General features: G+C 40.3%; 2 protein-coding genes across 2 annotated transcripts; both read left to right on the top strand.

Moving 5' to 3' along the window:
• Positions 1–32,310: 32,310 nt before the first annotated feature.
• Positions 32,311–40,659, top strand: LOC141607607 (uncharacterized). Its single transcript, XM_074426958.1, has 4 exons — positions 32,311–32,950; positions 39,062–39,594; positions 39,683–40,403; positions 40,511–40,659. The coding sequence occupies exons 1-3, from the start codon at positions 32,311–32,313 to the stop codon at positions 39,917–39,919; spliced, it is 1,410 nt and encodes a 469-aa protein (XP_074283059.1). The 3' UTR covers positions 39,920–40,403; positions 40,511–40,659.
• Positions 40,660–40,781: 122 nt separating this feature from the next.
• LOC141609004 (uncharacterized) lies at positions 40,782–41,993 on the top strand. The gene is made up of 4 exons (XM_074428282.1): positions 40,782–41,090; positions 41,170–41,325; positions 41,402–41,497; positions 41,580–41,993. The coding sequence occupies exons 1-4, from the start codon at positions 40,956–40,958 to the stop codon at positions 41,892–41,894; spliced, it is 702 nt and encodes a 233-aa protein (XP_074284383.1). The 5' UTR covers positions 40,782–40,955; the 3' UTR covers positions 41,895–41,993.
• Positions 41,994–72,089: the final 30,096 nt, after the last annotated feature.

Here is a 72,089-nt window from a genome sequence, read left to right as displayed (position 1 = left end):
GAAACTTTGAAAGCTTTCTGTCGATATATCCCTTAAATTCAAAGACTCTCTCAACGGTTCTAATCCAGTCTAACAAATCTTGGGTTTAAACTACCATGGAAATCAGGAATTTCTACCTTTATATCTTTGTCTCTCTCCATGTAGATGCCCTCGCCATAGATTCATCGATTCGACATGTCTTCTCCATATTCCTGGTGGTGTGGTTGTCCTCTTCTGCTCCAACAAAGCCTCTACCCCCGCCTCCGCCTCTCGTAGGGTGGCACTGTTAGGAACTCCTTCTGCAAGAGTGTTGACAATATTTACCAGTTCATTGATTCTTCCTGCTATCCGATCCACCCCGGTCTCAATACCAGTAAATCTCTCTTCACTCATGGGTTATTTTTTGTAGTTTTGTTGTAGTTAGGGTAAAAATGAACTCACTTTCCTTCCCAAGACTAACACAAGATAGAATCGTGTTAAAACCTTGCTCGATATACCAATTTGCGGTGTAATGTCCAAGGGTTTAGACAAAAACAACAAACAAACCCGAGAAACAAGACAAGTTCTCGGGAATGCAATAAACTTGTGCTATTTAATAAAATTATGAATTGACCTCCTAAAATCATGAATCTTGGCAGTAAATTATTTTGATATGAGAACTAACTCTGAGTAAATTTCTAGGATTTGTAGGAGACTCAAAGTAGCATAAACACTCCACCGAATCGATGATAGACACAAATGGACAAAGTGAATGATATAGTTCGGGATTTGGTGAAAGGAGGGAACTTTGGATATAATTATCAACTGTAAAACCCACGAATTCTCACGGGAATTAAGCTAACAATTTGGGGTGTTAGAGTTAAGAGATTCCCAGATTAACACGGGAAAGACTCAATGAAACAAACAAAGCAAAGCTAAACTAACCACGGTCTCAAAGACACGGGAAAGCTTATACTCTACTAGCAGTACTTAATCAATAACCACGGTCTAAGCACAGGTTATTATCAAGCCCGACTCTAATCTACGAGACTAAGCACAAGATTAAGAGGTTTAAATTTGAGAGAAATCTCGGGTTTCATTCATAAATCATTGTGTTACAACGATCCGAGTTGAGGTCCTTATATAGGCCTTTTTAGGTTACAAACTTGAAAGAAAACTACATCCAAGGGTCAGGATCCCTCCTCACATCTTTGGTAAGAGTCCAAGTACAATATTACAACGGTTTAAAAGCTCTTAATTGTAAACTGGAATGAAAACAAAAGAGAAATGCGGTGTGAGTGTGAGGTTGTGGTCCTTTTTCTTTGCATTGTTGGCTTTTTCGTTGAATGTAGGCACTTGAGGACGAAATGATTGAGTCCTTGACATTAAAATTGGCTCTAGGTTGTATCTGGTATATAGGAAGACAAGCCAAAAGTTCTTTGTGTGCTTTTTCCTCATGGTTTAGCCAGAAATGGAAAGTTTGCTTTTGTTGTTTGTTTTCATTTTTGCGATTCTGTCGACTTGGTTTTCTAGGACTTGCATTGTGATTTTCCCTTGGACCCCTAGGACTTTTCTGAGCCTAGTTTAGTGACCAACCAGCTGGCCATGGTGGCAGCTGGTGGTTGGGCTTGTACTCGTACCTATTAGCCTCTAAACTTAACCCAGTTTGGTTGCTTCCTGGAATGGGTGTGGTGTTGTTTTGGCCTGCTTGCATTTGTGGGGTGTCCTGGTCTGTGGCTCCTGCTGCAATAATACACCCTCTTAGTATTTTCTCATTGTTCGGGTTATCGTAATTGTTGATCGATGATTTGAGGTGTAGTGCACAAGCTTTACGAAGGGATTTGGGTGGTCGGGGTCTCGGGGATAAATGTCGATGTAGAGCAAGGGGATGCGAGTGGTCGCCGGAAAGGGACGATCAGGGCGGTGAGGTTTTGATGGTGGTGGGTGTTGGTTGAGACGGACGGTGGTCATGGCAAGGGTGGTTGGAGTAGGCTGCCATGATTTATTGTGATGAGGGATAATAATAGATAAAAATGTACAGCTTTTATATGTAAGTTGATGTGTAAGATTCTAACAAAGTGTTATCCAACGCCCTTGGAGCGTTCATTCCCAGGCTCCATTTTGTTTTATCTATCCACATGGATAATACTTGACCCGTTTTAAACTACTTATGAAGCACATTCCGTTACAAGGAAGACTTAGTGTAAATTGATATGTTTTGGAATTGCTCATGCATGCACTATACTATTTTATGTACTCCATAGATTTTATTGAAATCATATATTTGTCGGATACAAAGAAAGGATGGCATAATAGATTCTTAATACATGTCAGATACTCTTAGGGAGTGTTTGGTTGGGCATATTGGAATAGAATGGAATGGATTTGATACATTCCATTGTTTGGTTGGGGTGATTTGGAATGGAGTTAGATACCCAATGAATTGTAACTCCCCCCTAAACCCTTGGAATCCCATACCCACACTCCCCTCATGGATTCAAACTCTATTCCCCCCTTTTATAATTTGTGGTGAACCAAACAAGATTAGGCAAGTATGGATTTAGATATCCATACCACCCTACTATCAAACTCCATTCCATTCCATTCCAACTTGTTGAACGAAACAACCCCTTACATCATATGTTACGTACTCACATTATTATTATTTTAAATTTTAAGAAATGCTAATTTATTATCAATATATATATATATATATATATATATATATATTAAAACTCATATCATCTTTTTCATTAATAAGATATTACTTTAATATTATTAAACTTATTGTTAAAAGAATATTTCTATCATAATAATATTAAACTTAGTATTACCCTCCACATAGTTGAAATAGCAATAGGATACAATTATACAAACGTAAGTGCAAAAAGAGAATTACGGGTTCAAAACAATTAATCTTGCTGAAGACGGGTCAGAGCAAGTGACGGATAATGACAATCACAAAACGGATAGGGGGGACAAGGTGGGGGCACCCCCATGTGTTTCCCTCTCTCCTCTATTTGGGTAATTTGTGAGGGAAAATGGTATCCGTCACTCCAAAGTGACGGATACGTGCCGTCACAAATGAGATTTTGTGGGTTCAAAATTGATTCTGTAGTTAGCTTAAATTTTGTTAAGTTGATATAATTGTATAGTCTGGTTGTATGTTATACATAATTATTTAATTTTATTTTGTAAAGTTATTGAGTTTGTTTACAGAGTTAATGAACGGATTTACAAAGTTATTAAATTTACTTTAGATAATCAGTTTATCTACTAAGTCAAGAAGGCTAGATCACTGATTGTCAAAAAAAAAAAAAAAAAAGAAGGCTAGATCAAATGCAGATATGACAGCTATTAATTACTGCTTTATCCTATATAACTAAGAAAATAATGATCAATGATACAATTACCGCTTAATGTTTACCATGGTAGCTCATGAAACATATGGGCACCAATTACCATAGTATACTTTTCGCTTGATTTTTACCATTAGTTTTCCCCTTAATTAATGTTTAGTATCTTACAAAGTTCAAAAGTTTATAGATGTGCCCAATCAAATGTCACAAAATAAGGAAATTGACCAAATGACTACTATATAAATATGAAAATGTTATGTCAAAGACATAATAAAGCTAAGTTTTTTTCAGCTGAAAAGCATTAAACTGGATAATGGGAAAATTGTGATATGTATTACGAGTTAATGGGAAAAAAAAGAATTTAAAGAGTCAATTTGTCTTGGGGAATGGCGAATGGGTTACAACCTCTTCAAATAAAAAAGAAAAACTCCCCATGGGTAATGGTGGAATGGTTAACATCTTCATTTTCAACAAGAGATAAATTATTCAGCTAAGAGTGTTTCTAAAGTCAATAGGACAATTAAGAATCGTAAATAAAGGGGTTGAGAGTATCACAAGGAATTGAAATGATATAATGTGTATTGTAAAAATCTGAAAGAGTTAAAAAAAATTAACAAGATCGTCTTGCATATGAAACCCGCACATGAGACCAATATTATTAAACCCATGGGTCGATAATCAATACTAGAACTTATTTAACATAAAACTATATAAAGTTAGTAATAATTCAACTAAATACGAAACTATTCTGCATAAAAATTAACTTCAATTGTTCATATTTCGAAAAGATGTTTTATGAACCATAGTTCAATCATCTGGTATTAGAGTTTGAATTGAGTCTTTTCATGAGTAAGATTTGAAATTTGTAGTATATTAGTTGCTCATACAACATAATATTACAAGTGGCCCGTGCAGTGCACGGGCATTAAATCTAGTTAACATAATAATAAAAAGAGAGATAATAAATAAAAAGGAACCTTCCTAGCTATTTCCTAACTATCACATCTACTAATATAAATACTCTTCATACCCACACTATCACTTTTCTGAGAATATAATTTCACATATATTCTAAGAGAGATAAAGGGAGATTTTGTCTTAGATTTTGTTATCGTAAATCACCTAAACCTTATTTAATTCAATTGTTTACATTTGTTATTTAGTTTACCCTTGACCACGACCAAGATCGTGCTTGACCTTGGACCGAGTGGTTGACCACCACAAATCAGGCCGTAGACCTTGTCGTGGGGTGGTCTGACAACCGTGAGGCGGTGGTGGTGGTGGATGAGCCGTGTGTTGGTGGTGTTTGAGGTTTGTTTGGACCGTGTAGATTAAGGTTTTATGGTATATTATGGATAGTTTACATATTATCTTAAATTGCAAGAATTGGTAGTAATTGTATGTTAATAGTATATTTTAGGTGAAGGATTCCAAGAAGAGCAATTTTAATTAAGTCTATTTGTGTTGCGGAAATTGCTAAAAGAAAGAAAACTACTCAACTAATGGCTATTGAATTGAAATTGTGTTAATTGCTTTGTTAAATTGAGATTAACTTGATCATAAAAGAAATTACTTGAGTTTATTGAATTTAAAGCAATTGTAGGATGTAGAAGACATTGAAGGCATTGAAGCCAATAAGAGAAAGGTAGTTGTGTGAAATATTTTTCATTGAATCGATGTTCACAGTCGCGCATTTGGTGTAAATACGCAGCTAACAATTTGGACTAAACATCATAGGATTAATCTAAGAACTGGATAAAACTATGGACCATTGTACATTCTACACATAGGTCACTGTCAAAGCTTTTTGTCAATCACCCGTCCTTTTCTTCTTTTCCTCATTCCTTTTATGTTGATCTTTCCTTTGTGTGTGAGATTTGTTTTCCCAGTTGTCATGTCCTTCTTTACACCCCCTCAAGATGAGAGTGGAGTCCTGACGAAACTCCCATCTTGGAGAGTAAGTACTTATGCTGGTAGACAGGACATGACTTGGTGAAAATGTCAGCAACCTGTTCTTTGGTGTTGACATAGGAAGTGGTCATCAGTCCTTGTTGAATTTTTTCACGGATGAAATGGCAGTCTACTTCAATGTGCTTGGTCCTTTCATGATACACTGGGTTGGCAGCAATGGCAAGGGCAGCTTGATTGTCACATTTAAGATGAGCAGGACCCAAATGTTTGAGACCAAGGTCTTGGAGAAGTTGGAACAGCCAGGTGACCTCACAGGTTGTCATTGCCATAGCTCGATACTCAGCCTCATCAGAGGATCTAGACACTACAGATTGCTTCTTTGACTTCCAGGATATAGGTGAGTTACCTAGGAGAATACAAAACCCAGTGGTAGATTTTCTGCTGTAAGCACAGGAAGCCCAGTCAGAGTCACAGTAGGCTGTAAGGTGGGCTACTGAACTGCTGGCAAATAGGATGCCTTGACTGGGAGCGGTCTTAAGGTATCTTAAGACTTTTCTGGCTGCTTGCATATGATCAGAAGTAGGAGTTTGTAGGAATTGACTGAGTAATTGCACTGAGAAGGCAATGTCTGGCCGAGAGATAGTGAGATATATCAGTTTCCCAACTAATTTCCTGCAGATATCAGGGTGTGGCAGAGGAGTACCCTTCCCTGGCTCAAGTTTGAGGATGGGACTAACTGGGAGTTGAATGATCTTGGACTTATCCATCCCAAAAGTTTGAAGAAGATCTAGAGTGTATTTCTTTTGGGAGATAAAAATGCCTACATCACTTCTCTGAACTTCCAAACCAAGGAAATAGGAGAGCTCTCCCAAATCTTTCATGTGGAAAAAGGAGTTGAGCTGTTGTTTGAGTGCCTGGATTTCTGAAGGACAGTCCCCTGCAATCACCATGTCATCAACATAGATGAGAACAACAGTAGTATGGCCATCCTGCTGCTTGACAAATAAGGAGTGATCTGCATGAGACTGTTTGTAACCACAGTTTGACAAGACATGAGAGAGTTTAGAGAACCACTGACGAGGGGCTTGCTTGAGGCCATACAATGACTTGATAAGTTTGCAGACCATACCCTCACCCTTAACCTGATAGGACTCCCCCTGACCAGAGAAAGTGAGAACACCATCACAATATCCTTGTGGCAAGTTCATGTAAACATCTTCATCCAAGTCCCCATGGAGAAAAGCATTTGCCACATCCATTTGGCATGTTTGCCAATTGTTCATAGCTATGAGGGAAAGTAAGGCTCTCACAGTGGACATTTTGGCAACAGGAGCAAAGGTTTCATCATATTCAATGCCCTGCTTTTGTCTGAAACCTTGCACAACCAATCTGGCCTTGTATTTATCCACTGATCCATCTGGGTTGTATTTTGTTTTATAAATCCATTTGCACCCTATGGACTTTCTACCCTTGGGGAGTGTCGTGAGTATCCAAGTGTTGTTATCATGAAGTGCTTGAAGTTCCTGATTCATGGCTTTAATCCACTTGGGATCTTGGGCAGCTTCTTGGAATGAGAGTGGATCAGGAGCAGTGGTGACACATGCATGACCAGCAAAGGGCTCAGCAATGTGGAGTTGAACAACATTTGCAATGGTGGCAGGAGCCATGACTGGATTGTTTACCACAAAATCCTTAGTCCATGCTGGAGCCTTTCTGTCCCTGCTAGGTCTAATGTGGGTATTTGTGTCAGGAGTAGGAGCAGGGATCTGACTGAGACCAGTTTCAGGTGTGTGAGCACTGCCTTCATCAGAAACAGGCCTGAAAACTCTCAGTATATTATAATCAAGTGTTTTCCCAAAGAGGACCTCATATGGTGTGCTGTTCTTGAGTATAGGTGTAGGCAATCTATTTATGATGTATGCAGCAGTGAGGACACAGTCTCCCCAAAAAGACAGGGGCAAGCCAGCACTGAACCTGATTGCCCTACTAATCTCAAGCAAGTGTCGGTGTTTTCTCTCAACAACACCATTTTGTTGTGGTCTATCAATGCAACTGGTCTGCTGCCATATTCCTTTTGACAGAATAAACTTCTTACTGTCTCCTTCTGTAAGTTCTAGGGCATTGTCAGATCTAAGTATTTTGATAGTTTTGTCAAATTGTCTTTTAATGAACTTGTAGAAATGCATAAGTAAATTGGCAACTTCAGATTTATGCTTCATTAAATATACCTAGGTGGCCCTAGAGTGATCATCAACTAGTGTAAGGAAGAACCTATGTTTCCCCCTTGTTTCTTTCCTGTATGGACCCCAGACATCCATGTGCACCAGATCAAAAATGTTGGCTGCTGTTTGAGTTCTAGTGGGGAAAGGTAGTTTGGTTTGTTTGGCCATAGAGAAGGTGATGCACATTGTGTGACAGTTTGGTGAGGGATTGATATTTGGTATGAATTTTAACTTGTTGTCAGCAGCATGGCCCAATCTCAAGTGCCAAACATTACTACTCTTGTCATTAATGATAGAAGGAACATTACATGAAGCATCAGGAGCATTACAAGGGTTTAAGTCTATGCTACCTGATGTTTGCCCATGACAAGCAAAATTACCACCTAATTTGTCATTACATAAACCAGGATTTTTCATCCTGGTGAGTACATCAGTTAACTGGGGGTGGGATTCTCTGTCCTTATTTAATAAATAATAAACACCCCTAATTTCTCTTCCAAGTCCCTTAATCCTCTTGGTGCAAGAGTCCTGTATCACACAAAGATTAGCATAGAAAATCACAAAATAATGTTCTTCATTGGTTAGTTTATGCACAGACAGAAGGTTATGTTTGAAGGTTGGAACAAATAGGACATTTTTTAAGGTTATGCCATTGGTGAATCTGTATGTGCCAGTGTGAGTGACAGTGGAGGTTTCTCCATTTGGTAGATTAATTTTGGGTGTGTGTCTAAGTTTAACCACCTCATCTAAAATATTTAGATAAGATATCATGTGGTTGGAAGCACCAGTGTCAATGATCCACTCATGTGATGTTTTGGAGGTGAGATTGCAGTTCAAGTAAGCCATACCTGCAAAATTAGTCTCCGTTTCATCCTCAGTTTCTGGGTAATGACCAGTTCCTTTTCCCTTGTTCATCAATTGTTCAAATTGTTAAGTTGTTAAGGTGATAGATCCACCAGTGTCATCTTGACCATCTCCCATCATGGCATGAGCAGCCATTTTTCCAGATTTGAACCTTGGATTATACTTCCCTTTGTTCATTCCTGGCTTGTACCCTTTTGAACTGGAGCCTTGATGACCATGTCTCTTTTTGTACGACTGAGACTTCTCAGGAAATCTCTTGGATACAGGGTGGTCATCAGGATAGCCAATAATCTTCCAGCATTGATCTTTGGCATGTCCTTTCCTTGTGCAGGCAGGACAAGTTGGTGCAAATTCATTTGCCTTCTGGTCAGCAGCATAAAAAGCAGTGTTGTCAACTTCCATCTTCTCCATGTCTGTGCTCCTGTAATTCTTTCTCTGAGCCTCTTCTTGTTGAAAGATGGAAGCAGCTTCCTCCACAGTTGGAAGAGGATTCATCATGAGGATATGACTTCTCATGGTAGCATAGGAGGGATGTAGTCCATTGAGGAATTGAAACAACTTTCTTTCATTTTGCTCTTTCAGTTGAGCATCTAACCAAGCATTTATCTCAGTGGTAACTTGGGTAACAGGTGGCCAATCCATCATGATTTCAAGGCTCTGCCATAAGATCCTAAGCTCTGTGAAATATTCACAGATGGATTTGTCACCTTGAACAAGCTCCTCAAGATCTTTGTTGAGCCTGAACTTCCTTGCTCCATTACTCACAGAGAATTGAGATTGGAGATAATCCCATATTTCCTTTGCTGTCTTAGAGTACATGACTGATCTTTTGATTGGCAGATCCACATTGTGCATGATCCATGAGATGAGGAGACAGTTGCAAGTGTCCCAGGCTGCTTCTCTGTATGGATCATTTGTGGGTCTCTTCACCACTCCAGTTAGGAATCCCACTTTCCTCTTAGAAAAAATGGCTATCTCCATTTGCCTTTTCCATTCCAGATAGTTCTCGATACCAGTGAACTTAGTATCTACAACTACTGGATGAGTGCTCTCTGCAGGGTGCAGGTACAAAGGGTCAGTAGGATCCATGGTGGCTACTGTTGTTGTGGAAGTATTTGTGTTTGTAGTTGACGAAGTGTCTGCAGCGGATAGGATGTTGTTTGGATCAACCATTTTTGGTGGTTGGGAATATTTGAAAGATTATTAACAGGAGTTTAAGCTTCCTGAGTTTGAAGGCAGTGAGTAATGCACTTTATAGAGGAAAAACAGTTGCAAGTAGGTGAGCATGAGTGAATGCTCTTCTCGTGTGGTTATCAGTCTCCTCAATCCTGAGGCTCTGATACCATATTGAATTTAAAGCAATTGTAGGATGTAGAAGACATTGAAGGCATTGAAGCCAATAAGAGAAAGGTAGTTGTGTGAAATATTTTTCATTGAATCGATGTTCACAGTCGCGCATTTGGTGTAAATACACAGCTAACAATTTGGACTAAACATCATAGGATTAATCTAAGAACTGGATAAAACTATGGACCATTGTACATTCTACACATAGGTCACTGTCAAAGCTTTTTGTCAATCACCCGTCCTTTTCTTCTTTTCCTCATTCCTTTTATGTTGATCTTTCCTTTGTGTGTGAGATTTGTTTTCCCAGTTGTCATGTCCTTCTTTACAGAGTTATCATCTTAGGAGGAAGTTGTTGAATTTAGTACCTTATGTTAGTGTTGGTTTATTCATTGTAGTATTATTACCGTCTGTTCTTATCTTGTGATAGTTGTTAGGATTACTATTGGCATAATATGTGATATTGGTAGGTAAGGTACGGGGTGTTGAAGGTCTGTGGTCCTGATGTTACTTGAGAGGCCAGGCACGGTGGTGAATGAGATTTGGCCGTCGACCTGAAGACCCACACACGTGTGGTGGTAATGCGTGATTGGCGTATGGGGCGTGTGTGACAGGCGTATGGTGTTCGGCCGTGGGTCTTGATGGAGTCGGGAGTATATTATTTTGTTTAACATTGCTTGTTGCAGGAAAATTTATTATCTTTTCCTTGTTGTTTAGTTTTCTACTCGACCATTGGTTGACTTTTGTTTGTGTCTTGTGAAAATAAAATTGATGCCATCCTATGTCGATCCACTTAATATTTCCGGTTAAATGGGGAGTAGATTGAAAGAACATGTATTTTGATGTTGGATGATTGGCGTTGGGACTTTGGAGCGCGTGACAGAGGAGCTCGAGTGTAGTTATCAATTAGACAGTTTAAACATTAGTTTTATTCATACTTTAATTTGTTTTCCGATGCGTTGTAACTCTTAAGTTTAATTATTGTTTTGGAAGAATTGTAAGAAGGGTAATGCTAAATACAACTCAGTGGGTTGTATTTAAGCATTAAATACCTTCTAATTTGGATATCAATATAGAAATTAAGAGCTAAATTACACATTAACCAATAAAATTAATGCATCTTATACATTTATTCTAACACAATATCATAACCTATAACCTATAAAATATATAAATTTATTTATATATAATTTATATAAGTCTGTGCAATTTTGCACGGGTTTTAAACTAGTTAATATAGAAATTAAGAGCTAAATTACACATTAACCAATAAAATTAATGCATATATTAAGAATTTATTTCCTTTTTTGGTTTCTTAAATACAACCCACTGGGTTGTATTTATAATTACCCTTGTAATAAAACCATTTAAGGCAACATCATTTATTTATCATAAAGTACTTGGTTTGTTTATCTTTGTTATTCACTACCTCGGTCACCCGAGATGGTAACAGTCTCTTTTATCTGAGAATGTCTTGGATAAACTGGGGTGCTACAAAGTAGTATCAAAGCGAACGTTCCTAAGGCCTAAACCAATGAACCTAATAAACTTAGGATGCGTCTAATAAAATGAACACCGGGGTAGAAACTATTTTAGAGCCCTCTTATTAGGTTAGGGAGACGTCCTTGATCCGACCTTTTTCATTTTTGAGTCGGTCACCTCGAGGAAGGTTAAGAGAGTGAGGTAGTTAGCATGGATGCTTTGCTTTAAGGGTCTATTTATAATCTGAAATTGTAAAATTACTAACCTTACTTGCAGGATATGAATGAACGGTAAGAAAATTTTTGAGGTGAAGGTGGAGTAAGGGCTTGAGGCCGCGTGGAAGGGGTGAATGTGGTGGTTTATTTATTTGAGCATGTGTTAAATCGTGGTATGAACTATTAAAGAAATTTTCTTAGCATATGATAAATGGCATGATTTAAAGGAATATGAATTATATGATTTTGTTGGATCTTCTATGAATTTAGTTGAACTTATGTGAATTACATGCTTAGAATCATATGTCTAGAGATATGCATAATGTGTTTCCCCGAAACCCATGCTTAGATTTTCGATAATTAATGCGTTAAGGTTTGGTTAAACAAAGAGAACTTGTAACGTAATTGGGGGGGGGTGGTTCACTTGGTTTGACCGTGAGGAGCTTTGGTCGTGTCATGCGTGGTTGGTCGGGCAAAGGCCAGCTTGACCAGTCACATTTTCTTTTGTATGCAGGAATTTTAATAGATACCTTGTTTTCAGAATTCTTTTAAGCAGAAACTTATGTTTTCTTTCTTTATTCTTAATAGAACCCAATGATGTGTCGAAAGGATTCTACACCTACAACCATGTCACAAGAGGAGGTCAATAGACTACTGGAGATGAATGCTGCCTTGACAGCTGCCTTGAAGAATGCAACTCAGTCGAAAGCGCCAGTGGTGGATCATGATAAAATGAGTACTGCTATTGCACGTCATAATCCGATGAAGTATGATGGATTAAGTGAACCTTCGTGTAATACCCCGTATTTTTATATAATAAATTAAATGGATATTATTAAATTAATTATTTATTATACATTTTATATTACTAATTATGTCGGGTTAATTGTTAGTCGAGAATTATGTTAAGTTATCGAGCTAAGTTAATTAAGACGGGTTTATTTGGAACTCGAAATGTGTTAAGTGGGCCAATAACAGTTTCAGCCCATTAATCCTAGTTAACCCTAAGCCCATTAACCTTAACCCTAACCCTAACCCTAAATAACCTAAACACTACCCAAACCCTTCCCTCAACCCGCCTCCCTCAGCCCGCCTCCCTTTCTTCAGCTCAAACTCCAACCCTCACGCTTAGAGAGAGAGAGAGAGAGTGGTCGTGGGTGATGACGGTGCAGCAAGGAACAGCTAGGGGGTGTTTGTCGACAACCGTGGGTGGCCCTGGTGGCGGTAGAGGTGGCACGAAAAAGGTAAGAGCAACTCCTTTCCCCTGTTTTGTATTTTCTGTCGTGTTTTTGTGGGAGGTTGCGTGTCTGTTAGAGGTGTTTCTGGTGGTTGTTGTCAGGGTGAGGGAAATGGGTGGTGAGTGGCGAGTGTTGTGGTGGTGGTTATGGTGGTTTTGGGCGGTGGAAATGGCGGCAGGAGGTGTTGTCGACAGGGGTAGACACACGGGTTTGGGTATGGGTTTTCAGGCGAGTTTAGATGGGTACCTTTGGGGTGGCGCCACCGTGGACTTGGGGGAGGTCGAAATGGTGGTGCCACCGTGTCTGGGTGCGTGGTTTGGCGGGGAGCAAGATGGTGGTGTTTGGGCAGTGGGTAGTTGTTGGTTGCGGTGGTGGTGAAGGGAGAACATAGGGTGTTTGGTGAGGCTAAGTGGTGAACCAGGCGGAGGGCGACCCTGGTTCGACTCGCCGGCGGCAGTCGACCAGGGTGGGGTTGGTTGTCGGTGGTGGGGTCGAAGTGGGGACCACGCCTGGTGGTTGTCGCGGTGGTTCAGGCGGCACGTGGAGGGTGTGGGCGAGAGCGAAGGCATGGGTGTAAGAGTCGGGTTGTTAGAATTGTTTTGAAACGGGTTTTTCATAGTTAATCGATATAATTGTTAATTGGTCGTATTCTTAATTAATTAATTTAATTCCCGAGTTGATTAAAATAATTAAAGACGGGTTTTTGAGTCGGGTGTTGAGTTGTTCAAATGTTGACGCGGGTTTCTCTTAAAAGCATAATTCGTTTAATCCTTTAATCATCATTTGATTTTAGTTCCGAGTTATTAAAATAAAATAATAATTAATCATAATTAATTATTCTGAGTCGGGTTTGTTAAAAGAGAAAAGTTACTATATCGGGAAAGTTTCCATTTTAAGAAATTCTACTTTAGTAACTTCCTATATTGGGAAGTTGAGTCAATCATTAATCGGGTTATTTTAGTTACCAGTTGGGCATAAGTTTGGTGTCGGGATTGTATTTCGGGAAAGCTTTTATTTCGGGAGATGTCTATATTTAGTAGTTAGTAATTATAAATATTATAATTGTTTTAGGTGACGGATTCGTGAAGGATCGATAATCAGATTCATTGCTTTACTTTCTGGACTGCTTAACTGCTTAATTGGAATTGCTGCTGGCACTTGAGGTAGGGAAATACACTTACTCTATTATCGTTGTTGAATTGTGTTGACTGGATTCCTGGTTGTTGATTTACGTTATCATTTATATTCGGAAAGGTGATTGACTGATTTGATCGTATTGAGTATGATATCACGACATCGGGTAACTGGCATGATTTTATGATTTATCAGTTCATTGTTTTACACATTGCATTGCATTAATTACTGTTGAGCATGTCATATGCATTGGAGTTGGAGGATGGCGTGGTGGTGACGAGATTGTGATACGATGTGATGTTGTGATAAGGCCCAGGCGGGTTCTGCAGGACTTGCCCTGGTGTCCTCAGCTGCGAGCTGGCAGATCGGCTTCGGTCGATATATAGTCTACCGGGGATCGGTATGGCTGGGCGTTCCGGGGAATGAGATATGAGTTGAGATGGAGATGGAGGTGACGGAGGAGCATGCATATCATATTTTATTGTTTCATTGTTTTCCCTACTCAACCTCGTGGTTGACCCTGTGTATTCGTGAACACCTGTGATGAACCATTTTATGGGGAGCAGACTTGACAGGTTTAAGAGACAGGACGGGAGCTTAATGGGCGTGAGACACTGGATCAGACGACTTAGTAGCTAGATATCATCTAGAAGACTTTCACTTTTATTTATGTCAGTTCTTGTAATTTGAGTTGAAAAGAGGATTTGTAATAATTAAGTTAAAATTTTATATAAATTGCCTTGGAGTTTAATTTGTTATTCACTACCTCGGGAAACCGAGATGGTAACAGTCCGTTTTATTAGGGAATGTCTCGACGAAGACTTCTTTTATAAACCGGGGTGTTACAAAGTGGTATCAGAGCGAACGATCCTCAGGCCTAAACCAATGAGCCTAATGAACATAGGATGTGTCTAATTAAAATGAACCCCGGGATAGAACTGTTAGGAGCACACTAAGGTAAGGTATGAGTTAGGGGCCCCCTCACACCGAACCAGCGGCCCTCTCAGTTTGACCCGAAAACCCTGAGGGTATACGAGAGAAAAGGGTAGAAAAGTTGCATAAGGTTGAACCTGAAATTCCTATATCGTTGCCTAAGCGTTAATTGATTGATGCATTGATTATTGCATAATCGAGTTGATATATACTTTGAGGCCCATATATATTCTAACCATTCTGCAGGACAACGCTACGGTAAGTATTTTGTTTGAATGATGTGTTGATAGTACTACTATGACTAAGTAATATGCGGTTATGTGATCCCAAAGCCATGCTAGTATAGTCTTGTGATAGTAATTAGAAACACTATCGAATTGCATGTTTATAGTCATAACAATCGTGAGTTAGATATACGGGGTAAGATCGAGATGCGAAGGGATTCTATGGGGTAGATATTACGAATTGTACAGTGTAAGATTTAAGTTAGGACGGATTAGTATCGATAGTAGGGTTGTAAGAGTTGGAACATATAAAATGAATGACATAGTGATAAAACACGTTTTGGGTTGTTGAACTATTTAATTGACCTTACTGCCATTTCGTTCTGTTTATTGCCTATCGATGAAAATTTTATGAGAGATAGCCTCGTGAGTTAGTGTTCATTTGACATTGATTTCATGATTATATGATATACAAATTAAGAGTAATAAATACTTTAGTGAACTGTGGTTAGGAAGTTTCTGTGCAGTGATGCTTGACCAATGATTTTGTAAAAATCCACATTTAAATTGCATTAATAATTCTCGCATAATTCCAACTCCACCGATCATAAAATTCGCATATGTTTTCAAATTGATAAGCCCCGAAAATTCTTGATGTCTCTATATTAAATAATAAGTTTTGCAAACTGACCCAAATTTCAGACCAATTGCTGTCACATGTTTGTTTGGACCAACTGAATTGTAAAATTCTATAAAAATGGAATTCTTGTGCCTTAAACCTAATTCCTTTCCCTGTGTGTTTAACTCTCTGTGTTTTATAAAAGTAATATGAATCAAGTTTTAATCGAATGGTTAATTGTTCGTGATTTTTGGAAGTCACAACGTGAATCATGACTTGTAAAGTGTGTGTTCTAGGTTGAGTTTTCAGATAGTTGTTTGAGTAATTCATGAGTCATAGTAATGTGAAACTATAATGTCCTTATACGACGATAGTAGCACGCATGTTCAGTAGTTATGTATCTCAACCAGTGATAAAATTAAAACCTAGTTAATAACATTGTTGGCATGATAGTATGAGTAAAACTGAATAGCTTAATTTGATCTTTAATCAAGGGTGAAATGTTTATACGAGTCCAGTTGTTTACATATTTTATATACATTTGGCATGTTGTAATATCTCTGGTGTGTTCCACATATTCGCATAGTGGTCGGATATATAGAAACATGAAACTACATTGTCATATCTTGGTAAAGTTGATGGCGTTAAAAGTTAACTTGATTGTTCTAATATAATCACATGAATGATTATAATAATGATGTCTAAATGTTCCCACACGTAGGATGTCATCGAGTTCTAAGGTCCTTTATGTGAGTCTGTGTGCCTATAGTTATACTTAGTGCTTTCATTGCATTAAAATATTTCAGTTGAACCTAAATCTATGACATAATAATAAACAATGATGTTATTCCTTGTTGAATATGTTCGTTAATATATCGTCATAAAATACTAAAGTGATTCTTGCAATTGTATGGGCATGATATAAAGGAAACTGTTTGATATAATACGACATTTGACATATCTATATTCTCGAGTCGTTACTATCAATTATATTTTAATAAAGATTGTTTATGATAACTCTGTTGGCAATATTATAATGGGATAACCCTTTGATGATTCACATGATACACGTTGGTTTAAAGGATAGTCGTTAAAGTACGTTTAATTGAGCCGTGAATATAACTGAGTAAAGAAGTACAACTAAAATCCTGATGATTGAGGTAATAGTCGTTCATTAGTAAAGATAGGACTGAAATGAATAAGATGAACTTGTAAATTACGATACATGAGACGACACCTAACTTGTTTTGTTTGAAGGAATTGAATTAAGTCGATCTGATTTTGAGTTTCGAGGTAAGCTGTAAATGGATTCTATAGACGGCTCTGTTATAAGAATTATATTAAGAAAATTATTCACCGTCCAGTATGAAAGTAAAGTTTTGAAAATGAAGTTAAATTATGTCGTGTGAGTATAAAGTCGGGATGAGATTCCAGCCAGTGTCAGGTTGTATGTTTCCATGATATTTGCTAACCTGGAGGAATGAAACTAGAACGGAGTCATAAGTAGTGGGATAATTAAGTCATGTTGTTCGTTCATATAGAGAATTGATGGGTTGTGGTTAGTTATGAATGTCAAAACGGGAAATGTAATGTGGTGATTTAAGTGAGTTGTGTGTCAACATGGTATGTTAATATTAGCATGACAGGTAACGAATAGTTGTAAAATTGGTGTAGTTAAATACATTTAATCCTTTATGTCATGATGTTGGGTGCAGTCAAAATATATTTAAAGCCAAGAACGAAATTTTATGTATGATAGTCTGGTAGGTTAACTTTACAATATCGTTGTTTACTCGCTTGTTTAACTCGACCAATAAGTTGTAGAAATTGTCAATCAAGGTGCATTCGTCATTTGTGAATAATTCCCAAACCTTTGTTATGAGGGTTAAAAATATTTCTAAGGTGATAAGTACTGCGAAACTGGTTGTCTTCATTCTATTGATGATTCTGTGTCTTGACCTAAATTTGCACAATTATGTGAAGGAAAGTCAGACTGGACCTATTAGGTTATAAATTTTCATAAATCAATTTATCAAGTATTGACCCTAACTCTCCTCTTATGATTGATTAGCAGTGGTTTGAGAACGTTGTTATAATAATGAAGGTTACGAGGACGTAACCATGTTTCTAGTTGGAGAGGATTGTAAAATCTTGATGCTTAATTTGCACTTGTTTGAAGGTTATAGTTGACCAAGTTGATGTTAGATGTGGGGTACCTATGCAGATGAGTTATATATGTTTTGGTTTCTACTTCTGTTAGATTGGTTGATGTGTAAAAGGAGAGTATAATTAAACCACTGGTATTGAGTTACGAGTTGTGGGGCCTTTGTGCCGAGTTATGTTTACGGTCCAGTGCGACCATGGTTAATGAGTTTATGTTGAGTTTGAGATCGGAATTTAGATGGAAGATGACGGTGTTCTCAGGTGATTATTAAGTTGTTATACAGTTGTGTTCTCAGGTAGTTATTAGTCGTAGTTAATTGGGTTAAAGTAAAGACGAGTTAAACTTCGGGACGAAGTTTATTTTTAGGAGGGCAGAATGTAACATTTCGTATTTGTTATGTTTAATTGATGGGTCAAAAGTGTGTGTTAACCGTGTTAGAAATGCGTGACGTCCGTAAGTACGATATGCAATACCCTTCTGAGGTTTGGGTACGGGAGCGAACTTCGGGACGAAGTTCATTTTAAGGGGGGAAGACTGTAATACCCCGTATTTTTATATAATAAATTAAATGGATATTATTAAATTAATTATTTATTATACATTTTATATTACTAATTATGTCGGGTTAATTGTTAGTCGAGAATTATGTTAAGTTATCGAGCTAAGTTAATTAAGACGGGTTTATTTGGAACTCGAAATGTGTTAAGTGGGCCAATAACAGTTTCAGCCCATTAATCCTAGTTAACCCTAAGCCCATTAACCTTAACCCTAACCCTAACCCTAAATAACCTAAACACTACCCAAACCCTTCCCTCAACCCGCCTCCCTCAGCCCGCCTCCCTTTCTTCAGCTCAAACTCCAACCCTCACGCTTAGAGAGAGAGAGAGAGAGTGGTCGTGGGTGATGACGGTGCAGCAAGGAACAGCTAGGGGGTGTTTGTCGACAACCGTGGGTGGCCCTGGTGGCGGTAGAGGTGGCACGAAAAAGGTAAGAGCAACTCCTTTCCCCTGTTTTGTATTTTTACGTCGTGTTTTTGTGGGAGGTTGCGTGTGTCTGTTAGAGGTGTTTCTGGTGGTTGTTGTCAGGGTGAGGGAAATGGGTGGTGAGTGGCGAGTGTTGTGGTGGTGGTTATGGTGGTTTTGGGCGGTGGAAATGGCGGCAGGAGGTGTTGTCGACAGGGGTAGACACACGGGTTTGGGTATGGGTTTTCAGGCGAGTTTAGATGGGTACCTTTGGGGTGGCGCCACCGTGGACTTGGGGGAGGTCGAAATGGTGGTGCCACCGTGTCTGGGTGCGTGGTTTGGCGGGGAGCAAGATGGTGGTGTTTGGGCAGTGGGTAGTTGTTGGTTGCGGTGGTGGTGAAGGGAGAACATAGGGTGTTTGGTGAGGCTAAGTGGTGAACCAGGCCAGAGGACGACCCTGGTTCGACTCGCCGGCGGCGCGATCGACCGGGGGTGGGGTTGGTTGTCGGTGGTGGGGTCGAAGTGGGGACCACGCCTGGTGGTTGTCGCGGTGGTTCAGGCGGCACGTGGAGGGTGTGGGCGAGAGCGAAGGCATGGGTGTAAGAGTCGGGTTGTTAGAATTGTTTTGAAACGGGTTTTTCATAGTTAATCGATATAATTGTTAATTGGTCGTATTCTTAATTAATTAATTTAATTCCCGAGTTGATTAAAATAATTAAAGACGGGTTTTTGAGTCGGGTGTTGAGTTGTTCAAATGTTGACGCGGGTTTCTCTTAAAAGCATAATTCGTTTAATCCTTTAATCATCATTTGATTTTAGTTCCGAGTTATTAAAATAAAATAATAATTAATCATAATTAATTATTCTGAGTCGGGTTTGTTAAAAGAGAAAAGTTACTATATCGGGAAAGTTTCCATTTTAAGAAATTCTACTTTAGTAACTTCCTATATTGGGAAGTTGAGTCAATCATTAATCGGGTTATTTTAGTTACCAGTTGGGCATAAGTTTGGTGTCGGGATTGTATTTCGGGAAAGCTTTTATTTCGGGAGATGTCTATATTTAGTAGTTAGTAATTATAAATATTATAATTGTTTTAGGTGACGGATTCGTGAAGGATCGATAATCAGATTCATTGCTTTACTTTCTGGACTGCTTAACTGCTTAATTGGAATTGCTGGCACTTGAGGTAGGGAAATACACTTACTCTATTATCGTTGTTGAATTGTGTTGACTGGATTCCTGGTTGTTGATTTACGTTATCATTTATATTCGGAAAGGTGATTGACTGATTTGATCGTATTGAGTATGATATCACGACATCGGGTAACTGGCATGATTTTATGATTTATCAGTTCATTGTTTTACACATTGCATTGCATTAATTACTGTTGAGCATGTCATATGCATTGGAGTTGGAGGATGGCGTGGTGGTGACGAGATTGTGATACGATGTGATGTTGTGATAAGGCCCAGGCGGGTTCTGCAGGACTTGCCCTGGTGTCCTCAGCTGCGAGCTGGCAGATCGGCTTCGGTCGATATATAGTCTACCGGGGATCGGTATGGCTGGGCGTTCCGGGGAATGAGATATGAGTTGAGATGGAGATGGAGGTGACGGAGGAGCATGCATATCATATTTTATTGTTTCATTGTTTTCCCTACTCAACCTCGTGGTTGACCCTGTGTATTCGTGAACACCTGTGATGAACCATTTTATGGGGAGCAGACTTGACAGGTTTAAGAGACAGGACGGGAGCTTAATGGGCGTGAGACACTGGATCAGACGACTTAGTAGCTAGATATCATCTAGAAGACTTTCACTTTTATTTATGTCAGTTCTTGTAATTTGAGTTGAAAAGAGGATTTGTAATAATTAAGTTAAAATTTTATATAAATTGCCTTGGAGTTTAATTTGTTATTCACTACCTCGGGAAACCGAGATGGTAACAGTCCGTTTTATTAGGGAATGTCTCGACGAAGACTTCTTTTATAAACCGGGGTGTTACAAAGTGGTATCAGAGCGAACGATCCTCAGGCCTAAACCAATGAGCCTAATGAACATAGGATGTGTCTAATTAAAATGAACCCCGGGATAGAACTGTTAGGAGCACACTAAGGTAAGGTATGAGTTAGGGGCCCCCTCACACCGAACCAGCGGCCCTCTCAGTTTGACCCGAAAACCCTGAGGGTATACGAGAGAAAAGGGTAGAAAAGTTGCATAAGGTTGAACCTGAAATTCCTATATCGTTGCCTAAGCGTTAATTGATTGATGCATTGATTATTGCATAATCGAGTTGATATATACTTTGAGGCCCATATATATTCTAACCATTCTGCAGGACAACGCTACGGTAAGTATTTTGTTTGAATGATGTGTTGATAGTACTACTATGACTAAGTAATATGCGGTTATGTGATCCCAAAGCCATGCTAGTATAGTCTTGTGATAGTAATTAGAAACACTATCGAATTGCATGTTTATAGTCATAACAATCGTGAGTTAGATATACGGGGTAAGATCGAGATGCGAAGGGATTCTATGGGGTAGATATTACGAATTGTACAGTGTAAGATTTAAGTTAGGACGGATTAGTATCGATAGTAGGGTTGTAAGAGTTGGAACATATAAAATGAATGACATAGTGATAAAACACGTTTTGGGTTGTTGAACTATTTAATTGACCTTACTGCCATTTCGTTTCTGTTTATTGCCTATCGATGAAAATTTTATGAGAGATAGCCTCGTGAGTTAGTGTTCATTTGACATTGATTTCATGATTATATGATATACAAATTAAGAGTAATAAATACTTTAGTGAACTGTGGTTAGGAAGTTTCTGTGCAGTGATGCTTGACCAATGATTTTGTAAAAATCCACATTTAAATTGCATTAATAATTCTCGCATAATTCCAACTCCACCGATCATAAAATTCGCATATGTTTTCAAATTGATAAGCCCCGAAAATTCTTGATGTCTCTATATTAAATAATAAGTTTTGCAAACTGACCCAAATTTCAGACCAATTGCTGTCACATGTTTGTTTGGACCAACTGAATTGTAAAATTCTATAAAAATGGAATTCTTGTGCCTTAAACCTAATTCTTTTCCCTGTGTGTTTAACTCTCTGTGTTTTATAAAAGTAATATGAATCAAGTTTTAATCGAATGGTTAATTGTTCGTGATTTTTGGAAGTCACAACGTGAATCATGACTTGTAAAGTGTGTGTTCTAGGTTGAGTTTTCAGATAGTTGTTTGAGTAATTCATGAGTCATAGTAATGTGAAACTATAATGTCCTTATACGACGATAGTAGCACGCATGTTCAGTAGTTATGTATCTCAACCAGTGATAAAATTAAAACCTAGTTAATAACATTGTTGGCATGATAGTATGAGTAAAACTGAATAGCTTAATTTGATCTTTAATCAAGGGTGAAATGTTTATACGAGTCCAGTTGTTTACATATTTTATATACATTTGGCATGTTGTAATATCTCTGGTGTGTTCCACATATTCGCATAGTGGTCGGATATATAGAAACATGAAACTACATTGTCATATCTTGGTAAAGTTGATGGCGTTAAAAGTTAACTTGATTGTTCTAATATAATCACATGAATGATTATAATAATGATGTCTAAATGTTCCCACACGTAGGATGTCATCGAGTTCTAAGGTCCTTTATGTGAGTCTGTGTGCCTATAGTTATACTTAGTGCTTTCATTGCATTAAAATATTTCAGTTGAACCTAAATCTATGACATAATAATAAACAATGATGTTATTCCTTGTTGAATATGTTCGTTAATATATCGTCATAAAATACTAAAGTGATTCTTGCAATTGTATGGGCATGATATAAAGGAAACTGTTTGATATAATACGACATTTGACATATCTATATTCTCGAGTCGTTACTATCAATTATATTTTAATAAAGATTGTTTATGATAACTCTGTTGGCAATATTATAATGGGATAACCCTTTGATGATTCACATGATACACGTTGGTTTAAAGGATAGTCGTTAAAGTACGTTTAATTGAGCCGTGAATATAACTGAGTAAAGAAGTACAACTAAAATCCTGATGATTGAGGTAATAGTCGTTCATTAGTAAAGATAGGACTGAAATGAATAAGATGAACTTGTAAATTACGATACATGAGACGACACCTAACTTGTTTTGTTTGAAGGAATTGAATTAAGTCGATCTGATTTTGAGTTTCGAGGTAAGCTGTAAATGGATTCTATAGACGGCTCTGTTATAAGAATTATATTAAGAAAATTATTCACCGTCCAGTATGAAAGTAAAGTTTTGAAAATGAAGTTAAATTATGTCGTGTGAGTATAAAGTCGGGATGAGATTCCAGCCAGTGTCAGGTTGTATGTTTCCATGATATTTGCTAACCTGGAGGAATGAAACTAGAACGGAGTCATAAGTAGTGGGATAATTAAGTCATGTTGTTCGTTCATATAGAGAATTGATGGGTTGTGGTTAGTTATGAATGTCAAAACGGGAAATGTAATGTGGTGATTTAAGTGAGTTGTGTGTCAACATGGTATGTTAATATTAGCATGACAGGTAACGAATAGTTGTAAAATTGGTGTAGTTAAATACATTTAATCCTTTATGTCATGATGTTGGGTGCAGTCAAAATATATTTAAAGCCAAGAACGAAATTTTATGTATGATAGTCTGGTAGGTTAACTTTACAATATCGTTGTTTACTCGCTTGTTTAACTCGACCAATAAGTTGTAGAAATTGTCAATCAAGGTGCATTCGTCATTTGTGAATAATTCCCAAACCTTTGTTATGAGGGTTAAAAATATTTCTAAGGTGATAAGTCTTTCTTAAACCGGTTGTCTTCATTCTATTGATGATTCGTGTCTTGACCTAAATTTGCACAATTATGTGAAGGAAAGTCGATTTGGACCTATTAGGTTATAAATTTTCATAAATCAATTTATCAAGTATTGACCCTAACTCTCCTCTTATGATTGATTAGCAGTGGTTTGAGAACGTTGTTATAATAATGAAGGTTACGAGGACGTAACCATGTTTCTAGTTGGAGAGGATTGTAAAATCTTGATGCTTAATTTGCACTTGTTTGAAGGTTATAGTTGACCAAGTTGATGTTAGATGTGGGGTACCTATGCAGATGAGTTATATATGTTTTGGTTTTACTACATTAGATTGGTTGATGTGTAAAAGGAGAGTATAATTAAACCACTGGTATTGAGTTACGAGTTGTGGGGCCTTTGTGCCGAGTTATGTTTACGGTCCAGTGCGACCATGGTTAATGAGTTTATGTTGAGTTTGAGATCGGAATTTAGATGGAAGATGACGGTGTTCTCAGGTGATTATTAAGTTGTTATACAGTTGTGTTCTCAGGTAGTTATTAGTCGTAGTTAATTGGGTTAAAGTAAAGACGAGTTAAACTTCGGGACGAAGTTTATTTTTAGGAGGGCAGAATGTAACATTTCGTATTTGTTATGTTTAATTGATGGGTCAAAAGTGTGTGTTAACCGTGTTAGAAATGCGTGACGTCCGTAAGTACGATATGCAATACCCTTCCGAGGTTTGGAGTACGGGAGCGAACTTGGGACGAAGTTCATTTTAAGGGGGAAGACCGTAATACCCCGTATTTTTATATAATAAATTAAATGGATATTATTAAATTAATTATTTATTATACATTTTATATTACTAATTATGTCGGGTTAATTGTTAGTCGAGAATTATGTTAAGTTATCGAGCTAAGTTAATTAAGACGGGTTTATTTGGAACTCGAAATGTGTTAAGTGGGCCAATAACAGTTTCAGCCCATTAATCCTAGTTAACCCTAAGCCCATTAACCTTAACCCTAACCCTAACCCTAAATAACCTAAACACTACCCAAACCCTTCCCTCAACCCGCCTCCCTCAGCCCGCCTCCCTTTCTTCGCTCAAACTCCAACCCTCACGCTTAGAGAGAGAGAGAGAGAGTGGTCGTGGGTGATGACGGTGCAGCAAGGAACAGCTAGGGGGTGTTTGTCGACAACCGTGGGTGGCCCTGGTGGCGGTAGAGGTGGCACGAAAAAGGTAAGAGCAACTCCTTTCCCCTGTTTTGTATTTTCTGTCGTGTTTTTGTGGGAGGTTGCGTGTCTGTTAGAGGTGTTTCTGGTGGTTGTTGTCAGGGTGAGGGAAATGGGTGGTGAGTGGCGAGTGTTGTGGTGGTGGTTATGGTGGTTTTGGGCGGTGGAAATGGCGGCAGGAGGTGTTGTCGACAGGGGTAGACACACGGGTTTGGGTATGGGTTTTCAGGCGAGTTTAGATGGGTACCTTTGGGGTGGCGCCACCGTGGACTTGGGGGAGGTCGAAATGGTGGTGCCACCGTGTCTGGGTGCGTGGTTTGGCGGGGAGCAAGATGGTGGTGTTTGGGCAGTGGGTAGTTGTTGGTTGCGGTGGTGGTGAAGGGAGAACATAGGGTGTTTGGTGAGGCTAAGTGGTGAACCAGGCCAGAGGACGACCCTGGTTCGACTCGCCGGCGGCAGTCGACCAGGGTGGGGTTGGTTGTCGGTGGTGGGGTCGAAGTGGGGACCACGCCTGGTGGTTGTCGCGGTGGTTCAGGCGGCACGTGGAGGGTGTGGGCGAGAGCGAAGGCATGGGTGTAAGAGTCGGGTTGTTAGAATTGTTTTGAAACGGGTTTTTCATAGTTAATCGATATAATTGTTAATTGGTCGTATTCTTAATTAATTAATTTAATTCCCGAGTTGATTAAAATAATTAAAGACGGGTTTTTGAGTCGGGTGTTGAGTTGTTCAAATGTTGACGCGGGTTTCTCTTAAAAGCATAATTCGTTTAATCCTTTAATCATCATTTGATTTTAGTTCCGAGTTATTAAAATAAAATAATAATTAATCATAATTAATTATTCTGAGTCGGGTTTGTTAAAAGAGAAAAGTTACTATATCGGGAAAGTTTCCATTTTAAGAAATTCTACTTTAGTAACTTCCTATATTGGGAAGTTGAGTCAATCATTAATCGGGTTATTTTAGTTACCAGTTGGGCATAAGTTTGGTGTCGGGATTGTATTTCGGGAAAGCTTTTATTTCGGGAGATGTCTATATTTAGTAGTTAGTAATTATAAATATTATAATTGTTTTAGGTGACGGATTCGTGAAGGATCGATAATCAGATTCATTGCTTTACTTTCTGGACTGCTTAACTGCTTAATTGGAATTGCTGGCACTTGAGGTAGGGAAATACACTTACTCTATTATCGTTGTTGAATTGTGTTGACTGGATTCCCTGGTTGTTGATTTACGTTATCATTTATATTCGGAAAGGTGATTGACTGATTTGATCGTATTGAGTATGATATCACGACATCGGGTAACTGGCATGATTTTATGATTTATCAGTTCATTGTTTTACACATTGCATTGCATTAATTACTGTTGAGCATGTCATATGCATTGGAGTTGGAGGATGGCGTGGTGGTGACGAGATTGTGATACGATGTGATGTTGTGATAAGGCCCAGGCGGGTTCTGCAGGACTTGCCCTGGTGTCCTCAGCTGCGAGCTGGCAGATCGGCTTCGGTCGATATATAGTCTACCGGGGATCGGTATGGCTGGGCGTTCCGGGGAATGAGATATGAGTTGAGATGGAGATGGAGGTGACGGAGGAGCATGCATATCATATTTTATTGTTTCATTGTTTTCCCTACTCAACCTCGTGGTTGACCTTGTGTATTCGTGAACACCTGTGATGAACCATTTTATGGGGAGCAGACTTGACAGGTTTAAGAGACAGGACGGGAGCTTAATGGGCGTGAGACACTGGATCAGACGACTTAGTAGCTAGATATCATCTAGAAGACTTTCACTTTTATTTATGTCAGTTCTTGTAATTTGAGTTGAAAAGAGGATTTGTAATAATTAAGTTAAAATTTTATATAAATTGCCTTGGAGTTTAATTTGTTATTCACTACCTCGGGAAACCGAGATGGTAACAGTCCGTTTTATTAGGGAATGTCTCGACGAAGACTTCTTTTATAAACCGGGGTGTTACACTTCGTTACTTGGATATTAGTGCAGGGTGTTTGATAATCTTTTTGAACTGTTGAACTGCCATGCGGAGATGCATGTGAACCAGACTGCTTACTAGCTGAAAGGGAAGACATGATTGTGGTGGAGTCTTAATAAGGAGGTTATCAGAGAAGCGTGGAAGGAGAGTGATGAACCTTTTATCACTTGGAAGGGTTTCAAAGAGACGATGAGGGTCGTATTTGTACTAGACCATGTCCGAAGCAGGATGAGGGCAGAGTTTGGTACGTTTAAAATGACGGAGGAGATGGCAATAGAGGACTACCATAATAGATTCATGGAGTTAGCTGAGTATATGTCGGACTTGAACTTCAGTGTGGAAATTTTGGCATTACGATTTGAGAAGGGATTGGCCACGAGTATCAAGAAGAGGCTTTCAGCTGTAGAGTGCTAGAGCCAAGCACTGTGGAGGAAGTATATCAAAGAGATGGTTATGGAGAGAGTATCCCTGATATGATGAAGGAGGAGAAGAAAGACAAGGGAGAGAAGACGAAGTCAGAGACTGTGAGTGAAGGAACTAGGGGTAACAAGAGGCAGAATAATAATTAATTCAGATCTTATACTTTGGTAGGAACAGGCTATAGGGGCGGTGATAGTTCGGTAGGGAGTGATTCTTATCGCCCTATGTGCTTTGGTTGTGGAAAATTTTGTCAGAAGGAGATTGAATGTAGACCTACTGCTCAAAATTTTAAAGTACTGGGGGGAAAATGGTAATCAAGGAGAGTACCGGACACCGGCACCCAGTTATGGAAGCAACCGTTACTCAAGCCAGTGGGGTAATCAAAGGAACAACAACAACTTCAGCAATTTCACTAATCAGAATCGATTCAGCAACAATGGCTATGGGAATGGATCGTTTCAAAAGCAGACCAACGGGGGAAATCAGCAGAGGGCCATGAAATCAGTGGGGGCGTCAACCTCTACAGTGCACGATGGAGCTAAGACTAGTGGCAAGTTGTTTATGATGGGGAAAGAAGCTGCTGAGGGAGATACTCACGTGGTTTCAGGTACTTTTCTTGTCAACTCTAAACCTACTTACGTATCGTTTGACTCGGGTGCTACCCACTATTTTATTTCTAGTGAGCATGCTCGTACCTTAGGCTTGAATAATTTTGATATAATAAAAGCTGAAGTAGAAATATCTCCGGGGTAAACTATAACCTGTGGAAGGGTGTATAAAGACATAACCATCTTGATTGGGAAAGTTTTATTTCATATGGACTTAATAGATTTTCCTTTGGGTGGTTTTGAATTTATCTTGGGGATAGACTGGTTAAGTAAAAATAGAGCCTTTATTGATTGTGGTCAAAAGAAAGTGTCTTTGAAGGAACCAAAGGGGGTAAGGGTGTCTTATAAGGGATTTGTAGTAGAAGCAAAGGTAAATCTTATGTCAACAGTTACCCTAAAGTCATGTTTGAGGAAGGGAGGACAATTAATCCAATGTCACGTGAGGGATATGCGTGAGGACGTGAAGGGCGCAAGGGAGATTACTGTGGTGAGTGAGTTTCAAGATGTCTTTCCAAATGAGATTCCACGATTACCACCTAAGAGGGATGTGGATTTTAGTATTGAGTTGAAACCTGGGACGGGACCTACTTCTAAAGTACCTTATAGAATGGGACCTAAAGAGTTAAAGGAGCTAAAGAATCAGTTGGAGGAGCTATTGGACAAGGCTTATGTGAGACCAAGTGTTTCACCCCGGGAGCACCTATGTTATTTGTCAAGAAGAAGGATCGGAGTATGAGACTGTGTATAGATTACACCCGGTTCTGAATAATGTGACAATTAAGAATAGATACCCTTTGTCTTGAATTGATGATTTATTTGATTAGCTGAGTGGTGCAGGAGTCTTTTCTAAAATTAACTTACGATCAGGGTACCATCAGCTGAGATTTAAGGAAGGAGATATACCTAAGACTGCATTTACGAATAGATACGGACACTATGAATTTGTTGTTATGCCATCTGGGTTGACTAATGCACCTGCGGTGTTTATGGACCTAATGAACCGAGTGTTTAGTTCATATTTGGATCAGTTCGTAGTTGTCTTTATCGATGATATCCTAGTGTATTCTAAGGATAGAGAAGAACATGAGAAGCATCTGAGAATAGTATTGCAGACTTTGAGAGAGAATAATTTGTATGCTAAGTTGAGTAAATGTGAGTTTTTGTTGGAGAAGGTGGCATTTTAAGGGTATGTGGTGTCAAAAGAGGGAGTATCTGTTGATCCGAGCAAGATTGAGACAGTGTCTAAATGGGAGAGACCGAAAAATGTAGCTGACATAAGGAGTTTTATTGGTTTGGCTGGTTAATACAGGATATTTGTAAAAGATTTCTCTAAGGTAGCCAAGCCTTTAACAGCTTTGATGAGAAAGGAGAACAAGTTTAGGTGGGATGAGAGTTGTGAGATAACTTTTCTAACCTTAAAGGAGTGTTGTGACTCAAATTTGTGCACATTTAATCCCCTAACTAGTCTCGTTTCCATGCTTTCTAGTACTTAATAGGGTCGTTTCTATCTTATGTTCCTTAGTTTGCACATTCTATGAGGTTTTAGTGCCCTTTGTAGGGGAGAATACTAAGCCTTGCGCCTATGGAAGCAAAAGCGGAGCTAAATTGATCGCATATAACGACCAAGCAACAAAGAGGATGTTAATACTAAAGGCCTAAGTAAATAAATCAAGTATAATGGGCAATGATGAAGACCCCCACGACTCCTCAATGATCCCCACGGATCTTGATGCAGTCAAGAAGAAGAGAAGCCAAGCTGTGCATCAATCCGGGCGTCCCGACCACAAGTCGGGCGACCCATGGCTAAATCCGGGCGTCCGAAAGCCCAGGTCGGGTGGATCCTCAAGTAGCATAAGCGTCTATCATAGGCAGGTCGTGGGACTCCTCATGGGACTTGCAAGGCATTAATCTTCATCTTAGGGACCTAACCATCATTTAAGCCCTTAATTACCCTAATACTTATACTTAGTATAAATACTCCATTGTATTAGGAGATGATTACCAAGTCATTAGAGTAGATTAGAAATCAATTAGTTTAATTACCTTTTAATCCTTCCTTGTTATTATTGAAGAACTCTTGGATTTAGTTGAGGAATTGGAAGATTATCTGGGGATTTATTGAAGAATTGACAACTCTTCATTCATCAATCAAAGCTTTCTTCTATTATTCTTTTCTTTTATTTGTTCACCATAAGTTTGGTACAATCTCTTTACCTTTTGTTTAATTATTGTTTGTTTTCATATTCATTCATCATGTTTGGACTAGTTAGTATGATTGACAACCTTATTAACTTGTGTACCATGATCATGAGTGAGTAGTCTCCTAGTTAGGGTTAATGAGAAATTAGGGGAGTTATAACATGGGGGTAGATTCATACTTAATCTAATATGTTCTCATAAGATTGCTTGCTTGTTGTAGTGTCAACCTATGCACTGTTATGCTTGATAAATTGCTTGACTAACAAACCTTGCATGTGTACATCTCTTATCTATTCAACAAGACTTGTAAGATATAAACTAAATCGAGTCTTGTTAGACCATGCATAGAAGTGACTAGGAAGAAACTAAATCGACTTGTAGGTGTACAGTTTTGACCGACTTGGCTCCGGGACCCAAATCTTCCTAGGAATTGTAAGACATAAACTAACTCGATTCCATTACAACAATAATTTCTTGCAACTATGTAAACATGTTTGTATGATCACCACCATGAATCACCTATGAACCCATGACACCTTAGCATCTCTTATAAATTGTTTACATTCTCTTTTACTTTGCTTACTTTGTTCTTCTTGCTTAGTAGTTTAGACAACCATCTCAACCCAACTTAATTTGTGACACCCTAAAGACATAGCTACTTGAAATCAATAATTTAATCCAATTCCCGTCCCTTGGGATCCGATCTTTACTCACCACTATACTAAGGGTAGTTTGTTTAGTCTATAAATATTGTTTTGGTTGGTTAGCTTAGACGAAAAAGTTTTGAACCCACCAAAAATGGCGCCGTTGCCGGGGACGGTGTCCAATTGAATTGTTATCATTAATTGCTTTTAGTTGTGTCTTTCTTTGCCTCGAGGAAAAGTATTTCCTCAAGGTATTTCTCAGCTTTTTATTTTAGTTTACTTTGCAAGATGGATCTTATATATTGTTGTGTAGAGGACCATGCGAGTTCTGCTCTCATCAAAGACCCTTTGGAAGCATTGGAGGCCTTGGAAGAAAGTGAGGCCAAAAACAAACATTGGGCATTGGAAGTAGACCTCCTTGAAGCCGCTCTAGCCAACAAAGAGCTCACTATCAAGCAATCTATGAGGATAAATGACATTCTCAAAGAAGCATCACAATCCACTAAGGAAGAACAAGCAACCAAGGTAGAGCATGTAATAAGGATGGAATGTGTAATGGAGGTGGAAGATGTTTCTAATGAACCATCAAAGGTAGAAAGTGAGGTACAAACCCCAACTCTAAAACCAAACTCGTGATTGTCAATGAAAAACTTGATGATAGTCAATTGAAAAGTTTGCTTGATGTGTTAAAAGAACATGAAAAGGTTAGAGGTTATAGTCTAGATGACCTTAAGGGAATAAGTCCCGATTTTAGCATGCATAGGATTTATCTAGAGGAAGACCATAGACCTACCATCCAAGGACAAAGGAGACTAAACCCCCACATGCAAGAAATTATAAAAGCGGAGGTTATGAAATTGCTTGATGCGGGAATCATCTACCCTATATCGGATTCCTTGTGGGTTAGCCCCGTTCAAATGGTACCCAAGAAAGGAGGTACCACGGTAGTGAAAAATAACAAGAACGAGCTAATATCCACAAGGAAGATTACCGGTTGGCAAATGTGTATTGATTATAGTAAGTTGAATTCCTCAACAAGAAAGGACCATTTCCCCCTTCCATTCATTGATCAAATGCTTTAGAGGCTTGCCTCAAACAAATTCTTTTGCTACCTTGATGGGTACTCAGGATTCTTCCAAATCCCGATACCCCCGGATGACCAACATAAGACCACCTTCACTTGCCCATACGGAACATTTGCATATTGAAGAATGCCCTTCGGGCTATGCAATGCTCCCGCCACCTTTCAACGTTGCATGATGAGTGTCTTTTTCGATTACTTAGAAACCATAATGGAGGTTTTTATGGATGATTTTAGTGTTTATGGGAAGGACTTTGATTCTTGCTTGCATAATCTATCTCTTATCTTGCAAAAATATGAAGATGTGAGTCTTGTGTTAAATTGGGAAAAGTGTCATTTTATGGTCAATCAAGGTATTGTCCAAGGTTATTTGATTACAGAAAAGGGCATAGAAGTTGACAAAGCCAAAGTTGAAGTGATAGAGAAACTACCACCACCAGTGAATTTCAAAGGGGTGTGGAGTTTCTCGGTCATGCGGGGTTTTACCGACGATTCATAAAAGATTTTTCCAAAATTGCAAAACCCCTCACTCAACTTTTGTTTAAGGATGCCCCGTTCCAATTTATTCATGAGTGTGTTGAAGCTTTTGATAGGATCAAAGAGGCTCTAATTTTGGCACCAATCATCCAACCCTAAATTGGGAGGTTACCTTTTGAGATAATGTGTGATGCAAGAAACTATGCCGTTGGCGCGGTTCTTATCCAACGAGTTGGGAAAGCTTTACATGCCATATATTATATAAGAAAGACCCTTGATGCATCACAAGTCAATTACGATACCAAGGAAAAGGAACTTCTTGCTATAGTGTATGCTTTGGACAAGTTCCGCTCCTACCTACTTGGATCGAAGGTTATTGTATTTTCGGACCACCGTACTCTTAGACATCTCTTGGTGAAGAAAGAGTCAAAGCCATGCTTTTTGAGGTGGATGTTGTTACTCCAAGAGTTCCACTTAGATATAAGGGACAAGAAAGGAGCCGAAAATGTAGTAGCGAATCACTTGTCGAGAATTCGATTTGACAACAAAGATGAAGATACACAAATTAATGATTCCTTCCTCGATGATATCCTACTGGCCATCCACACACAACTTGAGAGGTATACCACACCATGGTTTGTCGATTTTGAAAACTACATTGTAGGAGGAGTTCTCCCTCCGAAATTCAACTACAACCAAAGAAAGAGGTTCTTGTTCGAAGTAAAGAGATATTTTTGGGATGATCCCAACCTCTACAAAGCATGTAGTGATGGCATTTATCAAAAATGTGTCCCACAATGGGAAGTTCAAGGAGTTTTGGAAGGTTGCCACTCATCTCCTTATGGAGGACATCATGGACCACGAAGAACAATTGCCAAAGTCCTTCAATCGGGCTTCTATTAGCCTACCATCTCTGAAGATGCAAGGTCCCTTTGTATCATCTCAAGGCAACAACATCCTAGTTGCCGTTGACTACGTGTCAAAGTGGGTAGAAGCAATTCCTATCCCAACCGATGATGCAAAAACGGTGACCAAGCTCTTGAAGAAAGTGATATTCCCAAGATTTAGAGTTCCTAGAGCGGTCATTAGTGATGGTGGATCACATTTCCATGAAAAGAAGATTGCATCTCTCTTGACAAAGTATGGTGTTTAACATAGGGCCGGCTTGGGATACCATCCTCAAATAAGCGGTCAAGTCGAGGTCTCAAATGGAGAGATCAAACAAATTCTTGAGAAGGTTGTTAACAAGACTCGTAAGGATTGGAGCATGAAGCTTGATGACTCTTTTCGGGCTTATAGGACGGCTTATAAGACACCCATATGAACTTCACCTTACAAGTTAGTCTATGGAAAGGCTTGTTACTTACTACTTGAATTGGAATACAAAACCTTTTGGGCCATCAAAACACTCAATCTTAATCTCAAGATAAGTGGTGAGAAGAGGATCTTGCAAATTGAGGAATTGGAGGAATTACGGCTTCACTCTTATGAAAATGCAAGGATCTACAAAGAACGAACCAAATTGCTTCATGATAAGAGAACTAAACAAAAGGCCTTGCACAAAGGAGACAAAGTCCTTCTATTCAACTCTCGATATCTGCTCTTCCCCGAAAAGTTGAACTCACGATAGACGGGTCCCTTTGTTATCACAAACGTTGGAAATTATGGAGACTTTGAGCTAATGTCAGAAGATGGGAATCGGTTCAAAGTTAATGGTCAACGTATCAAGCCTTACTATGAAGGAGCTTTTGTAGGAGAGGTTGAGGTTACTTGCCTTAAGCCTCTCCCACCATGATCTAGCATTAAAATGGAGGAGAGTTTGGTGGAGTCCTCCTTAAACCACCACTTGTAAATATACTAACCCACTTACTCGCATTTTAACTTCATTGCATTTTCAATTCCATACTTTAGCTACAATTTTTGACATGAGTGAAAGTGAGGGAGGGTTACTTATCAATTATGATGTGTGAAGGATTTGATATTCAAGTGTAGGGAAGTACATGTGTGGACATCGGCCCACCTGCAAGCCCGGTCGATCTGCGGACGTGCAGCGGTCTTTTGAAAGCCACGCTCGGCGGCGTAAAAAATGCTTTCGACCGGATCGTTTTAGATCGGTCGGTTTCGTCTCGGTAAGGGTCTCGAAACGATTAGAGATGTTCGGAGTCGCCACCAAGCATTTGTGGGATGCTTGGAACCCGTTCAAAACCACTTTATACCTCGGTCAAACGAAGCACAAAGCAGGGTTTGACATAAGAACTAAAGATAAGGAATCGTCCCACTTTAGCATCCTATCTCTAGAATGACTCTTGTACGCCCTGGATAAGGTCGTCCACTATCCAAAGTTTCTGAGTAAGAGGTGAAGGTACGTATTGGGAAGCCCTTTAATGAGACACCCAATCCCGCCCGCAGTAGCGGCCTCTACTGATCGATCTTGGTTGGTTGAATGCAAAAGTTGATAAAACGGTTTAAATGCATGAATGCGCATCCAATAATTTAAACCTAACACGTGAGAGCTTTCTAAGTCGGTTGATTTAATCCAAGTATCAAGTATAAGATGTCGAGTTGGATTTATGGTTTATTTGCATGCAAGACGGAAATTAAACATCCATTTACCGTATTAGGTTTACGGTGCATGACGCGGTCCATTTGTCTTAGTAAGGCATTTTGCAAATGTGATTTTTGAATGAGCAAATAGTCATCTGATCCGTCCTATATCCGGGTTGGTCGGAGTCGGGAACGTCCTAGACTAATGCTGGAAATGGAACAGACCCTACTCTAGGCGGCCACATGAGGCGCGAGCCTGTTGGTGGTGCAAAGGGGTCTCCCTTGGTTTTGAAAATAAGAAGGAAAAGGCCTGTTTAGGCGCGGGTCAGTCAACGGTTATATGCCGTGCTCTGACCATTTGAAAAACGTTTATGAAACGTGTTGAAAAGTGGGTATTTAAACCCGTTTTGGTTTGAAAGGGTCGTTTAGACCGTATTTGTTGATTTGAGGAACGAGACTCGAATAACCATCATTATTTTGATGATATTCGGTGTCGGGTTCGACTTGACATGGATAGTTTTGAGAATGATCATGAACTAATTGTTTTAAATTCATTTGAATATAATTAGTCGAACTCATCATCGTACCCAGGTTAAAATCCGGCATGGTATGTGAAACCAAGGATGACTTTGTGTTGGTGACTAATATGTTTATTTTGGAAATGTAAAGAAATGATGAAAGGCTTTAAAATACCTCTCAAAATGTAAAGAAATGAAATAAAAGGCTATAAAATACCTTTTAAATGTTATTAACCAAATATTATCACCGGAACACGGATTAAACCGTCATGGTATTAAGAACCAAGGGTGAAAAATGTTTTATGGTTAAAATTTGTAAAAATAAATAAAAGGGTTTGAAAACATTCGAAATGGTAAAAACCGATTACAAATATGAAAATAGATTAATGAGGAAGGACGAGAACAAACACACGGTTGAGTTCGACTGGCACCCCATTGAGGCACGAGCCTCTGTGCAGAACAAGGGGCTTCTGCCTCAGGCCAAAACTCAGTTTTGGCTCGTCTATCCTATGTTTTGGATTGTGTTATGCATGTTTTAGCATGTTATGGTCATAAAAAAAGCAAAGACATGATAAAAGAAGGATTTTTACACCCTCATACTTACTTGTTTGGTTATGGCGAGAAACCAACGTAAGTGTAACAACTCATTTGGTCGGAAAAGACTCGGTTTAAAACCGTTTTGGTAAGTAAAAAGAGTGTTTTATTAAGATTAGTGACGGTGTAGTGGTCGAAATGGTCGGTCAAGTGATTTAATGCACGATGGCGGTACCAAACAATGTGTAAGGCTTGTATTTACGATCGGTAGGTCGTAAATACGCGTCGGATTGTGACTTAAGAAGTCGAGTCAAGAATTTTAAGGGAGAAAAGAGGGGGCGGACACTCGCGTAAGTTCTCAAATGGGGGCATTTGAGGGGTATTTATAAGAAAATGAGTGGTTGTGTGAGTTTTGAGCGACGTGGCCATCTGGGCTGCTCAAAGAGGCGCGAGCCACGTCGCTGGTCTTCGAGTTGTCCTGTCACTTTCACACAAGTGCAATCATGATTTGTTCTATCCTAGGATTTTTAGTGACAAGTTTGGTACTTTTCCATTCATGAATCCGGGAAGTCTTAGTATAGAAGGTTTGAAATTGTTTGTTTTTTGTGGTTGACTCGGTTTGACTCGTTGTTGGAGTCGGGATTTCAATTCTTGAGTCGGTTTTTGGTCCGGTGTCGGTTTTGACTCTAGTTAGTGTCATTACGACCCCATCATCGTGCATTAAACACTCCAGGTACTTTTGAAAAGTTTTGAAATGTTTTATTTCCGAACTCGTATTATGTTTTCCGACGTAAAGTTGTACACAAACTATCAATCAATCGCCGTGATTCCAAAACATGTTGTAGTCCGATAATCATCGGGTGTTAGTTGGAGTCTTAGTAGATACTGGGTATCTACAGAGCCCCCACATTGACTGAGGCTTGGACAGGGCGAAAGTCAAAGTAGAGCCCCCAGGTCAATCGAAGATTACAACCTGGAGACCCAAACGACGTCGAGGCGGCTCGAAAGGATTCGGGCCAAGGACCTGCCGTCGGGAAGGGCGACGCCAAGGCGACTCGAGGATAAGAGCCAAGGACCTGTCGTCGGGAACATTTTAGAGTCTGTCGACTGTCCGTGTGGGTCGTTTAAAGTCCGTTAGACTACGTACAAAGGCTCGCTAGCCATAAGAAGGAGTCATACATGAGGCATCTTTGGATACGTCCTTGCGTGTTTGCGGAGAAAGGCTCGCCAGCTGTGGTGCGTACATGAGGAGGGCTTGCCAGCCGCGATGCGTAGTAAGGCTCGCCAGCTGCGGTGCGTATATGAGGAGGGCTCGCCAGCCGCGATGCGTAGTAAGGCTCGCCAGCCATGGTGCGTATATGAGGAGGGCTCGCCAGCCGCGATGCGTAGTAAGGCTCGCCAGCCATGGGGCGGTCGATTAATTGACCGTGAGAATGGCCGCATTGGATGGGCTTGTTTAGAAGGTAGCGGACTCATGATGCCGCCGTGGAAATGGTGAATTTTGAATTTCACTATCAATGTTGTTGAAATGAGCGGGTCCCGCGAGGAAGCCCCCTGTTGACATTTTAAAAGAATAGTGAATTTTGAATCTTCACTACTCATTTTTTGAATTTGAAGTGGCGGTTTTAATCGCCGTTTGTTTGAATTTTTTGAAGGAAATAACGAATTTTAAATTTCGCTATTACGTTTGAAGTGACGGTTTATGTGCCGCCGTTGACATGTGAAGGAAATAGTGAATTTGGAATCTTCACTATTACGTTTGAAGTGACGGTTTATGTGCCGCCGGTGACATGTGTGGTGAAAATAGTGGAATTTAATTTCCAACTATTATTTTGAAAATGACGGTTTTAATTGCCGTCGTTTGAAATTTGACGAAATAGTGAATTTGAATTTTCACTATTATTTTGAAAATTGACGGTTTTAAATACCGTCGTTGAAATTTGAAGGAAAATAGTGAATTGGAATTTTCACTTTTATTTTGAAAATTGACGGTTTTAATTGCCGTCGTTGAAATTCGACGAAATAGTGAATTTGAATTTTCACTATTATTTTGAAAATTGATGGTCTTAGTTGCCGTCGTTGAAATTTGAAGGAAAAATAGTGAATTTGAATTTTCACTATTTGCTTTTGTATTTGAAAAATGCGGTTTTAATCGACGTTTGTTTGGAATTTTGAAGGAAAATAGTGAATTTTGATTTCACTATTTGTTGTTGTATTTGAAAAATGACGGTCCTTAATGTCGTCATTGAAAATTTGAAGTTTGTTATGGGAAATTGGGCCAAAGCCCAAAATTTCGCTGAAAGAGCATGGAGCACCTCATTGAGGCGCGAGCAACCTGGCGAGTCGAGGGAGCTTCCCTATTTTTCTGTAAAAGACGCGAGGATGGTCCGCATATCATCCTCATTTCGTCTTCCACAAACAAACAAAAAAAAACCGCCATTGTTGGTCTTTAGCTTACTTCCATTCGTGCCATTATCAACAATGTCATCTCAAGGTATGTATTTCCTCTTGAATCCATTTAAATTTGTTGGTCTTTTACTTGAATTGAATTAGGGCGAGAATTTTGCCCTAGAAAATCGATTTGGGCGTTTTTGATTGAGCCCATTTTGAGTGAAATGGATGATTGTATTAGGTTATAAACCTGTTTAGGAGTATAGGGGTGCTTTTAGTTTGCATTTTGGTCCCCGTTCCCGCTCCCTATGCTCAAAAACGTGAGTGAGGCGAAGAAACCGTCTCATTTCACAATGCCAAGTTTATTTGCTTGTGTAGTGGGTCCCACTAGGTTACATTATAGTCGGGAAAGACCGTATTTGCCGTTGTGGACCTTTGTTGGGTATTGTGGGCAAAATTGGAATTTTTGCCTTTTGTGACGGTCTTATGTCCGACGGAATAAGCGCCTGTTTGAGCTTGAATTGAGTTAGTTTGCCTTGAAATGGACCTTATTGGTAGTTTAGGTCGCTTTGAGGCGTGATAAAATCACATTGCCTTGTTGTGGTCGTTTTTTGAAATTTTGACCGGTTTGCGCTCAAATTGGCGTAGGATTTGCCTTTTCGAGCCGTAGAAAAATATCCCATTGTATTGGGAGTGTATTTTGATTTGTAGGCGGACCTTTTATGGGTCTTGGGGTGCCGCTTTTTGTTGTGGTTGTTTTGACTCGTCTTTTGCTTGAAAAGAAGGGCGAGTCGCTTTTTTTTTTGCGTTTTTTTTTGTAAATTGTTTTTGTTTGGCTGGGCCTGGGTGAGATTGCCCTTGTTTTGCTTTGCAGGTTTTTGTTTTTGGATTTGTCCATTTTACGCCGTCGTAATGCCGAAATTTCGGCTGACGTTCTTTGTTTGCAGGAGAGTGCTCAGGACAGGCTGGGTCCCTTGCTGCGACCTTTGAGGAGCTGTTTGGGACGGGGCCGGTTAACACTCCGGTTAGTGCACCTGTTGCGGTAGTGGAGGACGCTTCCGAGGAGGAGGGACCCCCTGACGAGACTGTTGGGGCCGAGAGGGCCGCTGAGTATCGTGAGGAGCTTGTTGTTGGGGCAACTGGTGTTGAGAGAGCTCAGACTGGGTCTGAGGTTGGTACCTCTGGGAGGAAGGTTTTTACGAGGAGGCGGACTCCTCGGACGACCAGACGGACGTTACGGAATGTCTATAGGGTCGTTGAGATGCCTTCCATCCGTCACGTTGGGTCTCGTGGTCAGAAGAGACGGAGGGCGGAGACGGTTGAGGATGATGCAGACGTCGCTAGTTGGGAGGCTAGACGGGTTACAGCCCCGCAAGGGCTGAACCTGCGGGCGGCGCCTGCTTGGGCCGAGGGTTTTGACGGTAGCCAGTTTCTGCTTCGACTGGACAAGCACATCTCCTACCGTGCCCACGAGGGCTTGGTGAGTTGTGTCACCTGATTGAACTTTCGTCACTTTTGAAGTATCAGACCTGGATAGGTGTTCTGACGTTGTTTGTTTTTGATTTCAGGAGATCGGCACCATGAGGACTTTCTCGGGCTTCACTACCTGCCTGGGCTTTTACGACGTTCTCCGAGCCGGGACGAGGGCGTTGATAGAGAGTTCGGCTTTTGGGCCGTTGGTGGCCGCTTGGCGGGATATTCACAGGTCTTCGATTAGGTCGAACCTGTGTCTGATCCGTGCCATGTTGGATCGGTACTGGGACACGATGTCGTTTTCCACATGGAGTTCGGGGAGGTCGGCGTGACCTTAGAGGATTTTGCTATGATATCCGGCCTTCCTTGCGGCGAGACGCCTGTCGAGTTTACAGAGACATCGAAGAGGGTGTCTTTTCCTGCGGTACTCATCTGATCGGTATTGCTCTGCCTAAGCCTTCCGACATTACTCCGGACCTGATGGCGAGTTCGTATGTGAGAGACCACTTCAGAGGGAGAGTGGTGGGTGCTGCTCCGGCGCCGTTGACGAGTCCGGAGGCTGAGGCTAGAGCTGACGCGCAGGATGCGCGGTTGTGGTTGTGGTACTTCTTTGGTGCCACGTACTTTGGTGACAAGGGTGAGCGCTTGTCGACCAAGGTACTTCCTCTTCTTGCTGACCTTGACACTTTGGGTCAGTTTGACTGGGTTACGCCGGCCTTGGCGAGTTTCATCCGGTACTTGCACGCGACGGCGCGTCCGGAGTCAGTGGGGGATGGTAGTGCCCCTGCTTTGGTTGGTCCCGGCGTCATCTTTGAGGTACGATTTTTTTTTGTAGTTTTGAGTTTGATTTTGATTTTGATTTTGAATTTGGCAATTTTTTTTGGAAAGATTGGCTGATTTGTGTTTGCTGTGTTTGATTACAGGCTTGGTTGTATGCTTACTTCGTCCCTCTACGTCCGGGGACTACAGGTGGTGTCCCTTAGACCTACCCTGCCGTGAGAGGTTGGCCGGTGGCTCGGAAGAAGTCGATTAAGTTGACTTACGAGGACTGCAGGCGTCGTGTGAATGCCCCTCGAGTTTCTGACGTAAGTTGCTATTCCTTACTGCTTTATAGAAATAGATAGAGATAGGATGACTAGATAGCTTAGGAAGCCCCCAGTCGGTTGAGTAGCTTTGTTTTGAATGCAGTTTGTAAGGCGGCCTTGGGAGCACTACACGGAGGTGCCGGCCGCTGTCAGGGAGCGTCTGTGGCCTCGCAGTTCCCAGCGCTTGTACTTGGAGACGACGATCGAGCCGATTTGGTACCTGGGCGAGCGTCTAGCTTGTCAGTGCTTTAGTGAGACTTTCGTGGTACCAGTCGACCCGCCTATGGTGTTGTTCCAGGAGTCGACCTCCGACGAGGTTGAGGAGCACCTTCACGGTCACGGAGGTGAGGAGTTGTTCCTGCGGGAGGTTGACTACGACACCTTACGGTTGTCGAGGCTTGCCTGGTACGCGATCGAGGTATATTTCCCTCTATTTTGTTCTCGTTGTCCCTTTTGATAGGAGGGTTCATTATTTTTGATACGGACCCAAACTGCAGGGAGTCGACAGGCTGATGAGGGCTCAGCCCCCATATTTCCCGGCGGAGACCACCTTTCAAGGGCCGGGTGGCGAGGAGCTACAGTTGCGCCTGCCAGAGCCTGCGGTTGCTGAGGTGACCGACGTTGGCATGGAGTGGTGGTTGATCGTTCTGAGGGTGAGTTCTTGATTTGAACATTTTTCCTCATTCGTGTCTTGCCTTGCGTTGTATTGAAGGGCCTTTTTGGATGTAGGTGACGACCGTTAGTCATCAGGCTTTGTGGCAAATGGCTAATCGCTGGAAGGCGCTTGCTGGTGACCTGGTTGCGAGGGAGGCTCGGCTTTCTCAGGTATTTTTGTGTGTTGTTTTTTGTGTATTTTGTGTTGCATTTCACGTTTTTAGATCTTGACGACCTGTATTGCGTTTTGCAGGGTACTGCGGATCCGACGGAGCTTGCTCGGGTCCGTGCTGAGTTGGATACAGCCAGGTCGATGATCGAGGCCCAGGGGTTGGGGATCACCCGTCGAGACCCGGAGTTGAGGAGTCGTGAGGACGAGTTACGGAGTCGAGACGCGGAGATTGCCTCTCTGAGGGCTCAGTTGGCTGCAGCGGAGGAGCTTTATGTCGAGATTGAGCGTGAGACGCTGGAGAGTTCTCCGGAGAGGGAGTCTGAGCAGGTGGTAGTGTCCGCGTTGGCGGCGACTCCTCGTGAGACCGGGACTGGTCCGACAGGAGGCGCTGAGTAGTTGTAGTAGTTTGTCCGTGTCTTGGACACTTGTTCGTACACATTTATATTTTGCGTGAGGCGGTTTGTATATATCTGTTTTTGGATTGTGGTTCATTTTGTGATTTTTGGCTTTTTTGTGTAGTGTTTCGGAGGAGCGCTGTCGGTTGTTAATTCCCCTTTTTGCTTCGCAATAGTTCCTGCATCGTTAGTGTAGAAAAACAGGCAACAGGTAGCACATATGCATAAACGCAAACACGTAAAAAACATTTGATTGAAAACAAAGATTACCACGATGCCACGAAGTTAAAAATTGAAAATTGAAAATTGAAATGAATTTTGAAAATTTTCGCGACAAGTCGTCACGTTTGGACTCCGAAAGGAATTGATTTGAAAATTTGAGCAATTAACTCGTGTCTTGAATTAAATTGCGTCGGAATTATTGAAATTGATTTGTGACTCGAAAAATTCAAACTCAAACCGTCAGGGAAGAATTTTAGAAAAGATTTTTACGAGTATATTTGATTTGGTTTATGTGAGGTCAAGACTCGAATTTGTTAGCGCTTGAATTTTGAGGAAAACTGATGTCGTGTTATCAATTCTCGATTTTTATTTTTGCTGCAAAATTACGAAAAAGCGAAAAATTTTCGGAATTTCGACTGACATGGAAACGATCTGTCGCGGATCAGGGTGACTAGCCCTTCCCCCCTTAAAAAAAGAAAGAAAAATCCGTATGTTTAAAGCTGCGTCATGGAAATTGTGTCGGATTTCGTAAAACGCGAAAACAAGGAAATGTGAGTGTGAGGAAACACAAAATGTTCTGGATCATCCCGAAGAGGCGCGAGCGTTCTGGCGGGAGATTTGAGGTGTCAGGAGAAAACACAACTTGAAATAGACAAGTCAAAGCGGGAATCCCGGGAAAAGGCCTAAAGAGGCGCGAGCGGCCTGGCGATGGGAGCCAGCTCTCCCCTTTTTCTGAAAAACGCGCTGATTGTTTTTGTATAAATAGTGATGTTTGCGCTTCATTGTTTCATCATCCGAAACACAAAAACATCTCTATAAAACCTCTTCTTCTTCTTCCACAAAAATATTTCATGGATGTCTTTGAGAATGCGTTGCGACAATGGTGCCGGGATTTGTCGCCTCCCGAAAAGTATCAACTTATTTGCATGGGAGTTGGTCAATTCTTGGTGCTCCGTCAAGTCAAGGTGCAATCCTCATTTCTCGAAGCATGTTCTCGGTTTTGGGATTCGAAACACCATGTTTTTGTTTTCCCGAAAGGTGAAATTTGTCCTCTTGCCGAAGAAGTTGGAGCCATTGGTGGGTGGTCGGGTTGTGTTCCGGTGCTTCCTCCGACTCGGTTGTGCTACAAGGAGAAATTCCGTTCAATGTTAGGCTTGTCGACAAGTCAAGTCAACTTCCTTCTTGTTCCACATGGTGTGGACATGTTGGCTCTTATCAACATCTTTTCAAACCGATTAGACGCCAATGTTTCGGAGGTGGCTAGGAGAAGGGCTCTTGCCTTTTGCCTTATCTATGTGTACCTCTTTGTTGATGCTTTGAAGAAGGAGGGGCCGAAATGCTATGGTAGCATGACCCTTGTTCATGTGTTTGAGCAAATGGAGCATGGTAGAGATCCATCATGGTTGGTGCTTGGCGAGATCATCCAAGCTTTGGACATGGAAGGCTCTTGTGGAGAGGCTCCTTCATTTGGGTCCCCAAGGATCCTTCAATTGTGGCTATTGGAGAGGCTAAGGTATGTAGAGCCCCCGGTTGATTCTTCTTCTTATTCATTCCGTCACCTTACTATGAGGAAGAAGTTGTACCCGGATAGCTTTGCTTCCACCGAGGCTTATTGGGTCGTAAGATTGGCGAAGGAGGGTGGTCCTCACATCCGTTGGGTGGTGCCATGGTGTCACCTGAGGTCCTTCATGGGGTTGTTCGCTTCCGGTGCTAGTCCTCGTTCTTTGATGGTGGTGGGTTTGAAGGTTGCCTCCTTCATTTATCCCGAAAGGCTCATGAGGCAAATAGGGCGTCAACAAAAGGTGCCCGCTCAAGATACCCTTGTCCAAGAGAATGTTTTCCGGAACTCCGAGCTTGTGGAGGTCTTCGAAAGATGGTGGGCCACTCGGCCGCTTTCGGTGGTACCAAACCCCGTTGCCACGACATGGGTGACTCTCGCTTATGTCAAGTGGTCAAGAGGTTCGTCCTTGGAAAAGAGGTACAAATTCCGTAAGGACGAGGCTGTCGACTTGAAGTATCGAGAGGTTGGCAAGGCCAACCGTGCCTTCTTTGAGGATTATGTTGATGGAGCTAGCCCCAATGTGATGAGACCACCAAAGAGGAGAAGCTCGGGTCCCAAAAATGTGGTGGGCCGTGCATGGGCTCGTTTTGGGCCGAACATGGGGTCTTGCACTAGACTGGAGGCCGTTGTCGTTGTAGATCCATTGAGAATCCGTTCTGAAAAGGAAATCCATGCTAGGCGGGCCAACAAGAAGAACAAGGAGAAGATGTACCCCGAGGGAAAAGGCAAGGGTAGAATGGAAGAGTGAAGACCTCCATTACCCACTTTATTATTATGTTGTATTATTGTTGTGAGTTTTTATTATGTTGTACTAGCTATGTTTGTGTGTTTTGTGCTAGTTTTATTATGTGAGGTGTTTTAGTCGACACCTTAGCTTTGACAAGTTGTAGACTCGTCGAGCTTTATTTGTTGTTGAAATTGTAATCCCTCCCATTATTAATTAAATAAGAGGATTGCTTGTGTCAAAAATTGTGAACACTTGTTTCTTCCATCCATTTTGTAAAGGCAATTCGATTTGAATCGTCCTAAACATTTGCACTTGGGAAAGTGGGATTTTTGGGAGGAAGGGAGAAAGGCTTATTTTTGTATTTTTTGTGGGGAAAAGGGATTGTTGTTCACTATTCTCTTCTTTTTTTTATGGGGTTGTTTTTTTTTGTATGCGGGTTTTTTTTATTATGGGGATGTTTTTTTGTATGTGGGTTTTTTTTATTATGGGGATGGTTGTATCCTTCTCGTGTAAGAAAAGACTTCCTACGTATTCAGCTGGAGAGGTGAAATCAAACCATGCTCGTAGTTCGAAATGTTCTGTAAATTTGATTGGGTTTTGTGGTTGTATCCCTCATGCATAAGAGGGACTGCCTACGTATCCACCTGAAGAGGTGAAATCAAACCATGCTCGTAGTTCAGGGTGTTTTTGTGAATTTAATTTAGTGCAAATGGATGTTGCCTTTGACAGATCAAAGGACATTCGAAACGGACAAGGTGCCGCAACTTAGACTCGATAAAACATGCAATTTCAAATCAGAACGCGTTGAGGAACTTGACTTGAAAAAGGGTTAAGGTGAACGCTAGCTGTAAAACTAGGCTGAGGTCGTTGGTTGCTATGGTTCAAGGGTAGTATTTCTTGAGTTGGTCTAGGTTGGTCGGGTTTGTAAAATCCTCCCCGTCTAGGTCACTCAGTCTCACTGTGCCCCCCGAAAGTATTTTCTTGACCAGGTATGGCCCGACCCAATTAGGTTTGAATTTTCCCCTCGGATCGACGGGTAGCGGTGCTCGGACCGACTTGAGGACCAAGTCGCCCTCCTTAATGTTCCTGGGTTTGACCTTCTTGTTGAATGCCCATTGTATACGTCGTTGGTATAGCTGAACGTTGTGCAAGGCGTTGAGTCGCCGCTCGTCTAGAAGAGTGAGTTGCTCGTACCTTTGACGGGTCCATTCCGCCTCAGGGACTTGACTCTCTAACAGGATATGTAGAGAAGGGACCTCTAACTCTATCGGTTGAACCGCCTCCATGCCGTATGCTAGGTAGAAGGGTGTGGCGCCTGTCGGTGTTCGAATGGAGGTTCGGTATCCCCAGAGTGCGAATGGGAGTTTGCTCGGCCAATCGCGGTAGTTGTCTTGCAGTTTATGGATAATGGTGACAAGAGTTTTGTTAGATGCCTCCACCCTCCGTTAGTTTGGGGACGGTAAGGGGATGATTGATGTCGTTTGATCTTGTATTTGTCCAGCAAGGCCTGAGTTTCCGCCCGGAAGTGAGAGCCTTGATCGCTGATGATTTCATGGGGTACCCCATATCTGTAGATGTTGTTGTTTTGGATGAACTTGGCCACTTGTTTGGCGGTCAAGACTGCATATGACTGCGCTTCTACCCATTTAGTGAAATAGTCGATGGCGACGAGGACGAAACAATGCCCCTTGGTGCCTACCGGGTTAACTTTCCCGATGATGTCGATGCCCCAGGTCGAGAAAGGCCAGGGTGATGTCATGGTGTATAAAAGGAATGGTGATATGTGCTGTATGTTGGCGAAGATTTGGCAATTGCGGTAATGTTTGACGTAGTTACGGCAATCGGCTTCCATGGTGGTCCAGTAGTAACCTAGCCGCATGATTTTTCGGTAAGCATCATTGCGCTCATGTGAGGGCCACATTCTCCGTCGTGGACCTCTCCCATGACTTTTTTGGCTTTGTGATGGTCAATGCAAAGGAGTAAAATCCCTTGGGGTGTTCTTTTGTATAGTTGATTTTGGTTTATCACGAATTGTGATGCAAGTAAACGGATGGCTCTTTGTCCTCTTGGGTCAGAGTTAGGAGGGAATTCGTTTTTGGTTTTGTAGTTGAGGATGGCTTGGTACCAAGGTTCGACATGGCTTTCCTTGTCGTTTTTGATGGCACAAATGTGAGCTGGCTCACTCCTTCTCTCGACACATAGGGGCATCGATGTCATGTCGTCAGGTTTGTTGACGAGCGCGGCAAGTTTTGCCAGGGCATCAGCAAATTGATTTTCCTCTCGCGGAAAATGGAAGTAGTCGACTTGGTCGAAGAACTCGGCCTATTGATTGATCTTTGCTCGGTAGGGAGCTAAGCTGTTGTTAGGTTCATATACCTATTATTAGACTCCTCTAATAGTGAACTAATTAACTTGTTAATTATTTGTTCTTTAGATCTAGTGCATGCAAAACAAAATGAAAGATTTATAAGAAAAACAATGTTCCTTACATTGTTATGTATTTTGAAATTATGGGCACAAGTAAGGCCACCTTCCTTCACTTGTTCTTGAGCTTGAAGAGATGGATGATCCTCCTAAGACTCCAAGTATAGAAGCCACTCCAATAAATTGCACCCAAGATTAATCCCAAAAATTCCTACTAATATTAACTAGATATGTAGTAGAAATATATCCTTAATAATACTAATGTTCTTATATTACTACCTCTAGTACTATATAATAAGTGTATTAGTATTTTAGAGAGTTTTGTTGAACTTGCATGTGAGGAAAATTAGAGAGTAAAAAAAGCAAAAACCAACACAACAATTGAGCAACTAATGCCCCTTTTGTAAGCCAAAAACCGGTGGCTTTGTAGGTAGGTAGGAATCTTTGCTTTTTGTTTTTACTCTATTGTTTAGTGTAGGAAGCCTAAGTGTAAGATGTAGCATGTAAAGGCTAGTATGATATGTCACAATCACACAATAACCAACATCAACATAAGACAAAAGAGCATCTCTTGCTCTTCTTATTTGGCCGAAATATTGGACCTTATTTGGTCCATTTTTGCCTTTTGTCATTTGTCCCACAAATGCTTATAAGTCATATGTTTAACTATCTTACATTTTTAATTATTAATGTAACCATTTAACACTTAAATATTACAATTAATAATATAATATATACTCCACTTTTTGAGTAGTATACTACCATTATATCATCATATAATGGGTCCCATAATTACTAGTTAGTTAAAATTGCAACTTCTTGTAACTTTAAATAACTGATTACCTCTACCTTAAAACTTATATAATACCTCAACTAATTTAGTAATTTAACACTTAATTACTAAATTTAAATCATATTTAATCACATTACAATAAGACGTAAAATTGCACTCTCATAATTAAGGAATTAATTAATCTGTATCGCATACAATTAATTGAATATCTATTTGGGCCTCATCCTATAGGTGTGACCTAAAGGGATTAACTGACCACCACCATCACACGACAGTAATGTCAAACTCTTGTTAGCCAATCATTACCGATTAGTGACGGTCAGTCGACTGTATAAAGAATCATCCCTCACGTATTCTTAGTATGAGATTTAATTATGATATTTAAACCATGTGATCGCACTATTGTTGAGGACACATTTCCCAACAATCTCCCACTTGTCCTCGACAAGTGTGCGTCACCAATTCCCTTTTTCTATTACAATCTCCTACTCAATGCAAGGTGTCTTGCAGGTCGTACTTACATTTGATCATATCTTGAGTGGTTTTCTCGATCTGGAGATTAATTGTCTGACCGGAATTATCTATCATAGATACCTTCCGAGCGTGGCCATGCATTTCCAGTTAACTACTCCTCGAGTGGGCTTGAGATTTCAAACAACCCTGACAAGGGATGGACAATTCCTATCGCCCTATTCCCTTCGTTCAGCCACAGTCCATCATAACCCAAAATATACCCAGTTTGACCTCATTTACGAAATCGTAGGGTATAAATCAAAGCTAATCAAAAGTTGTGCCAACTTGGGCGAATAGTCTCTAGTCAAAAGAATTGACTCACAAGAATACTATAGTAGCTCTTGCCACGACCAGGCTTTATGAATTACCAGAACTCTATAAGCGGTCACTGCCCGACAGATTGTCCCATACAGTCTGCCTATGTGATCGACTAGTCATCCCATATGACTCTATGGCACTTGAACTTGCCATCAATCGCATCACACTCTAGTCACTTGGAGACGTCACCTTATATAAGTAACTAGGGGCGAATACCATGTCAATCCAGTTCACTTTAATGGGGTTCAATTTGTCTCTACAACCCATTCGGATACGACAAGGTAGCGGGTGAGTTTAATAAAACTCAAACGATAAATGTGATTATCACATATGAATAGTCAATACACTATTACTACTTCATATTCTATAATATTTATTGTATTATTAACACTAGTTTAAATGCAATAAAAGCTTGGAAAGTAGATATACCCGCTATCTATATATTCCAACTTTATTAATTGCTATTTCCTTCAATCAATGTTATCTCTAATGACATGAATTCATTTCTAAGTATTTGTCTAGGCTTCTTGCTAATCTTGGGCTCTTTAACTTGAAAGATGCTCCCACTGTTATCACATAACTTGTGATAAAGTCATTTATTAGAGGGATTCACCCTTAATCCCTTCATTGACGAATTAATCACTATTTACTTAGAATCCTTTTGTAGAAATTGCAATGCGCGAAATTAAAACACCTTCCTTAGTCTCTTACTCATTTGTCAACAAGACACCCTAGGATTTCAACAAATCCCCTATAGTTTGGAAACTAAAGTTTATGCAACCCTTTAACACTTAATTTAGTTTATCATCCAAACATATGAATGAATCCTTAACTCTTCTCAAGAATCTAAAGGATGTTCTTTACGGTTCTCACAAGCCATATGATGGGAATTATCTTGTTATTGACTTATAATGCCCTAGGCATATGTTTTATCACAACATGTGCGTCTGTTGGCATACATAATCGTTTTAATGGCGGAAACATTAGCAATCGATTTCATGTAATCAACAACTTAATGGGTTCAGTGAACGACTATGATTCCATCATAGTAATTCCACTTTCATCATCATGAATAAGCCATTCAACCTTGTTGATGTTACAACAGATACGAAAGATCTTATCCTCATAAGACTCTCAACTCTATGCCAATATACTCTCACATAAATTCGGTAATCTAAAGTACATTGCACCTTTTCCTAGTCTCCCAATCACTCTTGCCAGAAGAGAGCATTGGTATATTATTCTCAATAAGTAACATATTTTCAATATATAAGACATGGAAAAATAATTCTAGCTCCTACTTAACTTCATGTATAATCTTGATTCTTCAATCATGTGAATGAAACAATTCACTATTATCACATGAACGAAAAGTATAATCCTTTAATTCTTGCTTAAGATCATTTTAATATCACTTAAGAAGGCTACGCATAATATGTTAGGATTCTTAGATCTTCATCTAAGATTTTGTGTTTCAAACACTTCCTTCTCTAAACTCCCATTTTAGAAAAGAGAATTCTATTAGCCATTCTTCATTAAAATGAAATGCGGCAATTCCTAACACAATTTATCTTGATCAACATCTTCATGTAAATCTTATGCATTTGTGTACTCTGGAGCTCTATTTACTTTTGAGGAGACCCGCGCCTTAAAGTAAATCTACTCTTGAGTAACAATTTTCGGATTGTAATGCTTCGGCTCGTATGTAACAAGGTCATGATACTATCACTTTCACAAAGTAATATTTTTTGAACAATAAGACATGTGCGATAAACTCCCACTGAACTATGCTCTCATACTATCTTCATAGATAATAGTTCAATACCAACTCCCACTCTATAATTCTATTACTTTCACAAAGTAACATTTCAACTATAAGAGATGTTTGTGGCGATTCAATCTACTCCCACTCTATCTCTCAGAAATATATCAATATTCATGAGAGATAGCTTTGTGAGTCACAAACATATATATTTAACGGAGTATTAGGAGTTTTTCTTAGACTATGTATTAGCTTTCAAAAGGCCATCCCAAACATGGCAGCTTGATACATATAATGTGACAGTCTGATTCATGTCATATGGTTTAATAGACTCTCTATTCTAGGTATCTCATGGTTGACCATCCGTTTAGAATTACTTGTCCGTATTGGATTGCAAATTCCCAAAATTGAGTTCATCAACTCAAACCGACTCATATTAGTTTGATCTTATGGGTAGTGACACTAGGTCATAATCCATCTTTAATAAATCAAATTTATTACTTAGATCTTTGCCACTACGATTGGGTCGTAATGCTTAGAACTTTATTCAATTGGTTCTCTACGTCATTTTAGAAATTTCTCAAATCTCTCAAATGCTCCACCTTTTATTTGATTAAGTAAATATACCCTTATCTACTTAAATCATTGGTAAAAGTGACGAAGTAGTCATAACCTCTCCTTGCGGTAATGCTCGTATGACCATACACATCGGCATGTATTAGTCCTAACAAATCACTTGCTCGTGTTCCTTTACCACTAAAGGAAGTACAAATTATATTGCAAAGGAGACAAGATTCGCATATTCCATATGATTAAAAAATCAAATGGTCCAATAAATCTAGTCGACACTAGCGTTTAATGCGTTTCTCATTTACGTAACCTAATTGAAGAATCAAATGTACAAAACATTTGGATTACCAGTTATGAGTCTTTTGGTGCGTATTATGTAGATATCTTTACATGAGTTGGAACTGTCTAAAACTTGTGTATCATAAAGATAAGTGACATGGCTCACATCCATGTCTATTTTCAATAAAATACAACAATTGTCTTTGATGACAAAATATAGATCCTTTCATGTCTCACATAGAAATGGAAATATGATTTAGACTAAGTGGATACATAATAACAATTATGTAAATTATAACTCAAAGCTATTAGCAAAAACAAGTACATAAGTTTCTCTTGAAGTGGCGGCTACCTGAGCTCCATTTCATTGTCGGTGATCCACATCACCCTTGTTTAGCTTCTCCACATTTCCAAGTCCCACTTGGAGTAATAAGTCCAACTTGATATCTTCCAAATACTCGAGGCAAATATGCTTCCATTGGCCCATGACATTAAAATAATGATAATCATGGTAGGATTGGATACCCATCATGGTTTTGTGGTAGTTTCACTATCAATTTCCAATTCACAATCGGATTTGGGTTTCTTACATTTCTTTGCTTTTCCTTTATTAATACCAATACTCCTTTCATTTGCAAGGACACTCTTGCTAGAACTCCCACTTAATATGATATTTCTCCTTGTTTCATCAAACAAGGATATCTTGGAATCTGTGAGATTCCCCTCATATGATCCTCTTACCTGAGAGGTAGGCATGAGTATGTGAGTGGGAGGTGAAGAAGTAGTAAAAAAGACAAAGATTTCCATCCTCAATAAAGCCAACGCGTAATTCTAATCGTATCATTGTCATAATCGGAGCATTTTTCATCATATGATTGGAGCTATGAATTAAGGTGATGGGTGTAGGAGTATAAGATTAATTCATTGCGAATAATTAACTACAAAATAGAAAATGAAGGAATTAATTAACATCTATCGTTTTAATAATACTCGTAAATTTAACTACAAGCATGGCATTTATATAGTGACCTCCACCCAACTACATAAATGATTCCGAGATCCAAATTCATATCAACTCGGGCACGGTGAGCCGATTCATCCCTTATTAATATAACTCGGTGGATTAACTCTTTAATCGATTCTACTTTTAGAACTCTCGGTCGATAAAAATTACTCTAATTCTCATCTTTAGCCCGGAACACATGCGACTACGGTCAACAATACTTCCGTTGAGCTCAATCCAAATTTCGATGTAATAACATTTTATTACCCCACTTCGCCAACGTAACAAGGTTTGTATTACGGTGAAGCCGGATTAACTCCCTTATGAAATTGGTACTTCATGGGTTTCTACTATTTGGTAAGGCTTTATCTCAATTATTATATGTGAGAGGTCTTGTCAATTTATTATCTATCACATTTTAAGTGAACTAAAACGGTGAACTACGATAATTATAATTGACACGGTCTATGACTCGATATGATATGCATGTGTTGTTATGGCGATTTGGCAATGCATGCAACATATTAAAAGAAATGCAAAGCAATATAAAATTCCTAGTATGGCCTTCCTAAAATAGAAAATTAAATAATCTATTACATATTCGGAAACCAACTCCTTTGGTCCCTTGAATTTTCAAGTGGCACGCCTCCCAAGACACCGTCTTCGTTGGATCACCTTTCCGAATGGCACCGTCTTGAAGATGCTCCATAATTACAAATAATAATAAAAATACAAAGCTATTCCTATTATACATGTGTAAAATGGAAAAACTAATAAAATAAAAGTGATACGAGATCACATTAAATTACAACCGAATCAATATTTCCTTTCATTACGGGTAATGTTGATTAAACTAAGGCCATACTAAGATAAATTTACATAATTCAAAATTATATAAATAAAAGACATTCAACAATTGAAATATGCACCATTATAATATTTACCTATCATGCCAAATGATGTGCCAAATCGCCCTATTTAACTTATGTCGTACATATAACCCGGTTTTATGGAAATGCGTGATAATAACCTTTTAAAATCACTAATTAACACTTAAATCACATCTAAGCTCAAGTTAATTATCCTAACACTTTTTAGGACTCAAAAATTAGTCATCAGATAATGTTTGACAAAAATTCAACTTGATTTAATTTTATGCTCATTTTTGACCTTAAAATCATATTATATATGTAATAAATCCAAATTAAATTGTAAAAATTTCAAAATTTGAATTTTAAATTTTTGAACATTCTAGAATAATTCCATGACACTCATAATGTCAAAAATCATGGTTAAAATTTTCGAATTCATTTTGAGAAAATATAGTTGCATTTTATCGGTTTTGTCTCATAAAATACTTAAAGCATCCTAAACTTAATCCAATAATTTTTACAACCTTAGATATGATAAGTGGGATATTAATGCAATTTAAAATAATTTTCTCAAGCCATGCAATACGTTTTAGCTAATTTTTGCTAAAATAGTCACTATTTATGCCATTGTTACTAAAAAATCCTTAAATCATGCTAAAGAAGATATTTTAATTTAGAAATTTACATACACTCTGTAAATCTTGCATGTGACATCATACTAAAAGATCATGGATTAATTCGAAATTTAACTATTTTTAACCATTTTACCTCTTTTAATCCATTTTTATCTCATTAAAATCATAAATCATGCAATATTAATCAAATTAACTCGACTTTTTACACACAACTTGTAAAATATGCATATGAGGTCATATAAAATTTCCAAGGTCAGAAACTTAGTTTAACTATTTTTAGCATTTAATTCCCATTTTAGTCATAAAATGTAATAAAATCACTAAAAATCATTAAAATGAGCAATAAATTTCCATAAATCATAAAAATGACCTAAAAATATTTTAGGACCAGAATATATAACATGCATGGTGATTTCGTGGCTTATACTTATAAATCACAATTTTTTTTAGTTTTATATGTTAACCTTTTAACTCGGAAAAACAATAACCGATTATGCATGCAACATCCTTATACTCTAATACCACTTGTTAGGTTCATATACCTATTATTAGACTCCTCTAATAGTGAACTAATTAACTTGTTAATTATTTGTTCTTTAGATCTAGTGCATGCAAAACAAAATGAAAGATTTATAAGAAAAACAATGTTCCTTACATTGTTATGTATTTCGAAATTATGGGCACAAGTAAGGTCACCTTCCTTCACTTGTTCTTGAGCTTAAAGAGATGGATGATCCTCCTAAGACTCTAAGTATAGAAGCCACTCCAATAAATTGCACCCAAGATTAATCCCAAAAATTCCTACTAATATTAACTAGATATGTAGTAGAAATATATCCTTAATAATACTAATGTTCTTGTATTACTACCTCTAGTAATATATGATAAGTGTATTAGTATTTTAGAGAGTTTTGTTGAACTTGCATGTGAGGAAAATTAGAGAGTAAAACAAGCAAAAACCAACACAACAATTGAGCAACTAATGCCCCTTTTGTAAGCCAAAAACCGGTGGCTTTGTAGGTAGGTAGGAATCTTTGCTTTTTGTTTTTACTCTATTGTTTAGTGTAGGTAGAGTGTAGGAAGCCTAAGTGTAAGATGTAGCATGTAAAGGATAGTATGATATGTCACAATCACACAATAACCAACATCAACATAAGACAAAAGAGCATCTCTTGCTCTTCTTATTTGGCCGAAATATTGGACCTTATTTGGTCCATTTTTGCCTTTTGTCATTTGTCCCACAAATGCTTATAAGTTATATGTTTAACTATCTTATATTTTTAATTATTAATGTAACCATTTAACACTTAAATATTACAATTAATAATATAATATATACTCCACTTTTTGAGTAGTATATTACCATTATATCATCATATAATGGGTCCCATAATTACTAGTTAGTTAAAATTGCAACTTCTTGTAACTTTAAATAACTGATTATCTCTACCTCAAAACTTATATAATACCTCAACTAATTTAGTAATTTAACACTTAATTACTAAATTTAAATATTATTTAATCATATTACAATAAGACGTAAAATTGCACTCTCATAATTAAGGAATTAATTAATCTGTATCGCATACAATTAATTGAATATCTATTTGGGCCTCATCCTATAGGTGTGACCTAAAGGGATCAACTGACCACCACCGTCACACGACAGTAATGTTAAACTCTAGTTAGCCAATTATTACCGATTAATGACGGTCAGTCGACTGTATAAAGAATCATCCCTCACGTATTCTTAGTATCAGATTTAGTTATGATATTTAAATCATGTGATCGCACTATTGTTGAGGACAAATTTCCCAACAGCTGTCACTTCGGATTTTCCATGATCCGGACACCTGATTGATGATGAGCGAGGAATCGTCATGAACCCTCAGTCTCTTGATGCCAAGTGTGATGGCTGCTTGTAGGCTGATGAGGCATGCTTCATATTCAACGGCCTTGTTGTTGACGACGAAGTCTAGTTTGACAGAGATCGGAACATGTTCTCCCTCTGGTGATATTAGAATGATTCCTACCCCGAAGCCTCTCAGATTAGATGTACCATCGAAGTATAGGTCCCATGCGTCGGAGTCGGCACAAAGGATGTCTTCGTCAGGAAGTGACCATGTGTCGGTCGTTGAATCCTCGTTGACGGGATTTTCTGCCAGGAAATCGGCGACTGCCCTTCCCTTGATAACCTTGAGGGGTACAAACTTGAGATCAAACTCGGACAGCATGAGTGTCCACCTAGACAGCCTTCCGTTTAGTACGGGTTTCTCGAAGATGTATTTGATTGGGTCCATCTTGGAGTAGATGTGGACCGTGTAGCTGAGCATGTAATGCCGCAGCTTATTTGTTGACCATACTAGGGCAAGGCATGTCTTTTCCAGTTGAGTGTACCTCGTCTCGTACTCAATGAACTTTTTGCCGATGTAGTAGATGGCTCGTTCTTCGCCGTCGACTGTTTGTGCTAGCATTGCTCCCATGGCTGTGCCGGTAACAATCAGGTATAGGGATAAAGGAATCCCTGGTTGAGGTAGCATGAGAACAGGAGGCTTGGATAGGATTTCCTTTATCCTGTCGAAGGCTTTTTGACAGTCGTCATCCCAATCGGTGTGATCGGAGGCGCGAAGCTTCTTGAAGATTGGTTCACAAATCATGGTGAGCTTGGCAATGAAGCGGCTGATGTATTGGACTTGACCGAGAAATCCCCGAATCTCCTTCTCGTTCTTAGGCCGTGGCATTTGTTGGAGGGCTTTGATTTTGGTTGGATCAATCTCAACGCCTCTTTTGCTGACGACATGTCCCAAGAGTTTTCCGGAGGTGACCCCGAATGCACACTTCTGAGGATTTAGTCTCATGTTATATTTCCGCAGACGAGCGAAGAATTTCCGAAGGGTACCGATGTGGCCGTCCCATTCTCTTTACTTGACGATCATGTCATCGACATATACCTCTACCTCCTTGTGCATCATATCATGTAGGAGAGTGGTAGCGGTTCTTTGATAGGTTGCACCGGCGTTGATGAGACTGAAAGGCATGACCGTGTAGCGATATGTACCCCACTGCGTAGTGAATGCAGTCTTGTGCATGTCTTCCTCAACCATTTTAATCTGGTTGTACCCAGCATACCCGTCCATGAATGATAGGAGGGCGTGCTCGGCAGTATTGTCCACCAGAATGTCAACATGTGGCAAAGGGAAGTCGTCCTTTGGACTCGCCTTCTTCAGATCCCTGAAGTCGACGTAAACCCGAATTCTTCCGTCTTTCTTCGGTACAGGCACAATGTTGGCCACCCAGTCAGATTATTCAGACACTTTGATGAAACCAGCCTTGAACTGTTTATCCACTTCTTCCTTGATTTTCAGGGCCCATTCCGGACGCATTCGACGCAGCTTCTGCTTCACAGGTTTAGCTCCGGGCTTAATGGGTATCCGGTGCTCCTCAATTATCCTGTCAATCCCAGGCATATCTCTGTAGGACCAGACGAATACGTCCTTGTATTCGTGGAGGAGGTCAATGAACTGTTGTCTTTTTGAGGGGTCTAGGGTTGTCCATATCCTAAGTTCTTGAGGTGTGTTGTCGGTTCCTACGTTAATAGGTTCGGTCTCCTCAATGACAGGGGTTCTGGTTTCCCGTTTAACAAGTTCTTTGGCTAAGTGAGGTGGGTAGTTACTCAAGTTAAATTCCTCATAGTCATTCAGAATTGCGTTGCTGTTAAATTGAGACGAGTCGTAAGCAAACTTAGCGTTCATTAAGTTGACACGAGCGAAAAGCTCGGAGAGGACAGACATCTTATGGTCGGTCAGAGGCGACACAGCAGAGGAGGTGGGCTCTGGAACAGGCTCCAGTTTGTCACCTTTCATAGGAGTGGGGGTGACCCTAGTAGACTCAGCCTCTGAATCAGCCACGACTTTGTGATAAAACAGCGGGAAGGGGACCTTGACTGGGACATCAGGAGTGTTAAGAGCTATGACAGACTCTGACTCCTACTCAGACTCAGATTCAGATTCAGATTCTTCTTCACTTCCCTCTTTGAACATAAGGCCTTCTCCAATTGTGATCTTGAGAATACGGCCTCAGCGATCGGTCCACTTGACGGTCTTCCTCTAGCCTTGTGCAGCTTTCTCCGGGTCAGTGTTGGAGATCAAGGCGGTTGGGTCAAACTGGTTGTCCTTCAGGGCGATGTTGATGATTCCCTCATAGTCGAGGTGCTTGATGTTATCCTCTCCAAAGAGGAGGGTGACAGCTTGTCCATCGAGGCATGACGACGGCTTAGACTCGGTTAATGCAGCTTCGGTGTTGTCAGGGATGAAGTAGCAGTCCTGGAAGACTTCCACACCCGGGTACCTGGTCTTGGCCACAGAGTCATAGATCAGCTCCAGAAAGCGATGGTAGAGCTTGGACTCTCCCTCGGGGACAAAGTATCCATTGAGAGTCAGATGATAGGGACGGAGGATAACCCCGTGCTTCTTGCGTTTTCGAACTAGGAGGTTCATCTCCTGGATATCTTCATCAGTAGGTTCATAGCCCAGTCCGAAGGGGATGTTGGGGACCTTAGCCTGTTTCAAGGGAGGTAAGGTGCTCTTGATGGATTGAGGGCGGACCAGGAAGTAACCATGGCGCATCATGATGCGGTTGACTGTGAGGTTGGCAAACGGGTTACAATCAAAGGGTGTTGATTCATCAGTTATGGCGTTCACGGCTTGGAATCCCCACATTTCATTATCATCCTCCTCAATGGCTTGGGAGGCTATTCCCTTTCTCATGACGGCTTTGATCGGGGAAGCCGGAATCGTGATCGTTTTCCCGTTGAAGGGGACCCTGATTTTCTGGTAGAGAGTTGAGGTAACTGCCTTGACGGCGTGAATCTCGGGATGTCCCAGGAGCATATTGAAGGAGGCGTCAATGTCGACCACCTGAAAACTGGTTCGTCTTTCCAGTGGTCCGGTTGCGACAGTTAGAGTGATAAGCCCTACGACCTTGCGACGAGTGCCGTCGTAGGCACGTACTCCTTGATTTGTCGAGACCAAGTCAGCTTCCTTAATACCCAATTTGTGAGCCGTATTGAGGGGAATGACATTCACTGCGGACCCGTCATCCACAAGGACCATGGGCACATTCTTCTTGAGATATTTTACGGTAATGTACAGGGAAAGATTATGATTGGCTCCGAAGGGAGGGATATCCTCGTTAGAGAAGACGTCCGAGTTGTTCAAGTCAGAGGCGTCCCTTGTCATGTGTGCCACTATTTATTCAGGGGAGGAGGTGGAGGGCACAGTTAATCTTCCCAAGGCCTGTAGCAAAGCCTGTCGATGCTCAAAGGATGTCGCGATCAGTTGCCAAATTGAGATTTCGGCTTTTGCCTTCTGGAGCTGCTTGAGGATCGAATGCTCGGGAGACTTTGGTTGGGTGCCCATGTCTGGGACAATTTGGTCATTCGTTGTTGGAACAACCGTTGGATTGTTCGGGTTCTGATAGGGGCGTCCAGATTTGGTAAGGTGACCGATCTCCTTCGCCTGCTTCCCTGGGACGACATAGACATCCTCAACATCATCTCTCCGGATGCCATTAATTTCCGAATTCCGAGGGTACCTTGGAGGGGTGTTCCTCGGTGGGCAGTTTTTGTGAGGGACATTTTTGTGGGGGTGATTCTTGTGGGGCTGATTATCGTGAGGTGCATGCCAGAATGGTTGCGGGAGCAATCCATCCCGGTGAGGGTAGTTTTGGGCGCTCGAGGGACTCTCTCTCGGGCGTGGTGGTGGAGGATTGAAGATAAGTCAACGGTAGGCATCGTCAAGTCGGGTGATCCTTTCGTTGAGACTAGCTATGGCTTCCTCAACCTGTTGGAACATGGTGAGCATAGTGGCGGCACTGAATACAAATACCCCATCCGAGGGATCTCTCTCCAAAGCATTCACCTCGTCATCAACTGGCAGGATGAGGTGTAAGCAGTCCAGAGTTGGCTCATCGTTGGAGATAGTGTGGATTCCCAGAGGGTTTGTTTTGTTGTTTGGATGATGTGTTTGAGTTTGAAGCAAGTTTCTGTATCATGCCCTTTCCCTTGATGGTACTGACAGTAGGTATTGGGGTTCTAGAAGCGGGATTTCTTAGCATCGTTCGGATTCGGGGTGGGTCCGATTGGTTGTAACTTCCCCTGGTCCATGTGTTAGGTTCATATACCTATTATTAGACTCCTCTAATAATGAACAAATTAACTTGTTAATTATATGTTCTTTAGATCTAGTGCATGCATAACAAAATGAAAGATTTATAAGAAAACAATGTCCCTTACATTGTAAATTTCGGTTTATGGGCACAAGTAAGGTCTCTTATCTTCACTTGTTCTTGAGCTATGACGAGTAATAGGATGATCCTCCAAAGACTTCAAGTATAGAAGTCACTCCTCTTGATTGCACCCAAGATTATCCCTTATCCCCACTAAATAATATTTCCTAGATATTTGTTTAGTAGTTTACCTTAAAATTGATTACTAATACTCATATATTAAACTAATTGTAATACTACGTATTTATGAGTCTTGGGGTACTCTATCGAGTAGGCCTTACTCTATCGAGTAAGGGCGTGTTGCGGATTAAAATAGTTTCTGACCTGTTGGGTACTCGATCGAGTAACGTGGGTACTCGATCGAGTAAGGGGGCACTCGATCGAGTACCTTAGCTACTCGATCGAGTAGCCGGTTTACGGGGGCTGTTTTCTCGGGTTTTGTTAATAATGCGATTAGAGTATATAATACTTCCGTCATTGTTCCTAAATCACTTTTCAAAACCTAATCACTATGAGAAGAGAAAGCAAACTACGTCATTAGCTTTAATCGCATTGTTGGCAAATCTCGGAGCTTGGAAGGTCGGATTTCACTTTCCTTTATGCCGTTGTGATCCTTGCGTCGAGGGTAAGACCTATATACCATTTTTATGATGTTTCTTTAAAGTTGGTTAAACCCTAGTTTGGGGGATTTGGGGGTTTTGTTGTTTGTATGATTGGTAGTGATTATGTGTTTGTATATTAGGAGGAAGATTCGTAGAGGAAGTTTTTTGATAACAGCTGTGAGATCGCCTGATTGTTGTGCTTTCTAGGTAGGGTTTCCCTACTTAGTATTACTTACATAATGTGTGGTTATTGTGCTGTAGTTAGTGTTGTTGATTGATTCAGACGGTTGTGATATTGTATTGTGATTGTGATTGTTTGTCTCTGGTTCTCGAGATGCGTTCTCGGCTGAGTGGAGTCACTTGCGGGAGTGGCTTCACGCTCTAGTTTCGCCCTTCGTGGAACCAACCACGGAAGGGGATGTGCACATTAATGGGACAGGGTTATCGCTCGGTATGATGAGCGGGGATTTGGTGGGTACGGCTGCGGTCCCCCACTGGCAGGGCTGGTCCAGTGGACAGTCGGTGACGAAGATGGAGTGGAGTGGATGATTGTGTATGATTGTTTGAAATTTGTATTAGTTCTTGTATTGTTGGTTATATAAATTATGTAAATAATCGACCCCGTTTATTGTTTTAAAACCGCAGTGATCCATTCGGGGATGGTGAGCGAGATATTGAGCGGTATGAGTTGAGTAATCGGGATATTTGGGATGTGCCACGGTCTGATGATAGAAGTCTTCCGCTGTAGCTAGTAGTTTTCATAAACATTTCAGTTAAGTCAGTAGACAGTCAGTTTGAGAACATGTATTCGTACTTTTGGTTTTGGTTTTGAGATTGTAACCTTCACTAAACTATTTCTATTTAAACGTTGTTTCATTATTGTTTATTTGATTATCATTGCCTCGGGTAACCGAGATGGTAACATCATTATACCTGGGTGGTCCTGGTAAGGCACTTGGAGTATGGTGGTGTTACAAAATGGTATCAGAGCGACGATCCTGAAACCTGTAACCAATGAATCCAATGAATATAGGGAGTCAATTAAAATGAACCCGGGGTAAAGGTTGTAGGAGCTAATGCAAAGGCTTGGGAGACGTCCTAAAGTCGCAAAATCGCCCTACAATTTTGAACCGGTCACATGGGGGGAATATATGTCAAGTCGTATGTGTTGTTTGTTCGTTTGTGTGTGGATGTGAGGGAATATGTTGTAATTGTTGGATGTTTGGAGTAGAAAAGTTGAGAATATGAATGAAAGATTGATGAGATATATAGAACTGTGTTGGAATAAGAAGCATGTTGGATGTTTATTATGTGGCGTTTGATAACATGATATAGTTGTTTCGTTAATCATATGAAGAGTTGAGTAGCATAGTATGCTTAACTATGATATAATGTTGTGTTTATAAAGTTGTTTTATATGTGGGGATATGATTAGCATGCGGGTAGCATTTTCGAGTTAGCATGACTCGATCGAGTGGGTCTGACTCGATCGAGTGGGTATTTGACATTTTTGCAACCAGAATCGAGTTTTTGGGAACTCGATCGAGTACCTCGGGCACTCGATCGAGTAGGGGGTCACTCGATCGAGTAGCCTGGCTACTCGGTCGAGTATGTTAGAGGTCAGAAGGTCTGTTTGGGTTCTGGAGTCGAGGCACTCGATCGAGTATGTTGGGCAATCAATCGAGTAGCCTCTTACTCGATCGAGTAGGTTTGGGCACTCGATCGAGTGTGTTCTGGGCAGCCTATTTTCGTGTTTTGAGGTTTTAGTGCGTATGTTTATATCTACCCTTTCTTATAAAGTTTCAAGATGCCGCCCAAGAGAAACGCTTACTATGCGAGAGCTGAGACCATAAACATAGATGATGTCGTTAAGATGTTGGAGCACCAAGATGCTCTCACTGAGGCTTTAAAGAAAGTGAATAAGGATAAGGATAAGGAGGTTGATCACTCTAAGATCAGTCTCTATATAGCGAGGTTTAACCCAAAAGAGTACACGGGAACAGGGGAACCAAACCTTCTTGACAACTGGCATCGTGAGATGGAGAATATACTAGACCTGGTTCACTGTCTTGATGAGATGAGAGTAGAACAAGCTGCGTTCTACTTGAGGGAAGCAGCTGGCAAGTGGTGGGATACGGTGAAGGTGAGTGCTAGGGAGATGTATGCGAACCAGGGCTTACCTGCTATACCTTGGGAAGAGTTTCGGAGGGCTATGAGGAAAGGGTTTGTACCGGAGCATGTGAGGAGTAAGCCGAGGGAGGAGTTTGATGGGTTTAAGATGACATCTGATATGTCAGTTGCTGAGTACTACAAACAATTTAATGATAAGTCTAGGTATGCTGAGGATATAGGTTTGAGTGAGGAAAACCTAGCGCTGAGGTTTGAGAGAGGGTTAACACCCAAGATTATGGATAAGTTACCCGTGGGAGTCCTTACCAATGTTAAGGAAGCTTATGAGAGGGCTGGGAGAGCCGAGAGGTTGGTGGAGATGGCTCAGGAGAGAGTGAGTGAGAAAAGAAAGGCTGAGAGTGAGGGTGGTGGCCAATCTAGTCATAAGAAAGGCAACCACACCCAAGCTAGAGGGTTTTCTTCTGGGTCAGGGTTCAGTGCTGGGGCTTCCTTTGGACGTGGCCGTGTTAGTGGTAGTGGTAGTTGGGGGATGACCTGCTATGGCTGTGGCGGTGTAGGCCACAAGAGACATGAGTGCACGAGTGCACCAGGAGCTTTTCAGGGATCGGCCCGGGGACGCTATTCTCAGGGACCTGCACAGAGTTATGCGAGTAACAGACCAGGTGGGTCATGGTCTAACCGGGGAAGTCAGAGCTATCAGGGTGGAGGTAATCGCAATGGCGGTAATTCCTATCAGAAACCAGCTACGAACAACAACACCAATCAGGGGTCGGGTGCTAAGCCGACCACATCAGCCAGTATTGTCCATGGAGGTGGACCGAAGACCAGTGGAAAGCTGTTCATGATGGACAAGAAAGCAGCTGAAGATGATGCACATGTTATCATTGGTACTTTTCTTGTTAACGGTATTCATACCTTTGTTTTGTTTGATTCGGGGGCGTCTCAGTCGTTTGTATCTTCGAGTCATGTTAAAGGTTGGGTTTGAGGGTATATGAGTCTGTAAGTGAGAAAGTTTTTATACCTTCGGGTGAGTCTGTATCATGTGGGAGGTTGTTTAGAGATGTATCTATGATAGTTGGGCAAGTTGATCTACCTGTAGACTTGCTAGAGTTTCCTTTTGACGGTTTTGAGATGATAGTCGGGATGGACTGGTTAGGAAAGTATAAGGCTAAGATAGACTGTCATCAAAAGAAAGTGTCTTTGAGAGGGCCTAAGGGTGTTAGTGTGTCTTATCGTGGGTTTCTAGTCAAACCCAAAGTTAAGTTGATTGCAGCTGTCACCTTGAAGTCTTATCTGAGGAAGGGATGTCCTTTGATCTTGTGCCATGAGAGAGATGACCGGATAGAGAGTCCGACAGTTGATCAGATACCAGTGGTGGGAGAGTTTGCAGATGTTTTTCCAGAGGAGATTCCGGGGTTGCCACCGAAGAGGGAGATAGATTTCACCGTTGAGTTGAAACCGGGGACGGGGCCAATCTCTAAGGCACCGTACCGGATGGGTCCAAAAGAGATGGAGGAGCTCAGGAAACAGTTAGATGATCTGATAGAGAAGGGATATATTAGACCCAGTGTATCGCCGTGGGGAGCACCAGTTCTTTTCGTGAAGAAGAAAGATGGGAGTTTGAGGTTGTGCATAGACTACAGGGAGCTGAACCGAGTGACGGTGAAGAGCAAGTATCCTTTGCCAAGGATAGATGACTTGTTTGATCAGTTGAGTGGTGCATCATTCTTTTCCAAGATTGATTTGAGGTCGGGGTACCATCAGGTGAAGATTAGAGAGATGGACATACCAAAGACAGCCTTCACGTCGAGGTATGGTCATTATGAGTATGTGGTGATGCCATTTGGGTTATCTAATGCACCGGCTGTGTTTATGGACTTGATGAACAGAATCTTCAGATAGTTTTTAGACAAGTTCGTGGTGGTGTTTATCGATGACATCTTAGTCTACTCTAAGACTAAGGAGGAGCATGAGGAGCATCTGAAGATTGTGTTGCAGACTTCGAGGGAGCATGAGTTATATGCTAAGCTGTCCAAGTGTGAGTTCTGGTTGGAGAAAGTTGCTTTTCTGGGGCATGTGATCTCTAAGGAGGGAGTAGCTGTGGATCCGGCAAAGATTGAGGCAGTGACAAAGTGGGAAGCACCAAAGAATGTTGCTGAGATCAGGAGTTTCTTGGGTTTATCTGGATACTACAGACAGTTCGTGAAAGATTTCTCCAAGATAGCTAGACCTATGACAGCTTTGATGAGGAAAGAGAACAAGTTTCGTTGGGATGAGAGTTGTGATAAGGCGTTCCAAACATTAAAGGAGCGTTTGACCACAGCTCCTATCTTAGCATTGCCTGAAGGGATCGAGAACTTTGAGGTTTATACAGATGCCTCAAAGAATGGGTTAGGATGTGTGTTGATGCAGAACGGTAAGGTGATTGCCTATGCTTCTAGGCAATTGAAGCCGTATGAGGAGAATTACCCTACACATGATCTAGAGTTGGGTGCAGTGGTGTTTGCTCTCAAGATTTGGAGACATTACCTTTATGGGGCGACCTTTAAGGTATTTTCAGATCACAAGAGTCTCAAGTACATCTTCACTCAAAAGGAGTTGAACATGAGACAGAGGAGGTGGATGGAGCTGATTGGCGATTATGACATGGATATTATCTACCATGAAGGGAAAGCCAATGTTGTTGCAGATGCTTTTAGTAGGAAGAGTGTACATTCCTTGTGTACAGCTCTATCTTTGATGAGGTTGAGAGATGAGGTGGGGAAGTTTGGTATACGTATGATGTAGAGAGGAGATGCTGTGGGAGATTTGACAGTACAACCTGATCTTTATGAGGATATTCAAGGTAAACAGGTTTTGGATCCCAAGATGGTTGAGTGGAGAGCTGAAGTAGAGAAAGGGACAGTGTCCCGATTCTCTATTCATACAGATGGTAGTTTGAGGTTCGATGGTAGATGGTGTGTCCCTAATGATGAGGAGCTGAAAAAGACAATCATGATAGAGGCACATTGTACACCGTATTCAGTATATCCAGGTGGTGACAAGCTATACAAGGATTTGAAGAGCACGTTTTGGTGGCCTGGGATGAAGAAAGAAACAGCTGAGTTTGTGGCCCGTTGTTTGACATGCCAGAGAGTTAAAGGGGAACAGCGACGACCACAAGGTAAGATTCAGTCTTTAGAGGTACCTGAGTGGAAGTGGGAATCCATTTCTATGGATTTTATCGTGGGTTTGCCAAAGAGTCAACAGGGTAATAATATGATATGGGTAATAGTGGATCGACTGACCAAGTCAGCTTACTTTGTACCAATGAAAGATACATGGACTAAAGAACAATTAGCTTTGGCTTATCGGAAGAATGTGCTTAAGTTACATGGAGTCCCTAAGGACATAGTATCTGACAGAGATGCGAGATTTATCTCAAGGTTTTGGAAAGAGTTGCAGGAATCTTTGGGAACAACTTTGAAGATGAGTACAACTTTTCATCCTGCGACAGACGGTCAGACTGAGAGAACGATCAAGACTCTTGAGGATATGTTGCGAGCTTGTGTGATGGACTTTGGTGGTAGCTGGGAACAGAGGTTGGATTTGATAGAGTTTTCTTACAACAACAGCTATCACACTAGTATTAGCATGGCACCGTTTGAGGCTTTATATGGGAGGAGATGCAGGAGTCCGATTTATTGGGACGACAGTGCTGAGGCAGTGGTTCTAGGACCAGAGATGGTAAATGAGATGGTTGAACAGATTAAGATGATCAGGGAATGGATGAGAGCAGCTCAGGATAGGCAAAAGAGTTATGCAGATCTACATCGCCGAGATATAGAGTTTCAGGTTGGGGATAAGGTTCTTCTGAAAGTGTCTCCTATGCGTGGGGTTATGAGATTTGGGAAATAAGGCAAGCTGAGTCAGAAGTTCATCGGTCCTTATGAGATCTTAGAGCGAGTTGGGGAAGTTGCTTATCGTCTGGCTTTACCTGCTGCGTTAGAGAGAGTGCATAATGTGTTTCATGTATCGCAGCTGTGGAAGTATGTGAGTGACCCATCACATGTGTTAGAGGCAGAGAGCTTAGAGCTAGATGAGTCCTTATCATATCTTGAGGTACCTAAGCAGATTCTTGACTGGAAGGTTAGGAAGACTAGGAGTGGTGAGACAAATTTGCTTAAGATCCTTTGGTCTAATCACGAGACTGAGGAAGCTACATGGGAGGCAGAGGATATCATGAGAGAGCGCTACCCTTTCCTTTTTGATCAGGTATGTGTGGTTACGGGGACGTAACCTTGTTTCTTTTAGGGGGGGTAGGAGATGATCGCAAAGAGTTTTTATGAGTTTTATACCCTTCTTGTGTTGTGTCGGTTTAGTTGTTGTCGTTGAGTCGGGTTGAGTTTGGGTTGGTAACATGTTCTATGTTGAGTTTTGTTTTGGTTGTTGAGTCGGGAGTGCGTAGTGTGTGTCTTTGTTTTGTTGTGGTTTGAACTTCGGGGACGAAGTTCTTTTTAAGGAGGGAAGACTATAATACTACGTATTTATGAGTCTTGGGGTACTCTATCGAGTAGGCCTTACTCTGTCGAGTAAGGGCGTGTTGCGGATTAAAATAGTTTCTGACCTGTTGGGTACTCGATCGAGTAACGTGGGTACTCGATCGAGTAAGGGGGCACTCGATCGAGTACCTTAGCTACTCGATCGAGTAGCCGGTTTACGGGGGCTGTTTTCTCGGGTTTTGTTAATAATGCAATTAGAGTATATAATACTTCCGTCATTGTTCCTAAATCACTTTTCAAAACCTAATCACTGTGAGAAGAGAAAGCAAACTACGTCATTAGATTTAACCGTATTGTTGGCAAATCCCGGAGCTTGGAAGGTCGGATTTCACTTTCCTTTATACCGTTGTGATCCTTGCGTCGAGGGTAAGACCTATATACCATTTTTATGATGTTTCTTTAAAGTTGGTTAAACCCTAGTTTGGGGGATTTGGGGGTTTTGTTGTTTGTATGATTGGTAGTGATTATGTGTTTGTATATTAGGAGGAGGATTCGTAGAGGAAGCTTTTTGATAACTTGTTTGTGAGATCGCCTGATTGTTGTGCTTTCCAGGTAGGGTTTCCCTACTCAGTATTAGTTACATATTGTGTGGTGATTGTGCTGTAGTTAGTGTTGTTGATTGATTCAGACGGTTGTGATATTGTATTGTGATTGTGATTGTTTATCTCTGGTTCTCGAGATGCGTTCTCGGCTGAGTGGAGTCACTTGCGGGAGTGGCTTCACGCTCTAGTTTTGCCCTTCGTGGAACCCGCCACGGAAGGGGATGTGCACATTAATGGGACAAGGTTATCGCTCGGTATGATGAGCGGGGATTTGGTGGGTACGGCTGCGGTCCCCCACTGGCAGGATTGGTCCAGTGGACAGTCGGTGACGAAGATGGAGTGGAGTGGAGTGGATGATTGTGTATGATTGTTTGAGCTGTATTGGTTACTGTATTGTTGGTTATATAAATTATGTAAATAGTACTGACCCCGTTCATTGTTTTAAAACCTGCGGTGATCCATTCGGGGATGGTGAGCAGATATTGAGCGGTATGAGTTGAGTCTTTGGGATAGTGGGATGTGCCACGGTCGATGATAGAAGTCTTCCATTTGTAGCTAGTAGTTTTCATAAACATTTCAGTTAAATTAGTAGACAGTCAGTTTGAGAACATGTATTCGTACTTTTTGTTTTGGTTTTGAGATTGTAACCTTTCACTAAAGTATTTCTATTTAAACGTTGTTTCATTATTGTTTATTTGATTATCATTGCCTCGGGTAACCGAGATGGTAACATCTTTATACCTGGGTGGTCTTGGTAAGGCACTTGGAGTATGGGGGTGTTACACTAATAATATTAGTAATCTTTTATGAACAATTTGAATCAAAAATCCTCATGTTTTGATAGAAAGAAAAAGATGAATAATGGAGGTTTTGCATGTGATAAAGATGTAAGCATCTTTTTGAGAATAAGTGAAGAAAAGTATGAACACAAAAAAAATGTTCTTCCTCTCTCTCAAATGGTCCGTATAAAATGCTCTTATTAGAGCCATTTTGGTCCTTTCAAAATCATATGCTATATTGTGTAGGTAGTAGGCTTTAGCTAGATTAAAGTTATGTCATAAGATGTTGGAGTATCTTTCCAACAACTAAATGACAAAGCTATAAAGCTCAAGCATGCCTCTTATATGGACGGTACACTTGTGCTATTATGGTCCATTTTTGTCTTATAATATTTGTCCCACAAATGCTTATAAGTCTTATGTTTAATTATCTTACATAATTAAATATTAATTTGATCATACAACAATTATGAGACAAATTAATAAACATATATTCACTCAACTTATTGAGTAATATTTTATTATTATATCAACATATAATGGGTCCCATAATAGCTAGTTAGTTAAATTTACAACCTCTTGTAAATGTAAATAACTAATTACCTCTACCTCGAAACATTTATAAAACCTCAACATAATTTACTGAATTAACATATTAATCTACTAAATAGGATCTTATTTAATCACATTACAATAAGATACATATTTCCTCTCATAAATATAAATTGTTCATATTTGAGGAATTAATCAACTTGTATCGACATACAATTAATTAACTTTACAGATAAGGGCATCATCCTTTAGGTGTGACCTTAAGGGATCAACTGACCACCACCGTCCCACGACAGTAACGTCAAACTCTAGCAAGCTAATCGTTACCGATTAATGTTGATCAGTTGACTATAAAATTGAATCATCCCTTACGTATTCTTAATATGAGATTTAATTATGATATTAAATCATGTGATCGCACTATTGTCCAGGACACATTTCCCAACAATCTCCCACTTGTCCTAGACAAGTGTGCGTCCCCATTTCTCTTTTCCTATTACAATCTCCCACTCAATGCAAGGTGTCTTGCAGGTCGTACTTACACTTGATCATATCTTGAGTGGTTTTCTCGATCTGGAGATTAACTGTCTGACCGAAATTATCTACCATAGATACCTTCCGAGCGTGGCCACGCATTTCCAGTTAACTACTCCTCGAGTGGCCTTGAGATTTCAAACAACCCTGACAAGGGGTGGACAATTCCTATCGCCCTATTCCCTTCGCTCAGCCACAGTCCATCATAACCCAAAATATACCCAGTTTGACATCATTTACGAAATCGTAGAGTATAAATCAAAGCTAATCAGAAGTTGTGCCAACTTGGACGAATAGTCTCTAGTAAAAAGAATTGACACATAAGAATAATATAGTAGCTCTTGCCACGACCAGGCTTTGTGAATTACCAGAACTCTATAAGCGGTCACTGCTCGACAGAGTGTCCCATACAGTCTGCCTATGTGATCGACTAGTCATCCCATATGACTCTATGGCACTTGAACTTGCCATCAATCGCATCACACTCTAGTCACTTCGAGACGTCACCTCATATAAGTAACTAGGGGCGAATACCATGTCAATCCAGTTCACTTTAATGGGGTTCAATTTGTCTCTACAACCCATTCGGATACGACAAGGTAGCGGGTGAGTTTAATGAAACTCAAACGATAAATGCGATTATCACATATGAATAATTAATACACTATTCCTACTTCATATCCCATAATCTCTAGTGCATTATTAACACTAGTTTAGATGCAATTAAAAGCTTGGCAAGTGGATATACTTGATATCCATGTATTCCAACTTTTTCAATCGCTATTTCCTTCTATTCAATCTCATCTCCAATGACATGAATTTATCTAAGTATATGTCTAGACTTCTTACTAGACTTGGGCTCTTTAACTTGAAAGATGCTCCCACTGTTATCTCATAACTTGTGACAAAGTCATTTGTAGAGGGATTCACCCTTAATCCCTACGTTGATCTTTTTATCACAATTTACTTAGATTCCTTTTGTAGAATTTGCAATGCGCGATACTAAAATACTTTTCTAATATCTTACTCCTTAGTCAACAAGACACCCTAGGATTTCAACAAATTCCTTATAGTTTGAAAACTAAAGTCTGTGCAACCCTTCAACATATTACTTAGTTTATCATCCAAACATTTGAACGAATCCTTAATTTTTCTCAAGAATCTCAAGAATGCCTTTTAAAGCTTTCAGAAGCCATATAATGGGAATCATCTTGTTATTGACTTATTATGCTCTCAGCATATGTCACTGGAATAAAACTCTTAGGACTCGATTTTTGGACAAATAAGACTCGAAAATAGAATTTGAATTGGTTGGAATTAGACTCAACAAATGGACCGATTTGGACTCAAACAAAGACTAACTAAATGGTTTAAGGATTAAGAAGATAAAAGACTCAAGTGTGCACGATTTAAGACTCAACTAATCTGATTTGTGACATGACAAACAACACAATTGAAACGATTAGCTTGAATGACAATAATGGAAAATAGGTTTGTAACTTAAATGCTTATGAAGTAAACATTCAAATAACAATCTCCTCAAGGACTCAAAGCAAAGAAAACAGAAAGTTTGGGACTGTTTTGACACGAAAACAAGAACAAGTAACCGGGATATGACTTAAACTAGATCACGAAGCAGGTTTAAGCCTTGGAATTAAGTTCAAGATCACGAAGCAAGAGTTAATTCCGCCTCAAACACTAAGTAATGAAGGGTTTTCTGCACTAAGCAAGAAGAAAATTGATTGAAAACTTCAGTTTCAAACTTATATTTTAATTCACTCAAATATGAAGTTCTCATGTGCCTAGCTTGGTTTATATAGACCAAGGCTTACAATCTTGACCCTTGATTACAAGTTACATCTAAGGGCTACAAAATGAGCAGCTAAAGGACATAAAAAAGGGCAGCCAAGGTACTTACACAATGCTGAAACAGAAAATGACATAAAGCAAAGAAAAGCTAAAGTAAACTAATAGTCCAATCTTCCTTGTTTGTTAGCTCAACTTATTATTTATGATTATATGGACTGATTGGAGGCCTTAGAGTACCGTGTAAGGCTCTTTTGCAGCTCTAAAAAGTCTCTTGAGCTTTTTTGGATCAAAAGAGGAAAGATTGATAGCGACATTTTGCTCATTGTTCAAAACCGGGTCCCCTTGTACCTTTGCTTTAGCTCTTCAAATAATTTCTGAATGGTAACCCTTGGAGATAAAAGATCCTACACAAAAACATCCTAAACTCACCAAATATGTGAAATATGGCGGTTGGAGGCATGACTTCTTAGATGGAATTGAAGTTGGACCTCGATTGTTGGTGATAGTTCAAAACCGGGTTTGGAGAGCATCTTAGAAAATCAGACGCATTTTGGAAGAGGCATATCTCTTAGCTCAGGACGAATATCAGGGCCCATGATAGCTCATTTGAATGCTAAGGGAGCTAAATTTCACCTCCAAAAATAATAAACCTTAGACGTTGAGTAAATCTCGTGTTATTGAACTTTTAGTGCACGCAGGTCATGGGATGTCCAGAAATGCGCAGTCTGTTTGCATCCGCCATA

The sequence above is a fragment of the Silene latifolia genome, chromosome 10 (assembly GCF_048544455.1).
Source record: "Silene latifolia isolate original U9 population chromosome 10, ASM4854445v1, whole genome shotgun sequence".
In the NCBI taxonomy this organism is placed as follows: domain Eukaryota; kingdom Viridiplantae; phylum Streptophyta; class Magnoliopsida; order Caryophyllales; family Caryophyllaceae; genus Silene; species Silene latifolia.
This window is presented reverse-complemented; position numbering and strand designations above follow the sequence as displayed.

Excerpts from the sequence above, each read along its gene's own strand:
- LOC141609004 (XM_074428282.1), top strand. The coding sequence starts at position 40,956 with ATGGTGTTGTTCCAGGAGTCGACCTCCGACGAGGTTGAGGAGCACCTT. Across the intron at positions 41,091-41,169 it reads TTGCCTGGTACGCGATCGAG|GGAGTCGACAGGCTGATGAG; the intron begins GTATATTTCCCT and ends CCCAAACTGCAG. Across the intron at positions 41,326-41,401 it reads GGTGGTTGATCGTTCTGAGG|GTGACGACCGTTAGTCATCA; the intron begins GTGAGTTCTTGA and ends TTTTGGATGTAG.
- LOC141607607 (XM_074426958.1), top strand. The coding sequence starts at position 32,311 with ATGTGTGATGCAAGAAACTATGCCGTTGGCGCGGTTCTTATCCAACGA. Across the intron at positions 32,951-39,061 it reads AGTTCAAGGAGTTTTGGAAG|GAGAGTGCTCAGGACAGGCT; the intron begins GTTGCCACTCAT and ends CTTTGTTTGCAG. Across the intron at positions 39,595-39,682 it reads ACCGTGCCCACGAGGGCTTG|GAGATCGGCACCATGAGGAC; the intron begins GTGAGTTGTGTC and ends TTTTGATTTCAG.